Source organism: Festucalex cinctus, chromosome 18, assembly GCF_051991245.1.
Source record: "Festucalex cinctus isolate MCC-2025b chromosome 18, RoL_Fcin_1.0, whole genome shotgun sequence".
Lineage (NCBI taxonomy): Eukaryota > Metazoa > Chordata > Actinopteri > Syngnathiformes > Syngnathidae > Festucalex > Festucalex cinctus.
In genome coordinates this window covers 21858180-21930268 of record NC_135428.1, presented here as the reverse complement: position 1 = coordinate 21930268, position 72089 = coordinate 21858180, and the positions used below count along the sequence as shown (strand labels likewise).

Here is a 72089-nt window from a genome sequence, read left to right as displayed (position 1 = left end):
TTCCATTCAATAATTATATATAAACCGAATCTACCAAATAACAGAATAGACTCCCTACTTTTTGTCCCGTCCCGTTCTTTTATAATTGACAGCAGAAAAATGTAGGTTTGCCAAAATACAGCCATTTCTCCCATGGACTCTGAAACTGTGTTTATTTCCTATAAAATGGGGCTATGATGTCATCTACCGGTGGTTGGGCATCAGTAAAGTTGTTTCCAAGTTTGATATTTACAGTGGAGCATGCTCAGATTCGCCCCCATTTAGCACCGCTCTAAAAAATACAATTGACAAGTATACTTGTCAAAGGCAGTGAATGAGTTTTAATAGGTAATTACTTTGTAATTTTCACAGTTTCTTTGTTTCCTTCATTAGCATTCAGCTATTAGCATTCAGCTTTCAGCATTCCCACGCAATTTTTCCAGAAATTGCTTAGTCTAGTTACAAATGTTAATCGCTAGTCGATCTCGTGACTGGTGGTTGTGTTATTACTTTAGTTAATGCTAAATGCGCCAACAGTTCAACAGTGCTAAGCAAGTCAATGCACATTATCCAACCGTTTTTATTTGTTCCCAGCAGCTATTGGAAACTGACTGTGCTGTTTACCTCCCGCCAGTCCAGCATTGTACCACTGGAAATGTGCTGAAAGAGAATCTCAAATTGCATTGGGTCTGACCGGCAACCACAGCATTAGGCTAGTAGGACTAAATTTCTTAAGATTTCTAGACACAAAAGCAGAGAGTGGTTCTAATTCTGGTATGATGAAAACGCGCCTGTTAGATGTGGATGAGAATGACACAAAACATACGGGACGGGACCTGTTTAAAAGTGAGACAAAACAATGGGGCTGGTGAAATTCGTTGGTACTTGTGACATAAGACTCAAACGTGAAACTCTTAAACCAGGACGTATAGTCAACCAAAAGTTGAGTTTGTTGTTTTAATTTATGCAGGGTACAGTCATGGGCTTTCTGTGTCCACAAACTGTATTTATTCAATACATACTCTAATTGACTCAAAGTACCCTAGTTGTGGGAATGCTAGCATTCCCACATATGTTATTGTGATTTTTATTCTCCACACTTTTTTGCCGCATAACAACTCCCACATAATTATTTCAATTTACATTGTTCAAATTTCAACTAGCTTCAAAAATCCACGCCTCCTGGGGTATATATCGTCTGATTCCACATTACTTACAGTATTTTTGCAATTTAACATTTAATTTCAACTTTTTTTTCCCCATTCATTTTCAATGTGACAGACATTGAACTTTTTCTAAGTATCACTTTCCACGCCCACTTCCATACATATAACTTATCATCATTACCAGGTGTCTGATACTGCTCGGTTGCACAGTTGGTAGAGTGCATTGTCCAGTAACCAGGAGGTTATAATTTCATAATATATCTCTCAATTGACTTCATAAGCATTCCACATACATTCAAATCTTAGCATTCAGCTTTCAGCATTCCCACACAATTTCTCCAGAAATTGCACTCTAGTTTTCATTACTATACATTTGACTGTATATTACGTTTCTGTGTTTTTTTTTGTTTTTTTTTTGTCCTGTTTGATTTTTCCACAAAAACATTTACTTCTCCAAGCTATCCTGCTGTTTACTAGCTAGGCATTCTCTTGTTTACGCCTCTCAAGGTGAAGAAGAGATTTTAATTCAAGTTCCCAATGGTGCACTCACTCTTGGAAGAACTGCATTTGGTCAAGCAGCTTATGTTTTGCCTTATTTAATCATGCCACGCCATATTGAATTTGCAAACAGCGGTCACACTGCATGTGTAAGCGGGCTACAGGGATGGACTGCAGATTACATGATATATTGGTGTTCAGGTATCGCCTCTTCTTTTAAAATTCCTTTAACCTTGACTCCCCTAAACAACAGGGAGAACACATCTGCCATGCTGGTGTCAGACATTAGTACACACTTGCTCAGGCAGCATTGTCACTTTTTATTAACGCTGAGAGCTTTTCTATGGACTCCAGCTGTTGTATAAAGTGCAAAAGCTTTAGTTACATAAATGACCTTGACTTTAAAAGACTGCTTCAGCTCCCCTCACTTATAATTCTTTTGTTTGGTCTCATACATTGTAAATGGATTACTGTTCATGACAATGAAGGTCATTTAGGAACGTTTTTATTTTGAGATAAAAGACTGCATAGGCATGTACGTTCATGTGGAGGTCACATGGAGGGGAGAGAAGGTCACATTCTTAGATCTGTATTCCGTGCCATATGTGCTATTTTTTCATGGTTCATGACATTTACTATTTAGTTACTTTACATTTAAGTGACGATGGAAACAAAACTAGATGAAGAGGCCTCCAGTCAGGGTTGGTGAAGCTTTCTTTTAGCTCTTAGTATTTATGGGGCAGACAGGAAAGGTAAAAATCACTTTAGAATTGTGTCTTGTCTGCCATGGGCTGACATAGTCGAGGATAATCGGGAATCACCCCGAAACTGTAGAGCAGTCTGAGTGAGAAGATGGAGGTCATGCTTTTTGGATGCCACTACCAAAGAGATGACATGTTAACGGATGTGGAAGGTCATTTTCAATGTATATACAAGGGGAGATAATGTAATACAGTAATAATATAAACATCGCACGGTATGAGTGAGGAAATGAGGAGGCAATAGCTTCAGGCGCGAGTATAGACTTTAGAGGACAGCTTTCACTTTAAGGTAATGTTAGTTTAACCGAGTGTTGTCACTGAAGATCTTTTTTTTTTTTTTTCATATCCCATCAGGCGATCTCTTATGGAGGACCAAAACTGCCAAAATTCAAAATAAATAAATGACTGAATAAATAAATAAATAAATACATACATAAATAAATAAATAAATAAATGACTAAAAGTGAAAATAAAAATATAAAAAATCTAATTTGAAAATTATATATAGAAAAATAAATATAAATGGAAATAAATCCGTTTTTAATTTTCACTTTATTTATTTATTTAGTCATTTATTTATCTATTTAGTCGTTTATTTATTTATTTATTTATTTAGTCATTTGTTTATTAGGGCCCGAGCAGCGACCGCTGCGAGGTCCCTATTGTTCCTGAAGGAATTCTTATTAGGGCCCGAGCAGCGACCGCTGCGAGGTCCCTATTGTTCCTGAAGGAATTCTTATTATTCTTCTTCTTTTTAGGGCCCGAGCAGCGACCGCTGCGAGGTCCCTATTGTTCCTGAAGGAATTCTTATTATTAGGGCCCGAGCAGCGACCGCTGCGAGGTCCCTATTGTTTTTGTAAAAATTATTATTATTATTATTATTAGGGCCCGAGCAGCGGCGGCGGCGGTGCCGCTGCGAGGCCCTATTGTTTTTGTAGGAATTCTTCTTCTTCTTATTATTATTATTATTATTCTTATTATTATTATTCTCCGCAAACAATCGCATTTTTGAGACGCTAAACGTGAACGAAAACTCACCAAACTTTACACGCACATCAGGCCTGGCGAAAAATTTTATATTTTAAAGTCGCCATACATGATAACAGAAAAATGGCTCCATAGCGCCACCTACATAGGTTAAACGGATCCCTGTCCCGCTACGATTGTCCTATGGCGACGAAAATTGTGTGGCACCCGTAGCACATCCAGATGAACAAAAACCTCTTTGATGTGTGTACCCTAAAATAGACAGAAAGTGAGGTATGATCATCTGAATGTCCAATTTTGGCCCAGTTTTGCACATTTACAGGGGTCATACTTTTGCCCGCTTCTCCTACACGGTTAACCCGATTGACTTCAAACTTGGGATGGACCATCTCAACACCTGGGACAACATCATTGTAAAAAATCTAAAGTTTTTGATATACTATATGACGGCGGCGACGCATCAAATTTAGAGTTTAAAAATTCTTACTTCACGAAGCATTGCCGGTTGTACGTTTAATCTAGAGCTACGAAAATTTGTACACATATGTAAAAGGCTATGACCTACAAAAAACTCTTTTTGAACCATATGCTAAACCTCACAGGAAGTCCGCCATTTTGATTTATTTTGGAACGTGTTGCCATTTTTTTGGCCATTTCATTGGGGTCTTATTTTAACGAACTCCTCCTACAGTGTTTATCCGATCATCTTCAAACTTGGTGTGATTCATCTTAAGATGTTGAAGATGAAAAGATATTGAAACCTTTGTATTTCGTCGCACGCTGTTGTCATGGCATGCACTGTTTGCAAAGGAAAAAAAATATCCTTAAAGAAGCATTCCCATTTGTACGAAGCAGCGAGAGCTACGAAAATTTGTAGACATATGTAACAGCCCAAGATGTACAAAAAAGTCTCTTGGTGCCCTGTGCTAAACCCAACAGGAAGTCCCCCAGGGGCCGGGCATCACATTTTGAGCTAAAAAACTCCTCTTTAACAAAGCATACCCGGCTGTACGTTTCACCTAGAGTTACCAAAATTTGTAGAGGTATATAACAGCCCTCGAGGTACAAAAAACTCTTTTTGAACCATATGCTAAACCTAACAGGACGTCCGCCATTTTGATTTACTTTGGAATGTGTTGCCATTTTTTGGGCCATTTCGTAGGGGTCTTATTTTAACGAACTCCTCCTACAGAGTTTATCCGATCATCTTCAAACTTGGTGTGACTCATCTTAAGATGTTGAGGATGAAAAGTTATTGAAAGCTCTTTATTTCGTCGCACGCTGTTGTCGTGGCATGCACTTTTTGCAAAGGAAATAAATCCTTCTTAATGAAGCATTCCCAGTTGTACGAAGTAGCTAGAGCTACAAAAATTTGTAGACATATGTAACAGCCCACAATGTACAAAAAAGTCTCTTGGTGCCATGTGCTAAACCCAACAGGAAGTCCCCCAGGGGCCGGGCATCACATTTTGAGCTAGAAAACTCCTCTTTAACGAAGCATTCCCGGTTGTACGTTTCACCTAGCGCGATGATAATTTGCAGGCATACATAAGAGCCTACGATGTACAAAAAAGTCTCTTGGAACCATGTGCTAAACCAAACAGAAGTCCGCCATTTTGATTTACGATGGGATTTGTTGCCATTTTTTGTGGCCTTTTTCAGGGGTCATATTTTAACGAACTCCTCGTACAAAGTTCATCCGACCGTCTTCAAACTTGGTGTCTTTCATCGTAAGATGTTTAAGATGCAAAGTTATCGCAAGTTTTATTTTGTCGCACGCTGCTGCTATAGCGATGCATTGTTTGCCAAGTAAAGTGCTGCTTTGTTTTTTTATCTATACATGTGTGAAAACTCATGAAACTTTGCAAACACATCAGACTTGTCATGAACATGAATTTTTAGAGATTTATTGTGCAATTTGCAATAAATAGCGCCCTCTAGACATTTTTATGAAGTATTTCCGATTGTATGATTCTGCTAGATTTGTGAAAATTAGGACAGACCCCTATCAGCATAATACCTACAAAAAAGTATTATGTAGCCATTTGCCAAACCAAAGAGGAAGTCCGCTATTTTGATTTTATTTTGGGAATTATACATCATTTTTGGCCTCTTTCATTAAACTTTGCACAAACAAGGCATGGAAAAAACTAACATTTTAAATGGTCCTTGTTCCATGTAACAGTACCCCAACGTGCCAGTACCCTGACGTGCAAGTAACCCAACGTTGTGCTCAATAGCGCCCTCTATGCATTTTTATGGAGCATTTCCAATTGTATGATTCAAGCGATACACAACTAAAGATGACTTGACCTAGATTTGTGAAAACTGGGAGGCATACCTATTAGCTTAAGACCTACAAAAAGTATTCTGTAGCCGTATGCTAAACCTAAAAGGAAGTCCGCCATTTTGAATTTATTTTGGGAATTGCACACCATCTTTGGCCTTTTGCACTCACAAAGCTTGTCAAAAACATTTTAGATGGTCCTTGTCCGATTTGACAGTACCCCAACGTGCCAGTACCCCGACGTGCAAGTACCCCAACGTGGCCCAGGTTGCGAGGGCCCTTTATAGCTGCTCGCAGCTCTAGTTCTTCTTCTTCTTCTTTTTCTTTGTTATTATTCTTTTCCGCAAACAACCACATTTTTGAGGCACTAAACATGAACGAAAACTCACCAAACTTTACACGGAGATCGGGCCTGGCGAAAAATTTGATATTTTAAAGTCGCCATACGTGATAACAGAAAAATGGCTCTGTAGCGCCACCTACATAGGTTTAACGGATCCCTGTCCCGCTACGATTGTCCTATGGCTACGAAAATTGTGTGGCACCTGTAGCACATCCAGATGAACAAAAACCTCTTTGATATGTGTACCCTAAAATAGACAGGAAGTGAGGTATGAGTATTTGAATGTCCAATTTTGGCCCATTTTTGCACATTTACAGGGGTCATACTTTTGCCCGCTTCTCCTACACGGTTAACCCGATTGACTTCAAACTTGGGCTGTACCATCTCAAGACCTGGGACAACATCATGGTAAAAAATCTAAAGTTTTTGACATACTATATGACGGTGGCGGGGCATCAAATTTACAGTTTCAAAATTCTTACTTAACAAAGCATTGCCGTGGTACGTTTAATTGAGAGCCACGAAAATTGGTACACATAGGTAACAGACTATGATCTACAAAAAACTCTTTTTGAACCATATGCTAAACCTAACAGGAAGTCCGCCAGAGGCGAGGCATCAAATTTTGTGTTTCAAAATTCTTATTTAATGAAGCATTCCCGGCTGTACATTTCACCTAGAGTTACCAACATTTGAAGACATATGTAACAGCCCTCAAGGTACAAAAAACTCTTTTTGAACCATATGCTAAACCGAACAGGAAGTCCGCCATTTTGATTTACTTTGGAACGTGTTGCCATTTTTTGGGCCATTTCATAGGGGTCTTATTTTAACGAACTCCTCCTACAGAGTTTATCCGATCATCTCCAAACTTGGTGTGATTCATCTTAAAATGTTGAAGATGAAAAGTTATTGAAAGCTTTTTATTTCGTCGCACGCTGTTGCCGTGGCATGCACAGTTTGCAAAGGAAAAAATTCCCTCTTAATGAAGCATTCACAGTTGTACGAAGCAGCGAGAGCTACGAAAATTTGGAGACAAATTTAACAGCCCACAATGTACAAAAAAGTCTCTTGGTGCCATGTGCTAAACCCAACAGGAAGTCCCGTAAGGGCCGGTCATCACATTTTGAGGTAAAAAACTCCTCTTTAACGAAGCATTCCCGGTTGTACGTTTCACCTAGCGCTATGATAATTTAGAGGCATACATAAGAGCCCACGATGTACAAAAAAGTCTCTTGGAACCATGTGCTAAACCAAACAGGAAGTCTGCCATTTTGATTTACGATGGGATTTGTTGCCATTTTTTGTGGCCTTTTTCAGGGGTCATATTTTAACGAACTCCTCGTACAAAGTTCATCCGACCGTCTTCAAACTTGGTGTCTTTCATCGTAAGATGTTTAAGATGCAAAGTTATCGCAAGTTTTATTTTGTCGCACGCTGCTGCTATAGCGATGCATTGTTTGCCAAGTAAAGTGCTGCTTTGTTTTTTTATCTATACATGTGTGAAAACTCATGAAACTTTGCAAACACATCAGACTTGTCATGAACATGAATTTTTAGAGATTTATTGTGCAATTTGCAATAAATAGCGCCCTCTAGACATTTTTATGAAGTATTTCCGATTGTATGATTCTGCTAGATTTGTGAAAATTAGGACAGACCCCTATCAGCATAATACCTACAAAAAAGTATTATGTAGCCATTTGCCAAACCAAAGAGGAAGTCCGCTATTTTGATTTTATTTTGGGAATTATACATCATTTTTGGCCTCTTTCATTAAACTTTGCACAAACAAGGCATGGAAAAAACTAACATTTTAAATGGTCCTTGTTCCATGTAACAGTACCCCAACGTGCCAGTACCCTGACGTGCAAGTAACCCAACGTTGTGCTCAATAGCGCCCTCTATGCATTTTTATGGAGCATTTCCAATTGTATGATTCAAGCGATACACAACTAAAGATGACTTGACCTAGATTTGTGAAAACTGGGAGGCATACCTATTAGCTTAAGACCTACAAAAAGTATTCTGTAGCCGTATGCTAAACCTAAAAGGAAGTCCGCCATTTTGAATTTATTTTGGGAATTGCACACCATCTTTGGCCTTTTGCACTCACAAAGCTTGTCAAAAACATTTTAGATGGTCCTTGTCCGATTTGACAGTACCCCAACGTGCCAGTACCCCGACGTGCAAGTACCCCAACGTGGCCCAGGTTGCGAGGGCCCTTTATAGCTGCTCGCAGCTCTAGTTCTTCTTCTTCTTCTTTTTCTTTGTTATTATTCTTTTCCGCAAACAACCACATTTTTGAGGCACTAAACATGAACGAAAACTCACCAAACTTTACACGGAGATCGGGCCTGGCGAAAAATTTGATATTTTAAAGTCGCCATACGTGATAACAGAAAAATGGCTCTGTAGCGCCACCTACATAGGTTTAACGGATCCCTGTCCCGCTACGATTGTCCTATGGCTACGAAAATTGTGTGGCACCTGTAGCACATCCAGATGAACAAAAACCTCTTTGATATGTGTACCCTAAAATAGACAGGAAGTGAGGTATGAGTATTTGAATGTCCAATTTTGGCCCATTTTTGCACATTTACAGGGGTCATACTTTTGCCCGCTTCTCCTACACGGTTAACCCGATTGACTTCAAACTTGGGCTGTACCATCTCAAGACCTGGGACAACATCATGGTAAAAAATCTAAAGTTTTTGACATACTATATGACGGTGGCGGGGCATCAAATTTACAGTTTCAAAATTCTTACTTAACAAAGCATTGCCGTGGTACGTTTAATTGAGAGCCACGAAAATTGGTACACATAGGTAACAGACTATGATCTACAAAAAACTCTTTTTGAACCATATGCTAAACCTAACAGGAAGTCCGCCAGAGGCGAGGCATCAAATTTTGTGTTTCAAAATTCTTATTTAATGAAGCATTCCCGGCTGTACATTTCACCTAGAGTTACCAACATTTGAAGACATATGTAACAGCCCTCAAGGTACAAAAAACTCTTTTTGAACCATATGCTAAACCGAACAGGAAGTCCGCCATTTTGATTTACTTTGGAACGTGTTGCCATTTTTTGGGCCATTTCATAGGGGTCTTATTTTAACGAACTCCTCCTACAGAGTTTATCCGATCATCTCCAAACTTGGTGTGATTCATCTTAAAATGTTGAAGATGAAAAGTTATTGAAAGCTTTTTATTTCGTCGCACGCTGTTGCCGTGGCATGCACAGTTTGCAAAGGAAAAAATTCCCTCTTAATGAAGCATTCACAGTTGTACGAAGCAGCGAGAGCTACGAAAATTTGGAGACAAATTTAACAGCCCACAATGTACAAAAAAGTCTCTTGGTGCCATGTGCTAAACCCAACAGGAAGTCCCGTAAGGGCCGGTCATCACATTTTGAGGTAAAAAACTCCTCTTTAACGAAGCATTCCCGGTTGTACGTTTCACCTAGCGCTATGATAATTTAGAGGCATACATAAGAGCCCACGATGTACAAAATAGTCTCTTGGAACCATCTTCCAAAACAAACAGGAAGTCCGCCATTTTGATTTACGTTGGGATTTGTAGCCATTTTTTGTGGCCTTTTTTAGGGGTCATATTTTAACGAACTCCTCCTACAAAATTTATCCGACTGTCTTCAAACTTGGTGTGCTTCATCTTAAGATGTTTAAGATACAAAGTTATCGAAAGTTATTTATTTTGTCCCACGCCGTTTCATGGCGATGCATTGTTTGCCAAGTAAAATGCTGCTTTTTTTGGGGGGGGTCTAAACATGTGCAAAAACTCATGAAACTTTACACACACATCAGGCTTGTCATAAGCATGAATATTTTAGAGATTTCTTATTAAATTTGCAATAAATGCTTCAATAGCGCCCTCTAGACATTTTTATGAAGTCTTTCCGATTATATGATTCAGCTAGATGTGTGAATATTGGCAGGCATGCCTAATATATTCAAAAAGTATTCTATATAGCCATGTGCCAATCCATTTTGATTTTATTTTGTTAACTGTGCATCATTTTTGGCCTTTCCATGAAACTTTACAAACACAAAGCATGGCAAAAACGTTTAAAATTTAGATGGTTTCCTATTTGACAGTACCCCAACATGCCAGTACCCCGACGTGCAAATACCCCAACGTGGCCCGGGTTGCGAGGGCCCTTTATAGCTGCTCGCAGCTCTAGTTATTTGTTATTATTCTTTTCCGCAAACAATCAAATTTTTGAGACACTAAACGTGAACGAAAACTCACCAAACTTTACACGCAGATCGGGCCTGGCGAAAAATTTGATATTTTAAAGTCGCCATACATGATAACAGAAAAATGGCTCTGTAGCGCCACCTACATAGCTTAAACGGATCCCTGTCCCGCTACGATTGTCCTACGGCTATGAAAATTGTGTGGCACCTGTAGCATATCCAGATGAACAAAAACCTCTTTGATCTGTGTACCTTAAAATAGACAGGAAGTGAGATATGAGTATTTAAATGTCAAATTTTGGCCAATTTCTGCACATTTACAGGGGTCATACTTTTGCCTGCTTCTCCTACACGGTTAATCCGATTGACTTCAAACTTGGGATGTACCATCTCAAGACCTGGGACAACACCATGGTAAAAAATCTAAAGTTTTTGACATACTATATGACGGTGGCGGGGCATCAAATTTACAGTTTCAAAATTCTTACTTAACGAAGCATTTCCGGTGGTACGTTTAACCTAGAGCTATGAAAATTGGTACACATATGTAACAGACTATGATCTACAAAAAAGCCTGTTGGTGCCATATGCTAAACCTAACAGGAAGTCCGCCAGAGGCGAGGCATCAAATTTTGTGTTTCAAAATTCGAACTTAATGAAGCATTCCCGGCTGTACATTTCACCTAGAATTACCAAAATTTGAAGACATATGTAACAGCCCTCAAGGTACAAAAAACTCTTTTTGAACCATATGCTAAACCGAACAGGAAGTCCGCCATTTTGATTTACTTTGGAACGTGTTGCCATTTTTTGGGCCATTTCATAGGGGTCTTATTTTAACGAACTCCTCCTACAGAGTTTATCCGATCATCTCCAAACTTGGTGTGATTCATCTTAAGATGTTGAAGATGAAAAGTTATTGAAAGCTTTTTATTTCGTCGCACGCTGTTGCCGTGGCATGCACAGTTTGCAAAGGAAAAAATTCCTTCTTAATGAAGCATTCCCAGTTGTACGAAGCAGCTAGAGCTACGAAAATTTGGAGACAAATGTAACAGCCCACGATGTACAAAAAAGTCTCTTGGTGCCATGTGCTAAACCCAACAGGAAGTCCCGTAGGGGCCGGGCATCACATTTTGAGCTAAAAAACTCCTCTTTAACGAAGCATTCCCGGTTGTACGTTTCACCTAGCGCTATGATAATTTGGAGGCATACATAAGAGCCCACGATGTACAAAAAAGTCTCTTAGAACCATATGCTAAACCAAACAGGAAGTCCGGCATTTTGATTTACGCCTTTTTTAGGGGTCACATTTTAACGAACTCCTACGAAATTTATCCGACTGTCTTCCAACTTGGTGTGTTTCATCTTAAGATGTTTAAGATGCAAAGTTATCGAAAGTTTTTTTTTATTTTGTCGCAAGCCGTTGCCATAGCGATGCATTATTTGCCAAGTAAAATGCTGCTTTTTTTTTTTTTTTTTTTTGCTAAACGAGCGAAAACTCATGAAACTTTACACACACATCAGACTTGTCATAAACATGAATATTTTAGAGATTTCTTGTGCAATTTGCAATAAATGGCAATAGCGCCCTATAGACATTTTTAGGAAGCTTTTGGAAATGTATGATTCAGCTAGATTTGTAAAAATTGGGATACCTATCAGCCTAAGACTGACAAAAAAAGTTTCTAAAGCCATATGCTAAACCAAACAGGAAGTCTGCCATTTTGATTTAATTTGCTATTTGTAGCCATTTTTTGGGGCCTTTTATAGGCCTCATATTTTCTACAAAACGTATCAGATTGTCTTCATTCTTTGGCGTGTTTCATCTGAAGATATTTAAGATGAAAAGTTATTGAAATTGTTTGTCACGCCTTTGCTCTAGCGATGCATTGTTTGCAAAGAAAAATGCTTTTTTTTTTTTGAAAGTCTAAACATGAGCGAAAACTCAAAAATTGCACGCAGATCAGACCTCTCAAGAACATGAATATTTTAGAGATTTGTTGTGCAATTTGTAATAAATGGCTCAATAGCGCCCTCTAGACATTTTTTATGAAGTATTTCCGATTATATGATTCAGCTAGATGTGTGAATATTTGGAGGCACACCTATCAGTCTAATACCTACACAAATTATTCTATAGCCATGTGCCAAACCATTTTGATTTTATTTTGTTAATTGTGCATCATTTTTGGCCTTTCCATGAAACTTTGCTAGCACAAAGCATGGCAAAAACATTTACAATTTAGACGGTTTCCTATGAAACAGTACTCCAACATGTCAGTACCCCGACGTGCAAGTACCCCAACGTGGCCCAGGTTGCGAGGGCCCTTTATAGCTGCTCGCAGCTCTAGTTATTCTTCTTCTTTTTATTTGTTATTATTCTTTTCCGCAAACAATCACATTTTTGAGACACTAAACGTGAACGAAAACTCACCAAACTTTACACGCAGATCGGGCCTGGCGAAAAATTTGATATTTTAAAGTCGCCATACATGATAACAGAAAAATGGCTCTGTAGCGCCACCTACATAGCTTAAACGGATCCCTGTCCCGCTACGATTGTCCTACGGCTATGAAAATTGTGTGGCACCTGTAGCATATCCAGATGAACAAAAACCTCTTTGATATGTGTACCCTAAAATAGACAGGAAGTGAGATATGAGTATTTAAATGTCCAATTTTGGGCAATTTTTGCACATTTACAGGGGTCATACTTTTGCCCGCTTCTCCTACACGGTTAACCCGATTGACTTCAAACTTGGGATGTACCATCTCAACACCTGGGACAACACCATGGTAAAAAATCTAAAGTTTTTGACATACTATATGACGGCGGTGGGGCATCAAATTTAGAGTTTCAAAATTCTTACTTAATGAAGCATTCCCGGCTGTACGTTTCACCTAGAGTTACCAAAATTTGAAGACATATGTAACAGGCCTCAAGGTACAAAAAACTCTTTTTGAACCATATGCTAAACCTAACAGGATGTCCGCCATTTTGATTTACTTTGGAACGTGTTGCCATTTTTTTGGCCATTTCATAGGGGTCCTATTTTAACGAACTCCTCCTACAGAGTTTATCCGATCATCTTCAAACTTGGTGTGATTCATCTTAAGATGTTGAAGATGAAAAGTTATTGAAAGCTTTTTATTTCGCCGCACGCTGTTGTCGTGACATGCACTTGCAAGGAAAAAAATTCTTCTTAATGAAGAATTCTCAGTTGTACGAAGCAGCTAGAGCTACGAAAATTTGTAGACATATGTAACAGCCCACGATGTACAAAAAAGTCTCTTGCTGCTTTGTGCTAAACCCAACAGGAAGTCCCGCAGGGGCCGGGCATCACATTTTGAGCTAAAAAACTCAAGCATTCCCGGTTGTACGTTTCACCTAGCGCTATGATAATTTGGAGGCATACATAAGAGCCCACGATGTACAAAAAAGTCTCTTGGAACCATCTGCTAAACCAAACAGGAAGTCCGCCATTTTGATTTACGTCGGCATTTGTAGCCATTTTTTGTGGCCTTTCTTAGGGGTCATATTTTCACGAACTCCTCGTACAAAATTCATCCGACCGTCTTCAAACTTGGTGTGTTTCATCTTAAGATGTTTAAGATGCAAAGTTATCGAAAGTTTTTTATTTTGTCACATGCTGTTGCCATAGCGATGCATTGTTTGCCAAGTAAAGTGCTGCTTATTTTTTTTGGTCTATACATGTGTGAAAACTCATGAAACTTTAGACACACATCAGACTTGTCATGAACATGAATTTTTAGAGATTTCTTGTGCAATTTGCAATAAATCGCGCCCTCTATACATTTTTATGGAGCATTTCCGATTGGATGATTCAAGCGCGAAATAACTAAAGATGACTTGACTTGACCTAGATTTGTGAAAACTCAGAGGCATACCTATTAGTCTAAGACCTACAAAAAGTATTCTGTAGCCGTATGCTAAACCTAAAAGGAAGCCCGCCATTTTGAATTTATTTTGGGAATTGCACACCATATTTTGCGTTTTGATTAAACTTTGCACACACAAGGCTTGTCAAAAACATTTTAGATGGTCCTTGTCCTATTTGACAGTACCCCAACGTGCCAGTACCTCGACGTGCAAGTACCCCAACGTGGCCCGGGTTGCGAGGGCCCTTTATAGCTGCTCGCAGCTCTAGTTTATTTTGAATTTTGGCAGCTTTGGGCCGTACTGTCAAGTCGAAATGTTATTCAAATGAGGGGGCGGTCCTAAGTGTGTCTTGGATTGGACTCCGCCGTTGCAAACTGCCTGTCATTGACCGAGTGAGCAGCTCGGCAAGCAAGAAAGTCTCGCCGGCTTGCAATAGAGAGCTCCAGCAATGGACGACTATCTTGTCCACTGTCTGCTCTCACTTGTCTAGCAACTCAAGTCGCAAATTGAGGTGACAGTGGACACTATCGTCGTCCATTGCTGGAGCGCTCCATTGCAAGTCGGCGAGACTTCCTTGTTCGCCGAGCTGCTCGCTCGGCCAATGACAGGCAGTTTACAACCCAAGACACGCTTAGGACCACCCCCTCATTTGAATAACATTTTGACTTGGCAGTTCGACCAAAAACTAGCTAAATGACTAAATAAATAAATGACTAAATACATAACTAAATAAATAGACAAATAAATGACTAAATAAATAGATAAATAAATGATGAAATAAATAGATAAATGACTAAATAAATAAATGACTGAATAAATAGATAAATGACTAAATAAATAGATAAATAAATATATGACAAAATAAATAGATAAATGATTAAATAAATAAATGACAAAAAGTGAAAATAAAAACGGATTTATTTCCATTTATATTTATTTTTTTTTAGATATTTTTATTTTATATTTTTTATATTCATTTTTATTTTCACTTTTAGTCATTTATTTATTTTGAGTTTTGGCAGTTTTGGTCCTCCATACTCTCTGACTCTCACAACGTTCAAAAACCCAAAGGCCCCTACTTTTGTTAAATTATTTATACATAATGAGCAACACTTAATGCATTAACTAGTTCAGTGTTCCTATGGTCCCCGTACCTTATTGCTTTTAAAGTTTTTTAGGGCAAATCTAGACAAGGTAAACCACATTTGTCAAGATGAGTGTTTCCTTCCCTCTGTTGAAACAAGACAATGAATCGTGGTATTCAAACTACCTTCCATCCAAGTTGAAAATGCGTACAGGTTTGCTGTAGGGATCACCAAATGGTGGTTGCAGGGGCATACTATTAAAATTGTGTGAAGATCACAAGCGGGAAAAGTAGCCCTAATCCTGAGTATCTAAGCAGCATGACAGCAGACATCAGATGGCCCAGTATGACCAGGTTCGCTTTTGTTGTCATCAGATTTAGGTCAACAGCTTAGATGGCCTTTATCAGTAATTGATGCCAGTGGCCCAGTCTTTTCTATAGCGGTGACCTTTGGTAGAGAGTGGGCATGCTGTAGTGACATATATATGAGCGCCCACTAGGGTGAACATTTTTTAGGTAATTTTTATTATTAATTTAATTCGAGCGGAAATATTCAGGACTGAGTCAGGTTGATACGCACTCTATCTAATGCAACCAGCTACGTGGTGAGTGAAATGACAAAATCACATCCCCACAAAATAGCCAATGCGTTGGAATTTACAGTATTCGGAACTGGCTCGTGCACATTAAGTGGGCTCAACCCGGCAGAGGAAAAAAATGACATCGCAGCAGAGCCGCAAGAAGTTTCAACCAACAATAAAGTTGCTAACCTGTGGACAGCCAGCTAGCCATTTATGTTTCTCGTACGTCCTTGTTTTGAAAGTGAGGGATATATATATATATATATATATATATATATATATATATATATATATATATATATATATATATATATATATATATGCGCACACACACAGTACCAGATTTTCTAATGTGTTAGTTACTCAGACTTAATTGCTCCCTGATCAACTTAAATCAACATTCTAATCTCAATTTATTTTCAAGGCGGAATTAAAAGGACAACCTTGTTAACTTTACTGTCATGACAACCTGTGTTTGTGGGGGTGGTTTTCAACCCGATTAAAAGTTCACCTCATCGTTGTTTTTTTGACCCCTTGCTTGCATTCTCTGTTAAGTATTTAGGCTGGCAACTGTATGGGTTGCCATAACCTTTGGTCATGACCAAGGACTGCTGTCCGGTCATGTGACCATGTTAGTCCACTCAGCGAACACCAAAGGTGAAGACAGCTGAAGCGAGGTGGAAACTCTGTATTAATTAACCTTTATGGGTGGTGGCCATGACTGTTGGAGGTGTTGTGTATCCATGGAAACCATGCTGACAAGGTTCAGTGTGGAAGTCGCCACTGACACTGTCATAGTAACTGGCACATCCTCTCTGCCGCTTCTATTAAGTGCTTCAAGTCACTTTTAAAAACACATTTATTTATGCTTACGTTCAACATGAGTTGAGCTGAACACCTGAATTGTATTGTTTTAATTTCTATTTTTCTTGATTGTCTTTTATCTCAGTGCTATTTAAATGTGTAGTTTTAATAATGACCATTGCATTTTACATGCATGCTAGCTGATCTGGATATCTCCTATTTTATTGGGGTTTTTTTTTATGTGTATTTTTTCTTTCCTATTGTTTTTATCATTTTTTTTAAATATGTGAAGCACTTTGGGCCGTGTTACTGTATTTAAATGTGCTATATAAATAAACCTTAACCTTGACATTACACATCCTGTGTCACTGGTTCTGACACTCCTGATCGAACCTTCAATGCGCACTGTAGATAATTCACACACATGCACACACCCCGTCACAGTCATACACACACTTGGTCAGCAAGTAGTCTCACTGTATTTGTTTCTGTGCCCTCAAAATGAACAAGTGTCACATGATGACATCAGTTTGTGTTTCGCTCATGTTTGCTGATATAAACATTTGACAAACAGATAACTTGAAGGTTTCATTGCTGCCCATGCATCATTAATGATAGCAATGTGTCCTTGCCACAACATTCTATTGTGAGAAGTATCAACTACTGTATATGTGCATTTGACCTTATTAGTGTTGTCGAAATACCAACATTCTGACTTACTATACTTGCAATGTACCTTGATGCAGATACGAAAATGATACCACATGTATACGCATACTTTTATTTTTTATTTATTTTTTTAAATCATAAAATGTACATTAGAGCGCCGAACTCACACCCAAGATCTACATTCACTATTTGGGTACTGTTAAAATGGCACTGGCAAATGGTCAATGGCACTTCATTTATATAGCGCTTTTCCACCTTACAAGTAGGGATGTAACGATATCCAAACATCACGATACGAAGGTCACGATACGATAAATATCACGATATTGTGGGGAGGTTGGTGATACAAAACAGTCACAATATTGTTTAAAAAAAAAAAAAAAAAAAAAAAAATCCCATATGTCCTAGCTCCTCACTTTGGCCCAAGCGCAATATTGCATATCAACTGAGTACATTCCTAGTTACTAGTTAGTTACTTAAAAGAACATATACGATAAAAACACATAGTGGGGCCGATTATGGTCAGAATAAAATAAAAATTGAAGTCACTTCAACAGTTCTTCAAACATCAATTTTCTCAGAAACCAGACATCAAATCCAAGATTTAGGCAACACTAAAATATTCAATATCTTTTCCCTTGAATGAATTGTTAGTAGCAGAAATACTTACTTAAAAAACGAACATCCGAAACAGTTTGATACGACTCATTGACAGCTGACATAGGCGCAGCCATCTTGTTCTCTTCAGGGCTATGGGGTCCTCATCTTTTGAGGCGTGGCACGGTCCAACCATTAATTGCGCAACCATACCACATATTTAAGAATAAAATTGACTTTATCAGCTTTATTTTGATACCAAGTTTAGTATACTTTGTGTAAATGTTCCTACCCGAAATTTAACGGTGAAAATGATCCTTTTTTTTTTTTTTTTTCCCCAAAGCTCAAGTTTGGGTTGCATTTTTTGAAATTTTTGAAAAAAAATTATACGTATGCGTGGCTGACAAAGTGGGCTATAGTCTAGAAATAATTTAAGCTTGATTTACATCACGGTATGATACCGCAAGGGAGTTGTCTGAACTGAGTGCACTCATCAGCTGTTTAGATGTGTTTGGCCAGCGGATTTGATGATCAAAACCGATCAATAGTGGTGTCGTTTTTGTACAATGTTTAATTCTCTTTATTTTAGGTGTTAGATTCAGTTCAGCCTTTGTTCTTTCCACAAATACTGTGCACATTTTACTGGCGTGACTAAAAAAAAAAAAAACATATTAAAGTAAACACACTTAGCCTATTTTTGGGTGAGCTGCGCAGAAGTACTGGCACTAAAAATGCATATTATTTTTGACAGTGAGGTCTTCTGTACTTTTCTAGTACCTTGATACCATGCAACCATACTCCTGATACACATTTATGCATATATATGAACACAACACTAGTGGGTGAGTGGGTGGATGGATCCTGTTTTGTGTAGACTGAGGGTTGCGCTGTGTGAGATGCTGCTCTCGTAAATAAGGAGCAAGAGGTGGTGATAATCCACTGATATCACAATCTGCATAAGAAATTATTCACAGCCCTCACAAGGGATTCTATTTTTTTTTTTTCCGAACAAAATCGCTCCAAGGGGTTTATGTCCCAAGACCTGTTTTCAGGGTAGTGGGCTTAAATTTTAAATTTGGATGCAATCAGAGCTAATCTACATTTGTCAGTACATTTGTCATCCATTAGGTGCTGTAACTGGAGTTGGGGGTGGTGGGACAGTTGATCTGAAATGTTGCTAAGTAACGACGGTGCCAGACAAGGTGGTGAAATGATTGTGATATAGTGGTGTGCCAATTCCTGCTTTTAACAGTTTCCTTGTTTTCTTTCTCAATGCCCATAGGTCCCTCATGCGAGATGTGCGAAGATTTGCCACTGACACCCAGAGACATGGAATGTGATAGCATCTTTCCAGCAGTGTTCCTCTGACTCCTCATGTTCAACATGCAAAAGGCAGTATGACAGCCTATGGTGTTTCAAGGCATACAGTATTATCTGGATTACATGTAACCATGGTTGCTGTTTCACCCCTGTGTTGACTGGGTCCACCAGACAGTGGTCACATTTGTTTGTGCTTGGGAAGTGCATGGCACTGTCAACCTGATGATTTAGTTGACATTAGTTTCACTGTAGCGCTGCTGAACCATACAAGGGGATCCTTGTATTGAACATGACTCATGGGGAGGAGCCTGGCCCTGAGACACACAAGGATTCAGCTGTTTTAACTTATCTGGAAGGTTTACTGATGCATCCAGTGGTGGCTGGGGCTGGGGCCACGACAAGCAGGAGGTCTGAGTCTGCCCACAGCAACCAAGATCAGGGAGACAAGGTGAGCGGTCCATTTCAGCTACCAACTCATGGCCCCACAGCTCCAAAGGCTGGAAACAATGGCCCAACAACCATTGGTGCTTCACAGCACTTGAAGAAGGCCCGCCTCTTGCGCTCTGGTGCTTGGAATGATCCAGGAAACCACTGTTTGAGTTCACCACCAGTGGAGCTTAATGGCCAAGCGGAAGGGATGCAAAATGGGTCACAAGAGGATTCTCATGGTGGGGAGAGTACTCTTTTGGCTTCCCTGCTTCAGTCATTCAGCTCACGGCTTCAGAATGTGGCAATGTCTCAGCACTCAAACAAGCCCCCGAGTGAGTGTTCCTCTCCTTCCGCTGTGCCATCTGCAGATAAAGAGCCACTACCCGTGTATGGAACAGCCTCAAACCACTTGAAGGGCTTAATGAGAAAGAGCAAACTTCAAAATCACAGCAACACACCTTACAGTCGTCGAGGACACAATCATGACAGACCACCAGAGTCACCTCGGGCGGCACACAGTGCCACACCCCCTTCTGCAACTACAGCTTCTGAATCAGTATCCTGTACAGACCGTTTAAAGGCTGTTGCCAACATGGTGAAAATACGTTCCAGTCCAGCCCCTTCACCCAAGCCCAGTGTTGCCTGCAGCCAACTAGCCCTACTGTTGTCCAGTGAAGCTCATCTCCAGCAATACTCAAGAGAGCATGCGCTCAAAGCCCAGCTCTCAGGAAGATCTGCCAGTGAAAGACTCGCTGCCATGGCAAACCAGCAACATGGCCTTGACAAAAGGCAGAGTGTGGGCGAAAGTTTGCCAGAGACTACAGAGACACCATGTTCTTTAGCAACCCAAAATGGAATGACACTAACAACAACACTCCCTCGGTTGGCCTTGTCCAGTCCACAGAGCCCCCCTTTGCTGTGCGGGCAGGGCCAAAGCTCCTCACCCACTCCCCCACATCCTCTGAGCCACTTTCATAGCCAAACCTCTCGGGAAAAGCGAGTCTTTGACTCACGACCATCTCGCCCCCCTCAAACATGCAGCAGTTTGCTGTTACTTCTGCTCAACAATCACAACAGCCAGAAGCAGCTGACAAAAAATGGACACCTGGATGATAGCTGTAGTGTTCTACCACAAAGCGGCTCTTCTTCAGTTACATCTGATAGTGAATGTTCCACCCATGAGAAAAGCCTGACCAAGGACAGCAGCGATGCAGAGACTTCCTACTCAAGCTGCTCTCCCATGGATCTCTCTATGAGAAGCTGGGCCAAAAAACAATATACAGGGCCAAAACCTTCCACCCCTTGTTCCTATTCTGCCTCGTGTTCCACTTTCACACAGGTTGTGGCCAATTCTACCACTGCTGTTTCCTCCAACGTGCCAACCTTCTCTTGTAATTCTTCTGCTCCCACCACGAATGCAGTTTTATCACCGCTGCCCACTGTTGTCGCTTCTGCCTCCAATTCTATTTCTTTATATTCCTCTTCATCTGCCTCTACCTCCTCCTTGGACAAACTCACAGAATCTTTATTAACGAAGTGGAAGCCTAAGCCATCAGCACCAAATATGGTGAAGAGCAGAGAGCATAAAATTAACCCAGACCTAAAATCCGAATCTAAGGTAACATTAATGCAGCTTCTGCTTGAGCGCAAAAATAATGATATAGTGAATAAGAACACAGATGAAGATTTGCCACTTGATATAACTATGGCCACCATGTCTAGAAGTCATCTTAACCTTGTGTCCTGGGAGGAGTCGAGGACGAATAGCCCAATAGATAAGCTTGTAGCCCAAGTTAAGCCTACGTGCTCCCTTAGTCGGGACCCAGGCGGTACATTGTCACCACACCCTCCCTCTCCCCAAATCCAGTCAAGCCCATTGGATTTATGCAAGTCGAAAGCCTTCCCTTCTGAGAAGGCTTCAGAGCCCGCCTTCAGTGCCAGTAAATTGTTACAAAATCTGGCTCAATCTGGAATTGCTTCATCCTCCCCACCAATCCCACCTGGCAAAGGAATGAGTCAGGAGCTTGATAACAGCAGGCCTTTATCCCTATTGGAAAGACTCAATGCTCCAATCAACCGGAGTACCACCGCCACCCCGCTCACTGACATAACTGCAGGAAGTGCCACCCCTTTAAATAAGAAAGAAACCTTTCCTCCACCTTCACAGATAGAGAACCTTTTGGAGAGGCGCACAGTGTTGCAGCTTCTTCTAGGGGCAGGCTCAACAACAGCTTCAGTCAGCCACAAAGACACGCCTGAAGGGAGTGGCAGGAGGAGTGCAGAGTTGGAAGGGGGAAGTTATGACAGGAGCCCCGGTGTCTCAAACATCTTTAATAGCGTTGACATGTCTGCGGTTGGTGTAAGAGTCAAAACAGAGGAGGGGGTGAGGCCATCCTCTGCCAAAACTGAGGACGTAATCAGCAGAAAGAGACAGACCAGCTTTGAAAAACCTAGCCCCCTGTCAGATACAGACTTAAAAACAGAACATCGACCTGCTGAGGTTATTGCAAAATATGGTCTACTTAGCAAGTTGCTGAAACATCAGACAGCTACGTACTATACCAGTGCTGCTTCGCAGACTGAGTCACAACCCAGACAGGTAAAAGAGGAAAAGAGAGAGTATCCCAGCCCTAGTCCTAAAAAGAGACGCTTCCATTCTGATCAGACTGACAGTTTGGATAAAACCATGTCTCCAAGAGCATTTCAAAGGGGTGACACAAACATTTTTACCACTTCTGGTGCTCAGGTGGCGCCAGACAAGCAGGAACAACTGAAAGAAGAGGAGTTTCCAACCCGGAGCCCACCAAGAGAAACTTTTACCAGAGAAAGTAGGGGATTCAACGTCCTCAAACAGCTGCTGCTCTCTGACAACTGCGTAAGAGAGTTGTCTCAGCAGCACTGTGGGGCATCCAGCCCTTCTATCCTGCAGGCCAAGAGCAATGCTAACGGCAACATCCTCAGTCAACCTGCCCCGAACCACAGCTTCCTCCACCTGCCCAGCTGGCACCCTCATGGTTCGCTCAACTCAGGGCTTTCGAGTAATGTCAGAAGACTGCCCACTTCTCCTGCAAGTGACAGCCGTATTCGCAGCCCCCGGAATCATCACACGGCGCCATGGAAAGGCGCACACAAAAAAGACCCACCGAATCTTGTCAAACAGGAGCCAGAGAGCACCGTTCAATGGAATAGTCAGGAGAATGACGAGGGCTGTGACTCAAACCCGGAATCTCCTCGGCTGTCACGTTCCAACCCTATCTTGTATTACATGTTGCAGAAGGGCAGTGTTCAGCGAAGAAAGGACATGAAGAATCAGGCGGAAGCGCCTCAGCCAGTTGTGAAAATTAAAGAAGAGCCAATCGGTGACATGCATGCCTATGAACAAAGCTCCATCCCACAATCACCAACCAACCGCAATGACAAGCACAGCCAGGACAAGCAGAGGCTGAGTCAGTCATCTGAATAGAAGTTGTATTGTCAAATATAACATGATTATTATTGATTTTTTTTTTTGTCTATAAATTTTTTTTGAATGCTTGCCAAATTGGTTGACAGAGAGTAAAATGACAGAGAAAAAAAATGGTAGTTCAAATTGCACACTTTTAAGGGTGCACCGATCACAATTTTCCATCCGATCGCTGATTTAAAAAAACAAACAAAAAAACGTCTGACTTGTCGAGACCGAATTTTGTCGGTAACGTTTTTTGGTTTGTTTGTTTTTTCATAACAAGCAGCATCAGTGTAACCTTTCCTAACGACGGCGTATTAGGGCCACATACAAATATATAGATATATTTTTTTAGAGGGCGGGGTCAATATGATGAGAAGAAAAGTGGCAATTTTGCCACTTTTTAATATGACGAGAAAAAAAGTGGCAAATTTGCTACTTTATAAATTTGCCAGTTTATAAAGTGGCAAAATTGCCACTTTATAAACTGGCAAATTTTCCACTTTTTCTCATGATATAAAAAAATGGGGAATTTGCCAGTTTATAAAGTGGCAAATTTGACACTTTTTTTCTCGTCATATTAAAAAGTGGCAAATTTGCCACTTTTTTCTCGTCATATTAAAAAGTGGCAAATTTGCCACTTTGTTCTCATCATATTGCCCCCGCCCCCTAAAAAAAAAAAAATATATATATATATATATATATATATATATATATATATATATATATATATATTTAATATATTTGTACGTGGCCCTAATACAATGTCGTACCTTTCCCGCAAGATGAATTATCGCCAAAAAAAAGAAGCACAGAAGCTGGGGAAAACAAACATGGCAACATTTTCATCCTTGCCATGATTGATCAAAACAAAAGTTTGGTAGACGTATACAATTTACCGCATCGCCGAATTAGTTCAAAAAATTGTACCGAATGCCCCGACTTTTCCCGAGCAGATCACATTGGAGCAGTCCCAGATTTATACTGAACTCATTTGAGTGATTCACATTATCAATGTGGCTCTTTCCAGGTTAGCATCAGTGTTCCAATATTGTTTTATTATAAAACGTTTTGTTTTAACTACACACGAAGTAGATCTCTCAAAAATGAAAAGCCTTTCAGCCATCTCAGCAGATGAGGACAATGGTTGACTTTTTCAGATTTCTGAGGTGGGAAGATGAGATCAGTGGAAAAGAGTGGTTTATTCTTATGGCATCGGGCAAAATTAAAGAAATCCGTGCACCCCAACACACTCTGCTTTCTTTTAGTCGTCCAGTACTTACAAAGAAGAATATTTGGCTAAATGTACTACAGAAACAACCAAAATTCTCAAAATATCTCACCAGTGATGCTCAGGCATTTTTTATATTTTAGTATTGGTGGCTCAAAAAGTGGGTAGCACTCAATGTAGTTGTATTTATTTTCTCCATCCCAGCAGGTTTAGCTCAATAATTATTGACACTGTATCTGACACAAGCCTTGTTGAATGTTAACACAAGGTTCAAAGTGTATTGCAACATGTGTGGGATTTTGCAAAAATTATTTCTTTTTACCTTTTGACAGTGCAAATTCAGGGAAGTGTTTTTGCAGATTGTGTAGTTTTTAGTAAAATGGTAACATGGCAGCAGCACAGTACTACTACACTACTACCCTACTATTATTACGACTACTACTAAAAATCTGATCATCTAAGCTTACCACCCCAGTTAAACACACTGTTTATATTTGTACACAAAGTTTGAATATGAAGCACATTGGCTTTACTCCTAATTTCTTCTCAAGGAGCACCCAGAGTTTGCACTATTGAAGCCAAATCCTCCTCGTCCGTCACAGAATAATTAAATGGCAGGTGATAAAAATGTCAGTATTGTTATCTGGTGAGAATTTGACAGCGAGTGATTTCCTCCTCCATTTCTTAACTGTTGTGGTTTATAGACAGACCTTCCTGTGGCCGTCTCTTGATTTGTAAAAATGTCCAAAAGAATTGCATGATAATGAAGAGAAGACCACAGTTTGTTTTCAAATCATTGACTATGCTGTATTTGTTTCATTTTAATTTCACTTGCCGCTTTCTCCACTTAGTAGTGTGATCTTTTGAAATACATATTCATGTCTCTTCAGTTATTGATACAATTTCACAATGGTTTGATGTATTTGTGTAAATAGTACTTTCAGTATGAAAGATGACTATTTTGTAATGTTTAAGCAAAGATATTACCCTAGTTTTTATTGCGCTGATATGTAAATTTGAATTATATGCGTACAGGTGTATATACAAAGGAAGAGGATGATATGCCCTTTTTTGGGCGGTGGGGGCGGGGTGGGTGTATGGGTTGTTCTTTGCATGTGTCTATGTGGTAAATGATAATCTATTCTGCGCTGTGTTGTGTAATAATGTCTGACTTTCCTCACTGCTGCCTGTTGCATGCAGACGCATGGGAACTACCTGTGTATCCCCATTGGTGATGGGGGGAAAATGTTAAGTCTTAAACATAGTTCTCTCTCTCTCTCTCTCTCTCTCTCTCTCTCTCTCTCTGTCTCTCTCTCTCTCTCTCTCTCTCTCTCTCTCTCTCTCTCTCTCTCTCTCTCGTTTTAATCACGCTGAGTTTGTTTGAGATGATGAGGGGTGTATTTCACAAAGCGGGTTTAGTGAGAAACCTGGGTAAAGAAATCCTGAAAAGGGAGGTAACTGAAACCAGAGGATAAGAGGGAACTCGAGCCTGTTTCATAAAAAGAGGTAATTTAAGCCCTCGGTCAGTTACCGTAGCAACAGGGTCCATCAACCTAACCTGGTCGGTAGCAGGTTTTTCACAATGAACCTCGAGTTTTTCCCTGTACCCGCCTCCTTTCAGCCACACACGACAATTCATTATGTCATTCATTCAGACTTTTGCGGCTATAGCATAAAGTCCACTTTTGTCACGAACATGGCATGTTCTCTTGACAATAACCCTATTGATGAAGGTGCCGCAATATTCTCCCTCGCATGATTGCACCTAAATGAGATGAAATAATGAAATAATTCAACAAGTTTCCCCTCTAACATTGTGATCGCAAAGGACTATACATTTAAATTTACGCGTTGACCCGAGCAGCAAAGGTTTGTGTGTTGTTTTTCTTCAACTTTTTTTTTTTTTTTTTCCTGCCAAGAACGGTAATTCACGTCAACGGAAATCCCAGCGAGTTCTGCCAATAACATTAATTGTCGTCAACTGTCTTTGTGTTGTTCTTTTCCCCAATGGGGCACCGCAATGTCTCGTGCAGCTCTGGTTTCATGAATGAGTTGAAAACTTTTTCTTTTTTTTTCTTCTTTTTTTTAAATCAACCACCATGGCCAGTATATGGCAGCATTGTATCTCTTTTCAATGGGTTCCCGTGAATCAAATTACATGAAAACATGGCGGATCTTAGGAAATACGTTTGTCACATTAACTCTAATTCACAGAGCATCACTAAACCAAAAATATTAGTGTCAGTCACTGTTGTGCAGAAAACAAACGTATCATTTCACAAAAAGCTTTTTTTTTTTGTCTTTTCTTTCCATTATAACTTGCTACCTTTTCAAATGGAGATAACTAAAGAACAGAATAAGGTAGAATCATACTTTTTTTTATATATATATATATATATATATATATATTAAGAGAATAGAATCCAATCCTTTATATGGAATCAACCATGTTTACGTAGTCATAGCACACAACATTCTGTTTGCCTTGAAAAATGAGTGCAAATGCTTGAAATCGTCTGGCACTCTTGGTGGTTGTCTTTCTGGATAACGTTTGGCAGTAAAAGAGTGAATGAAGACATGTTCAAATTCGACGTGATCGCATTAAGATTTTCAGTTGAAAGGGGAAAAAAAAATACAAAAGCAATGCGGAAGCAAAGGGCGCGCCGTGCTTGGCTTCCCCGTTGCCATGGTGACTTGATGAATTGGGGCTCCATTGAGGCTGTCTATTAACTCTTTGACTGCCCAACGTTATCCAAAAAACAACCCCAACGGTACCAGGCGATTTAGAGAATTTTCACTCATCTTTCAAAGCAAACAGAATATTGTGCAGTATGACTTCATAAACATGGTGGATACCATTATGAAAGATTGGATTCTATTCTTTCATGAGAAAAAAAAAGTATGTTTCTACCTTATTCCGTTCTTTCACCATTTGAAATTAGGTCATTTGAGTGACATAAGCGAAAATACAAAAATATCAAGAGAAAACAAGCTTTTTGTGAAAAGGTGATTTTGTTTTGCACAACAGTGACTTTGACACTGTTTTTTTGTTTAGTGACAAGGCAGCGCTGCACAAGACGTTGCGCTGCCCATCGAGAGAACAACCCCCCCCCCCCCCCCCCCCCCCTAAACGTAAATTAACGTTTATGGCGGCATTCATTACAATTTTAGAATACGCCATTAAACGTTTTTGGCGGTCAAAGAGTTAAAGTCCAGGAGAGACTACTCAGCGTTGATATAACTCACTGAAATCAGCTGGACTGGAACCCAAAACGCAGAGTTTCCTATCAGAGGGTATGTCAAATCGTTGTTCAGGGTTAATCTCACAGTTTGTTGAACCTCCTTTGTGAAATACACCTGAGGTCTTTAAATAACCACAGACTGTTGAACAATTTGACTAAAAATATGTGAAGAATATAAATGTGCATTGAATATTTTTGTGATTATTTTTTTTCTGTTACTGGTTAAAGGTCCGCGGAAGGGCTTTAGTTGGAGAATTGACGTACAATCATAGATTTGCATTGTGCATCTAAGAATTTGTAGCTGCAAATACAAAAAAAAAAAAAAAAAAAAAAAGGTGGTTCAGTTTTTTTTTCTTCTCCATGTTAAAACCTGAACATCTATATATATATATATATATATATTTTTTCTTTTTTTTTATGCTTTTTTCGTGTACACTTGCACTGATATCTCTGAAATAAAGTTCTAAAATGCATGACCTAGTTGAATGTCTTCCACTTTTTCGACATTGCCCTTCAGAAGCTGATTTGTCACACATTCAAGGGTGTCTTGTTTAGAGAGAGGCATTATTGTAGGGCATGCACTTTTTGAGGCCGATGCCGATACCGATTTTTGGCAGGAAAAAAATACTGATTACAGATTAATCTGCCAATTATCAACCAATTTACCAACTAGAAATGCACGACGCGCCCCTCGCTGTTCAACATTCAACAAGGAAACGGTGAGTCATTCTGCGAGAACAGAATTAATTGTAATGTCCGTTCGTCCATGTTAGGTTTGTTTGTTAACTCCGGCGTCGGCGCTGGCTTCCTGGTTTCGTCACAGTTGCATGTCCCGCCCCCCAAACGCAATGTCGCTTTGTGATTGGTCCGAACCACCAGTGGTTCAGGAACGGCAGTTATCTGCGAGAGCGGTACAAGATGGTATTCTCCGGAGTTTGTGAACTCACAAATACCGTGAGAATTCTAGTGATGTGTCGGTCGCGAACGAGCCGGTACGAAGCCTATGTCACTGTCACTTTTTCACGTGTCTGAAGCGAGGTTTGGCAGTGTCTCAGCTGCCGTGCTCAGAGAGGGAGACAGGAAGAGAAAGGGGAGGGGCATGGTACTGCACGTGGAGCACATGCTCCGCCTCGTCTGGCAGCCGCAGACAGACAGAGACAGGAGGAGAAAACAGGAGAGGAAAGGACGACACACAAACACGGTTTGTACAAGATGAGCCGAAAACGCTGTAACGTTTGTAGACATTTTAATTGGTTCAAGTCAGATGAGAGACGGAGCCGGATCAGCTCGTCCAAGTTGATATATATATATATATATATATATATATATTTTTTTTTATGCAAATTTAAAATAAAGCAAGGTCTTTTATCCTGGACCGGGTGAGTAGCTAATGTTTGTTTTGTTCGCTGCTGCTGTTGCAGTTAAATTACTACTCACTATTTTGCTATTTTGAGTGTTGTTGGTTGAAGTTTTAAGTTTGTTTCTTTATTCTATGGAGCCTATTAATTTGTTCAATAACATGAGAAAAAAAAAATTTTTTTCTTTGCTTGATAATTGTTGCTATTTGCAGTCAGTAGAGTGCAATATTTAGTTCACGATGTCATTTATCAAAATGTATGGTAAATTGTCATAAATAAAAATAAATAAATGAAAAAAAAAGAAGCTGAAGTTAAAAGAGCCGCTCTTTTCACTGAGCCGATCCAAATGAACCGGCTCACCAAAAAGAGCCGAAAATCCCATCACTAGAGAATTCATCTTGCGAGAGCAAGGTTACCTCATTGCGTTAAATTTGAAAATGTGTTTGAAATGAAAGGTCTGACCTCTTGTCGCATTCAGCCTTTTCTCATTTAGTCTTAAATACCTCAAATGTTCAAATAATTGCACTTTTTTTTTTTTTTTTTTTTTTTTTTTTTTTTACATAACCTTCTGCCGTTAACTCATTATTAGAATTCACGGTGGGCCACAAATGGTCCCTGGCCTGGACTTTGGGTATCCTGCTCCTTGCATGCCAATGAGCCTCAGGTGTCCACAGTAAAGATTGTTATCTCAAAGTCAAAGGACATCCGAGTCAAGCAGCAAGTGTCTCACCAAAAAGCTGTGTCTTCATTGAAGTTAAGTGAGAGGATGTCCTGTATTCGCTCCCAAAACGACGACTCCTGATTTGGCTGCTACCCACTAATGCTGAATGTTAACAAAGGCAGGAAAGACAGTGGAGGCAGGGACGACATATGGAGGTCACCACATGTACAATGAAAGCCCAAGGGTTTGCCAAACAAAACTACTCATACTTTATAGCCCAAAACAAACATAACTGTGAAGTAAATACATTTTTAATTGTTTTGGGTAGTGGGGCCTGTACTGGGTACTTTACAAAGCAGTCTTTCACATGAGACCTTTTTACAGAGGAGACAAGCTCAAGCTACTTGGTTTGAATGTAAAATCCAGTGAGCAAACAAACGACTTTTTGTCTGCATTGCACTTCTGGAAAAGCAGCACAGTTCCCTTCAGCCCTGACTTCCTTTTTTTTTTCTTTTTTTTTTAAATTTAATTTTAATTTAATTTAATCCTCCCCATGACTGACTGCACTCTTTAAACTCCCAGTCACCCTTCTCCTCTGTGAACTTCTCCATTTCAAGATTCTTATCAAGCCTGAACCATCAGTAACCTCTTGATTTCCTCTAATTGCTGAAGCGGCGGTAAACATAAAAGAGAGAGTCTCAAGTTTAACCTGAGGTCAATGTGTAAAACTTGACAATTGGCTGTTTGTCTGCGTGCACTCTCACCTCGATTCCCTAACCTCAACTTGTGGCCAAAAGACCAGGGGCCACATTTATAAAACAGTGCGTGAAAACCTGCGCAGAAAAGTACGTACGAACGAAACTTAAAACTCACGCACGCAGAAAAAAAATTGAGATTTATAAAACCGTGCGTAACCACACATACGCATATCTGCACGCAAGTTCCCTTTATAAATGCCACACGATCCCAGCCGGTGTGCGCAGCAGATTCCACGCTGTTCCCCGCCCCAAGTCCGCCTATTTCATCCCATATTTGGCAATGGAAAGCAACTCATCTGCGTATTAATAAGCAGCACGTGTTGGCAAACACCAAATCAAAACAATTTGGACGGTCAATGAAAGGCAAGAAAGAAGGCTAAATTCACCGTGATATACATAGAATTTTTGTGTGAACAGTACGTCCTATTAACCCCCTCCAAAAAAGATTAAAACAAACAAAAAGAAAGATGTGCATTGATATGGAGAGAAATTTGTGTCTTTATTTTCAATCAAACAAAAAAGGAATTTGCAATCAAAAAAAATTTTCAATCAAACAAAAAGGGGATTTGCAATCAAAAAAAAAATTCAATCAAACAAAAAGGGGATTTGCAACCTCAAATAAATTTTAATCAAACAAAAAAGGGTTTTCATATAAAATAAAAATTTGCAAACAAAAAAAAACATTTCAAACATGGATTTGTATTTTAATAAAATCTTTTGCAAACATTTTTTTCATTTTGTTTGCGAATCTGTTTTTTGGTTGCGAATCTGTTTTTTGATTGAAACCTGTTTTTTGGTTGCGAATCTTTTTCTGTGTTGTGTGGGCGGGGTCCTCCGTTCAACCGATGATAGAAGCCTTGTCATTGGTCAGCTTGGAAGCCGCTGCGACAACTTTTATTATAGGAATGGGGGTGTTACAATGTTCGTCTGACTATTTCCTGGTTCATTTTGTCCAGTCGCCGCCAGCATCGAGGTAAATATAACCCCCCCCCCCCCCCCCCCCCCCTCACTTCTAGTTTTCCGTTTTGTTTATCTGACATTTATCTAAAAGCAACCCTTGATCTATCGTTTATCCGGTGATTTGTTCTAATCATTACAATTAACGTAATCACTCACTCAGCATTGCTTAGCCATGTTAGCTAGCTAGGTAACTGATGGTCCGATACATGAGTCAGTCATGAACAGGGCCGGCCCAGGCTACAGGCGAGCTAGGCGGTCGCCTAGGGCGCCATCTTGTGGAGGGGGCGCCAAATTGCAGAAAGGAAAAAAAAGAAAATTAAAAAATTAAAAAAACAAACACAAAAAGAAGCTGTGGTAAACAATCCTTCAGTGTCATCTTCACCAGAGGCTACTGAATGTAAGTGCATGGATGGTGCATTTAATACAAACAGCCATAATTTCTGACATTGTATTCTATCATAATGAAAAAAAGGATTTGTTTTCCCTGCTTTAACACCAAAATAATTTGAAGTGATGTATTTTGTTTCATGTACAGCTGAAGCAACAGCCAGTCAAGCACCAATCAGCAGTACTTTGAGTGACACAAAGCTCGATCTTCTAGATCCAGGTGACTATTTCAGTTATATCAGCTATTGCTGCATCATGTACAGTGCTCAGCATATATGAGTATACCACCTTTGAAAAATGTAAAGATTTTGTTCAATATCTCCCCGCGACCCTTGTGAGGAATAAGCGGTCAAGAAAATGGATGGATGGATGTTCAATATCTCAATAAACAGAAGAACAATTTCCAAAATATTGACAAAATGTTTTCTGTAGAATACGCACTTGACTCACAACATGAAAGTAAGGTTGTAATAGGATGCATAGATTACAAAATCTTCAATTTAATCAAATTAACTAATGCAAAAAAAAAAAAAAAAAAGCAACCCACAACAAAAACGACTACATCTAGTATTTTCTATGAGCTCCATGACTGTTATGGGTAGCAACATGTCTGCTAGGCCTGGAATTAACAAGCCTTTTTCTCGGGGTCTACTTATTTGTGCAATATGTACTCTCATAAATTAAAAAAACAAAAACAAAAAACTCTTAGCAGAGATGCAGTCATTTCTTACCTGGCCAAAATCCAATATGTCAAGCATGGAACTTTTAGTTTTTCTAGAGGAGAAAAAACTTCGAGAAATCTATCCCAACATGTGGGTAGCACTCAGAGTGGCCGCTACCATACCAGTGACTGTAGCATCAGCTGAGAGATGCTTTTCCAAGCTTAAACTAATAAAAAAACTATTTAAGGTCTACCATGTCACAAGAACGGCTAACTAGAGTGGCACTTATCAGCATCAATCAAGAAGTATCCAGGCAGCTATCCTTTGACGCACCAATTGATGCCTTTGCTGCAAGGAGGTCCCGGCGTGCACTATTTTAAGTATTTGCCGTTATGTTCCTAAGTTATTTAGTGAAGTTTTTTTGCACACTATTCACATTATCTGTGAATCACCTTATTGCCAAAGTTTTACGATATATCAAAGTTTGTATATTGATACATTTACTATTTTTTGTATCTTACACAATTATTAATGTACATAGTGAAAACATTTTGAGGTTTTAAATACTGTCATTTTGCAAAAATTGCAATAAAAAGTTGCATTGCATTGTACTTCTGTTATTTTTCTTATTTTTATTTGTTTGTGGAATTTGGTATTTATTGTGTGGTGTGCTATTAAATATAATATATCTATAATTTTTTTTTGTGTGTTTTTTTTTTATGGGATTGGGGGGGGGGCTACCATGTACATTTTCGCCTAGGGTACCAAATCATGTAGGGCCGGCCCTGGTCATGAAGCTATGTTGTTGGCAGTCAAAACACAAATATACGACTCATTGGGATAGCGGTTAGTATGAAGGTTTTTTTTTTGTTTGTTTGTTTTGGGGGTTTTTTAACTCCTAAAGAAACCTTTGCATTCGCTTTACATACAAGCAGGACTGGGAATCGAATTTATTTACACTAGCTGCTTCCCCTTAATTTTGGATGTTTGAAGTAGAGATTAAATTCGTGATAATTCTGTGATTATTATTTATTGGTCCTGGTTGTTTACTGTATGAGTCAGATTGAAACAGAAGGGGAATCTGAGTTGTAGGTGTACTTTTGCAATTACACTGACTAGATTTTTTATTTTAGAGTGCGAGCAGACCAAGGGGTAGAAAATGTAGACATAGCGAGATGCATGTTTACTGTAAGAGGAGCAGGCCAAGGCAGTTTTATTGCTGGTAAAAGCGTACATAACCAGAGGAAAAAACTTTATATGAGTAAAAGTTCTTGGAGTTACTGTAGCTTTCATAAATGTATTTGATATTACAGATCCAGCAAGCTGAAGAGACACTACCCTTGGACCATCACGGTGAACACGGGATCGTTATACCTGACATCCACTGTCGTTTACCTGAGGAAAGACTTGTTGCTTTACGGCAAATCAATCCAAACAAGGAGTCCTTGAGTTTTGGTCGCGTCATTTATTTGCAGACTCTCAATGTTGCTTCTAGTGCTAGTGTCTCGCGGCCCAAAGGGTCATTTAAATTTATGTAAAAAATGAAAATAAATTCCTGTGTAAAACAGTTTGACTTTTATTTCATAAAAAAAGCATGCATATGAACTAACAACCAGTCAATTATTCAGCATTTTATAGATTTTATACAGACATTTTTCTCAAGAAATGATTGGCCTGCCAACAAGAAATCAAGAAAGCTCAGAAAATGAACTGTTAAACTTAAAACAAACATTTTGGTAGGAACAGCCTGTAATTACTCAAAAAAATGAAATGGATGTGATTTTTTTTTTTTTGCCCTTTCAATTACACTGTGTCAAATCTGGCATCAAAGGTGATAGCAGTCAGTAGATGTGATTTAAAGGAATGGTAATCACTCATATGAGCAGTTGGAAATGTAATGGTGTTTGTGCAGGGGGTAACATAATGTGTGACCTGGCATTTGTACCTCACAATTGTGGTAAAAGTTTATTGATATTTTAAATTGCTCTCTGTCTGACATAAGCAGGTGCTTGTGGCCCTGCTCAGTTATCCACAGCATCACCTCATGAAGAGAGGTGACCAACGACCAACTTCATCTTCTGCATCTAAAAAGTAAAGAAAAGTGTGCTTGAATTAAGTACCAAACATGTAAAAAATAAATTCTGACAAAGTTATGTTTGACACATGTTTTGAACATTATTGAAACAGGAAAACTACAATGAAACAATCACAGGAACTAAATGTATTTATATTAAGTAATCTCAGTCACTTCCTCTGTATTTCAAACACCCAAGACATAATAAATGTAGCAGAGGCTACTTATTTCAATGACCAGAACTTCTCATAAGTGATTAATAATTAGCATTTTATTAATGTAATGATGTAATGTAATAAAATAATCATGAATAAGCATAATAACAGCTATCTCAGCAGGCCGTTTATTTGGGCCGTTTCTCGTACCAACAAAACATCACGATTCATGACTAGACTAACCAAAATCAAACGTTTACGTGGCCTGGATCCTAGTAGTAGCAATGTCACCGCTTTGACGGTGCATGAGTTCCCCCTCTTTTTCAACCTGACTCGTACAGTAAACAACCAGGACCAATAAATAATAATCACAGAATTATCACGAATTGAATCTCTACTTCAAACATCCAAGATTTAGGGGAAGCAGCTAGTGTAAATAAATTCGATTCCCAGCCCTGCCTGTATGTGAAACAAATGTATGTATGTATGTATCATGTATCGGACCATCAGTTAGTGATGTGCTTCTCGGGTCGAATCCCTGAAGCGTGTGGCGAGTAATGCAGATGAGTGGTTCATGAACGGCGTGTCAATGCGTGTGTTGATGACGTACGTGGTGACGTTTGAAGCCCCACGAAGTAGGTGTACCACGTGACTTATTCAGGAAATGATTCGCTCGGTTTGAGTGTAGTTCGAAATAAAAGCGGCAAAGAAACGCTATGGATTCCCCTTCACTTTTTGTGTTTTCGGGTCCCTTATTGCGCTACTTTTTTTGCTTTTGGCATTCGATTTGACGAGCTTCTTTTTGCGATGGAACCAGCAAGAAAGAGATTTTCCCTTGTTTAGGAGCACTTTGAGCAGATCTCACCTCAGAAGGTAATGCACTGCAATTACGGTAATATTTGAACAGATTCCAATAATAAAATAAAATAAAATGTGACAACACATAAAATTCAAATTTTTCTGTTCACAGTTGAAAGTCCCCTTCAGTACTGGGAATCACAGAAATATACGCGTCCAATTCTATACAAACTTGCTATCTCATATCGATGCACCCCTGCTTCATCAGTACCATGTGAAAGAGTTTTTTTCCAAAGCAGGTGAAATTCTCGGCAAAAAAAAGAAACCGCCTGAGTCCAAAAACTTCGGAAAAAATAGTTTTTAAATAAAAATGAATAAGCACTTTATTTTATGTCCTTATTTCACATTTTCACTTGTTGCATAAGCACAAACATAGACAAAGTAACACAGAACAATTCATGTTAAAACACTCTTCAAATATATATTCTTTTGTATTTAGAGCATGATTTACACCCCACCATTTTATTGCATGCACCAAGCATGTTATACATTTTTCTGTCCACATGATGGCGTAGTCGAGGAAATGAATCATCTTGAAGCCCCTACGTGTGTGTGAAGCATTTCACTGCAGGGCTTCACTGCTTCACGGGGCTTCATTTTGCCATCACTACCATCAGTTACCGAGCTAGCTAACATGGCTAAGCAATGCTGAGTGAGTGATTACGTTAATTGTAATGATTAGAACAAATCACCGGATAAACGATAGATCAAGGGTTGCTTTTAGATAAATGTCAGATAAACAAAACGGAAAACTAGAAGTGAGGGGGGGGTTTATATTTACCTCGATGCTGGCGGCGACTGGACAAAATGAACCAGGAAATAGAAGAACATTGTCACACCCCCATTCCTATCTGACCAATGAAAGTTGTCGCAGCGGCTTCCAAGCTGACCAATGACAAGGCTTCTATCATCGGTTGAACGGAGGACCCCGCCCACACAACACAGAAAAAGATTCGCAACCAAAAAACAGGTTTCAATCAAAAAACAGATTCGCAACCAAAAAACAGATTTGCAACCAAAAAACAGATTCGCAAACAAAACGAAAAAAATGTTTGCAAAAGATTTTATTAAAATACAAATCCATGTTTGAAATGTTTTTTTTTGTTTGCAAATTTTTATTTTATATGAAAACCCTTTTTTGTTTGATTAAAATTTATTTGAGGTTGCAAATCCCCTTTTTGTTTGATTGAAATTTTTTTTTGATTGCAAATCCCCTTTTTGTTTGATTGAAATTTTTTTTTTGATTGCAAATTCCTTTTTTGTTTGATTGAAAATAAAGACACAAATTTCTCTCCATACATTGAAACCCTCATTGAAGGGGTCGAGTCACGGAAGGCCAATAAAAGTAAGCTTGACGAGCTGCGGGCACACAGTAGCAGACTTTCATTTTTTTAAGAAGGAAAAAGAATAAATAATAATATTAATAATAATAATAATAATAGTAATTAAAAAAAATAATCCATCCATCCATTTTCTTAACCGCTTACACTTTTGTCTTTACTCGACCTACTAAATTGTCTCAAAATTAGGCGATCAATAGGCCACCCTGTTGTTAATAATCCCAATGTTTTGCTTATGGATCTTCATCTAGAATCACGGCTGCGTGGATCGCATTGTGAACGATATGACTGACACGCGCATTTCTTTCTTGTACTTGCATGACAAAACCCTAGCTATGCAGCAAAGATGCACCAAGACTGTATTTTTCTAGTTATTATTTTTTTATTTGTATCCTTCCATCCATTTGTGTCAATATACTATATTTATTTAGCCTTAATGGCAATTGCGCGGCGGACGGGTGAAGTTACGATAGACGCATATTGTTGCGCGGCGCGATGATGTAATGCGTGTAGTATGTGTCCACATTATAGTTGTCACTAATGTGATTTGTTGCATGAGGCTTTTTCAAGATAGGTGATTATTGGGAGAAGACGGCCGTTTAAGATGTTTATTTGCGTGCAACTTTCCGCCCCGCTGCGTGCTTGTGACGTCGGAGCAAGTCTGCAAATTATTATAATGTGACCCAACATCCAGCGTACATGGCGCTTGAGGAAATAGAAATGCACCACAAAGTCGATTGTGTCGCTGTTTTCCCGTGTCTCCAGAATGTGCGGATTGCGTACGGTAGGTCCAGACTTGACGTGGCGGTGCGTAAAGTTTCACGTTTAGTTTGTTTTTTATAAATACCACCTTTGGCGCAGAAATGTTCGTACGTAGAGTTTTGGCCTCATTTTGATCGTACGCAAGCTTTATAAATGAGGCCCCAGCACACTGCATATGTATGTTGATTCCCCCCTTTCCCAAAGGAAAGTGTCCCAAAACAACAGAAAACTTTTTTTTTTTTTTTCCAGATTGTATAAATAAAAAATATACAAAAAACAAACAAACAAACATACAACAGTGCCTTTCTTTGTTCAGTCATATAAGAAGACATTTAGCTAACACATTCAAAGTTGCTACAGTGTACTAGCTAGCTCACAGGTGTCCTCATCTCACTCGCTGTGTCAATATGAACTTTGGACCTCATGTGTTATATAAACTGTTTTTAAGGTTTGTTTACTTCATCTTATATACAATACAGGTCTCGACAAGGTTTGCATGCACACACACTGCACATAGTTGCATTTTATAGGTTGCCTGATCATATTCTGTAAATGAAAACACTATGTACACACAATCAGGTACACTTGCATATCTACACGACTAAGAAAAACAAAATCGCAAAAATAATATACAGTATTATAGTAGGAAATGCACAAACCTAAATTAATTATGCTTCAGTTCATGGTTTGTTTTGTATCATGTTGGAAAATTGGCAAAATGGTGATGTTTTCCAAAGTGAAAGCAAAAATATCATCTGCTTTCATGTAATGGAGGATGGCAGAAATGTGAGAATATTTACTGTTAAAGAAGCTGAAGTTCTGAGGATTTGGATAATTTTAAATGAAGGTAGCCTATATGAACAATTAACCGACAGTCAAAAATAATTAGCAATTAATTTGATAACTGATTGGTTGTTAATTATTGCACCTCTAATATATTACAGTATAGCTGTGTTGTGACCAATTCAATACCCTGAGAAAGAAATTACTTGGATGAATGACAATATCCACATCATATAATATAGCACAGGGCTCTACACTAACTTTTCCACTGGTGCGACCAACTATTTCAGTTGGTCGCACCACACGGATTTTGGTCGCACCCTTTTTGGTGGGAGATACAGCATGACCGTATTTGCTGATGTCCGTCTGATGTCTCAATTTGCATAGCATAAGTTCAGATGCCGTAAAGTAATTAGATTTGAAACAGTAATTAGATGTGGAAACATAAAATATAGTTTGTTGTAGTTTTTTTTTATTTTGTTAATGAAAATGTTTTTTGAATTTCTGTTTTAGTTATTTTGTTAGTTTTTCCATTCTCATAATTTTATATTTCCACTACAGAGAACGCTTGAGCACTGGGTGCTGCTGCTGTTATTTATTACAGTATATATCTTTTTTTTTTTTTTTACGAGATAATGTGTAGAATTCAGTGCCATCTAGTGGCAAACTAATATAATGCAACAACCTAAAGATTGTGACAACCTATGTAATATAACTAGCGATTATGTTTAAAAAAAAAAAAAAAGCTTGTTGATGCACTAGAACAATGAATGAACTTTGGAAAATCAAAACATACTATCTCAATTTCTGAAAAGCTGATCACGTGCTGTAATATTACTGGCATCGTGCCAAAACCTCAAAGTAAATGGTTGGCAAAATGGTATTGGGGGCGGGGCGCCTTTCATGTGTCTGCATGTAGTTGCGCCCCTGCATGGCGCTAACCGGTAAAAATGGAGCGCCTAATTCACTAAACACGCGCAGATGGGGAAATCCGTCACTAAGGGGTCTATTCACTAAAGGTTTGCGTCGCCTTTGCACCGCGCTAACCGGGAAAAATGGAGTGATTAGGGAGCGCCTAATTCACTAAACACGCAGATGGGGAAATCCGTCATTAAGTGCTCTGCTGAACAGATTGCATCACGGTGCAGCAGTCTTATTTGCGCGAATGTAAATGAGGTAACTTGCATACATTTGACGCAAAATCTGCCCACCCCAACGCAAATGAGACTCATTGATATGTAGCGTCTAATTCACTAACGCAAGCGCAAATACCCACACCAAGTTTGCGTGACGCAAATAACGTTTTTGGAAAGCATGTATTAACCTGACGCACCTCGATCTCCGGCAGTGCATGCCATTTGCCGCACAACATGCACGGCTGATCACGCAAAGAGGAGAGAAAGAGAGAGAGAGGGGGTGATTTTTCCGTGTTAGTTTAGAACACATAACATAACCCAGGCTGATCGGCAATGGCAGGGAGGCTTATTACGATCATTCTTACATGCCAGATGCATACTGTACGCCCACGCCAACCTCTGAAAATATATTTTTTTAAAACGATCGCACCAATAATTTGTACTTTATGAATGAATGACCTCGTTGTCTTCCTCTCTGATCTGTACAGCTTAATGGCGCTATAAACGCTTACTCTCGGTCCAACCTCGCTTTCTGGTAATGTCATCTTTCTCACAACTGTTACTATAACAACCATGTTGTTGGCGCAAATCCAATGCCATGTGTGGTAAATCAGGTGCAAATTTGCTCCAAGCTGTCATTTTTGTGGGCGTGTTTGCGCCGGTATATGATTAGAGCAATATCCTTAGTGAATAGGTGGGTAACTGGGCGCAGACTGCGGGTGCAGTTGAGGTGCAATATTTCGCACTATTACCGGACGCAGCGCATTCTTAGTGAATATGCCCCCAAGTGCACTGCCAACCAGACTGCGCCCCGGTGCGGCAGCGGTATTTGCGTGTATGTATATTAGGTAATTAGCCTATATTTGGCGCACATTATGCCCACCCCAATGACCTCCGATCATTTTTACGTGCCAGATGCATACTGTACGCCCACGCCAACCTCTGAAAATATATATATTTTTTAAAACGATCGCACTAGTAAGTTGTACTTTATGAATGAATTCTGTCATTGTCGTCATCTCTGCTCTGTACAGCTCAATATCCTTAGTGAATAATTGGGTAACTGGGCGCAGACTGCGGGTGCAGTTGTGGTGCAATATTTCACGCTATTAGCGGATGCAGCGCATTCTTATTGAATCTACCCCTCAGTGTTTTCAACCCCACCCTACATCCACCGTTTTATTGAAAGCAAAATTTCCTGAACTTTTTGTGAGCAGCTGTACACTAATGACAGAAAGTTAGGGATATTTGGCTTCATACAGTCATCTTGCTGTTTAATGTGACGTCATGAGAAAAGGCTTCAAACAGGATGTTCTCAGGGGGAAGCGGCTACTAATCCTGGGTTCACACCAAAAGCGGGGGGAGGCGGTTCGGCGGCGCGTTTGCATTGTAGTCAATGGAGTTCGCGCGCACCAGAACGAAAGTGCGTGGGGCGGTGCGGAGGACGCGTTTGGCAGGCTGGGACGTGGTGCGCAGCAGCGAAAATCCGCACGTTTGTGACAAAAATCTGCACATTCGCCAAAGTTTAAAAAATTGAACTTTTTTCGTATTTCGCCTCACGGTAGCCAATCAGCTTCGAGTACGGGCTACGTCACATAGCGTCCTCTCTATTGTCACCCCGAGCGCAACAACACGCCAGCCGGGACAGAATGGTGAGCAAAGAAGTAGCATTCAAGTGCTGGTAAGTTTGTTTACTTGCTAATGAACTGTACCGAGATAGCAGCAGTGTTTATCATCCATGCCAAAGCTATTTTTAGCGCAACTGCCGGCCACCAGATTGCCACGAAAAAAAGCAAAAGTGCTCTCACGTACCTCAAAAAAGGAGAAAATAGTGCCACGGCTGTTTAGTCCCAGGAAAGAAGTGGCAGGAGTTGGCGGTGCTCACTTTTTGTTGACTCGCTAACGTGCTCCACGATCGTTGTTCACCAAGGGACACGCCTCCTCCGTCCCGGGGCGCACGAAAGCGCGAATGAGCGGCAATCGTTCCAAAAAAACTCTAGCTGTGAAACGCTCGCGAAGGAACGGTTTTGGTGAGAACGCATTAGGTGTCATCAGCAGATTGAAACAGGAAGACTGGAAGAGTCACAGAAAGCGTAGAAGTGGATGTCTGTTTGGAAACATGATGAAGTGCATTAACTTTAAAAAAAAATCACAATGCAGACTTCTCAGCTCAGTCTTGTGAAATGTAAACAGATTTGATGGATCTTAAAGGACATTTTTGGGTTTATATCGAGCTCCAAAAAACTTGGAAAAACTGAAATATACTTGAGCTACAGTACAGATATACCAGTACCATGTGTAAAGGGTACTGTTTTTCAGATTTTTTCCAGCAGATGGCATCATCTTCCTTTCAAGTGCTACCTTGGCATACACACACAAGCAGCTAAAGAGATTAATGATTCATGAAAATGATGTCACTGGGTAAATGAAGTTGCATTATAATTCACAAGGTATGTTTTTAGTGCTGCTGCTTAACCAATATTTTTTGTGTATGTTTTATGCCAAACTATTAACTGGGCATATATATTACTTAAATAAGCGATCAGTGCACTTTATTTTTAATCCCTTGAAACACTCGTCTTGCCTGATCAGATACATCCAAATTTGACCACGAGGCAGAGGGGTGAGCGATCAGTCACGAAAATCTGGAACGCTGTCAGCAAGCCAATCAAAAATTAAACGGATGAATCAATTGACAAAGTCAAGACAGTTGTTTCTATAATCTGACTAGATCCTTGGGTGACAAAATGACACAAAGAGTACAATCAAAATACAAATTTAATGAAATGCACATAATAAATTTACATGTAAAGTACATAATCATAGGTATAATGTGGTAGCACAGTGGAAAGTGGGTGCTATGCCTGCCTTTCAGTCAGAAGGCCCAAGTTGAATATCGGAATATCTCTGTGTGGAGTTTGCATGTTTTCCCTATGCTTCCATGGGTGGTTCTCTTCATATCTCAGCTTACTTCTACATCGCAAATCATGTTTAACTGAAGTCATAATTACAGTAAATATTACTTGTAAACCCATCCATCCATCCATCCATTTTCTTGACCGCTTATTCCTCACAAGGGTCGCGGGGGCTGCTGGCACCTATCTCAGCTGGCTCTGGGCAGTAGGCGGGGGACACCCTGGACTGGTTGCCAACCAATCACAGGGCACACAGACGAACAACCATCCACACTCACACGCACACCTAGGGACAATTCAGAGCGCCCAATTAACCTGCCATGCATGTCTTTGGAATGTGGGAGGAGACCGGAGTACCCGGAGAAGACCCACGCGGGCACGGGGAGAACATGCAAACTCCACCCAGGAAGGTCCGAGCCAGGACTCGAACCGGAGACCTCAGAACTGGGAAGCGGACGTGCTAACCACTCGACTACCGTGCCGCCCTACTTGTAAACCATATTTGGAAAACGGTAAAATAAAAACTGTTAAATATGGCAGTAACCGGGCTGCTGTTGTTCTGCTGGGTGATGTAGGATTTTCTCAGGCCACTGCACAAACTAAAATTCATTACATGCCCTTCGTAACCTCAAAACAACGAGGCTGTCGTAAACCGACCTGTGTAAAGTACTCCACTATTACCTGGACTGGCACCAAAAATCTGCATTTGCTATTCTTGTTCATTTTAACAAGTGTGTCCCGAATCGATTCAAATCGGTTATTTACTGTTCTTTACCCCAAAACCCTTCTTAGTCCAACAAATGGAAAAATCCAATCTGAATCAAAATATAAAATGGCAAATGGAGTGCACTTATGCGCTTCATATGCATTATGCATTTGCTTATGTCATTCAAACGTGTTGCAGCTAACACTGACCCATTGACACGGCGTATCAACTAGGGACATAATAACAATGGCAATTCCAATATTGCAATATTAAAATTGCCACAATATCATCATCATTATGTTGTTAAAAAGGCAGGTTGTTTTCTATTTGTGAAGTTCCAGCGCCCTCTGGTGATTAGTTTATATGTGCATTTTTATTTTAATTAGGTATGTTTTGGCTAATGTGGCAGTTATCACTCCCATAAATCAGTCATACCAGCAAATATTTTCAACATCTCCACAAAAAAAAAAAAAAACTTTTCGCCCGCTTCAGCTGAACAGAGCATTATGAACTACATAGACCAGGGGTGGCGAGATCCGGTCCTTGAGGGCCGCAGTCCTACAGGTTTTGGATATTTCCCTTCTTCAACACAGCTGATTCCTGATCAGCTCATCAGCAAGCTCTGCAGAAGCCTGATAACGAGCCTGTTAATTGGAATCAGCTGCACTACGAGTAGGGAAATCTATAAAACCTGCAGTGCTCCAGCCCTCTCGGACCGCAGTTTGCCACCCCTGACATAGACCATGATTCTTTGTACTGCTGAGCCAATAGGAGCACATGACAATAAAGACAGGCCAAGCCTATTTCGTTGTCACGAGTGATGGAGAAACCGAAGCTTTTTGAAGCAGTAAATAAGTATGAAGCAACGTGTCTAATTGGTTCAGTCATCAAGCATTTGCTACGAATCAGTGTGGTGAGTCACGACACTGCCACCCAACCTGTCACCCAACCTGAAGGTTGTGGGTTCGTTCCGCAAGCTTTCAGTAGTTTCTTCATATTATAAAAAACAACAACAACAACAAAAACCTGCTCAGTACTTCTTGTAAAAATCAACTTAATTTTGGAGTGACAACACTTTCTTAGTTCCCCCCCCCCCCCCCCCCCAAGTAAATATTACTCTCTCTTTTTTTTTTTGTACACTTCCTCATTCCCAATCACATAATTTACGCAAAACCTCTCCTCCCTTCAACCCACAATTCTTCCCCAAGAAGCATTGTATTTGACTCAATCAAACTGACTGACTCGACCCCTCCCTACCTGGAGTGACACATCGACATTCATAGCCGATGCGTGTGAAGTAACAACGCGTCACCTTCGCGGTCACGTGATTTTCCACGAATGATGCATGGCATCGGAACAACATATCGAGACTTATTGCCACGAGCGCAATATTGTTTTTCCCATTATGAGCTTTTTTTTTTATTTATTTATTTATTTTTTATTTTTTTATAAACAATATTGCATACAGTACTTGTTTTTTTTGCCTCCTATGAGCCTAGTTTCAGGCAAGTTAGCATCTGCTGATTCAGCCACCATGTACAAAATGCCCGATTAAGTCTTTTGCATTAATTTAATAACTGTACAATCGAGCTACATCGACATGTCTAACTGATTCAGTAATTGTCTCACCTGATATGAAGTGTTTGCTATACGAGCAATGAGGAGGATCCCAAATCCTCTGTCTTGTTGTTCACCCTTTTTATGGCTTCTGTGATCCATTGCCTACACATTGGTTCCTCTTTATAAGGCATTTAAATAAACTTGACTGGAGTTTCCCAGCAAAGGGCAGTCAGTAATGGCACACTATGAATGTTTAAAATAGATTAAATAAAAAACATCAACTTTCCAACGGTTGAAATGGTCCAAATCAGAGCTCTCTACATTGGGTATGCACACTGAGTTGCCACCCGTCCCGTTTTTTCCAAGAATTGTTCTCTTTTTAAAACAGCTGTCCTGGGAAAATAAAAATCTCTCCTGGGACACAATTTGTCCCAGAAAAATGCCAAAATCTAATTTGAATCGTTCTTTTGTAGTCTAAAAATGCCCCCTGTACTAATTAGGGATGTCACGATAAGGGCAACATTGTGATATTGTGATATTAAAACTGCCACAATATTGTCGTCGTCATGTTCACAATATTTAAAAGGAACACATATGTTAAAAAAATTCAGGTTGATTTCCATTTGTGCAGTTCTAGCACCCTCTAGTGGCTAGTTTATTAGTGCAATTTAGTTTTCATTCGGATGTTTTGACCTTCTATGTTTAAAAACTATGCTAATTGTTGATGAAGGGGAATCTAATTTGCTTGTGAAGCGATCAATGTGTGCTTGCATTAGCAAGTAAGTGCCTCAGTATTGTTATTAGAGATTGTAGGTGGTTTATATGCATTGTTATTATGTACAAAAGCACAATATTGTGCTTTTTTTTTAGTATGAGCTCTCTTTTTTAAAATATTGTGATCTTTTTTAAATATCGCCAACGCCCCCACAATATCGCGATAATTAGCGTATTGTGACCTTCATATCATGCTAATATCGTATCGTGATGTTTGGATATCGTTACATCCCTAGTACTAATGTGAAATACTTTTTCAGTGAGCATGTAGGTTCACTTTGGATTACCGTAACTCTGACACCGTTTGTGCCATCTGAAAATTCCAACGGTGTCTGAAAGCCAAGACTTTGCTTTAACTTTCTTTATAGAAAATGTACCGTCTTTACCGTAATTTCAGTCCTTCCCCTCATGGAAGCAGAAATTTTTTTATCCCCCCTTGGTGGTCAATTAGAACAAAAAATTGTAGCAATTATTGCCCCGTCACCCTCAAAGTTTTTTTTGCTTGTGAAACGTTTCCCTCCTGGAAATGTGTTCACTCAACTGGATCAACTGTGTGGTGTCTCAACATACCAGCTGACGGGTCAAGAATACAAAACTCTTTGAACTCCTTTCCAACATGGGACTAAATTCCACTTTTATAAGCAAAGGAAACATAATTAGAAGCCTGTGGAGATCTGAAAGCCTTTATTATGTCAGACCAGCATTTACGATTGGTTATAAAGTGCCAGAATGACAGTTATGAATGTAAACTACGTTTCTGAGTCCCGAACAACCTCCAGGAGGTGGTGCTTCACAGCACGGAAATCCCCCCACGCGCATGCGTCACTTATGTTTGTTTTATGTTGTGTTTCTGTAAAGTGCTTTGTGACAGCTAAGGCTGTTTGAAAGCGCTATATAAATAAAGATGACTTGACTTGACTCGAGTAATAATACAAAAAAGGACATGTAGTCCATAGTTCCGGTTGACATCATCCCCATGTATAAGATGGGAAGGAAACCGGAACACAGTCTCTCAGAACATTCTTGCGCAAAACACACGAGGGCTCTCAGTGACAAGCAATGCTGGACTGATAATAATAATAATAATAATAATAATTTGACTCATAAAACTGTAGTTACCGTTCTTCTATTTGGTCCCTCTCGACTGCTTAACAGCACGGAACGCCAAATACCAGCCCTGGAAAATGAACCTCTCAGAGGGGCCTCCGAAGGACCGAGAACCACATCCAGTGGATGAGGAGAGGTGACGTTCAAGGTGTAGAATATGGAGAACGCGCAAGGCGACGACCAGGAAGTGTGCACAGTCAACTGGCTGCTATCTTCGTGCGAGAGAGGAGGCGGCAACCAGCCTCGTCACCAACGGAACAAAACGAAGCTCCGCCCAATGAGGGGAGCAGACTTCGTGTGGGAGAGTAGGCTGCGCCTCGCCTCTTCATCAGCGGAACAAAACAAAGCTCCACGCATGGGGCACGACAGAAGTTACGTGGAGAGTGGCAGACTTCGTGTGGCTAAAAATGACTGCACCTAGCCTCTTCATCAAAGGAACAAAACAAAACAAACCAATGCCCCTTTCCTTCACTAGCAAGTTCTCTTCAACACAGTAAAAGGCAACAACGGTAGCGAAAGCATCGGTTACGATACCGCAAGCCAGAAGAGGGTCGAGACATAACACCCCCTCATCCATGAGGCGCCGAAATTCTGATGAAAAGAGAAGGAAGCTCCCGCGTCCATCAAAAATGAAATTACACATCGCCGTCACAGCCAAGAGGGGCGAACACCCACATCCCCGATCGACAAGGTCACAGGCCACCAGCGACGGCCAAGAACAACGGTGAGTGAACCGCGCGAGAAGATCCAAGAGACTGTGTTCCGGTTCCCTTCCCATCTTGTACATGGGGATGATGTCAAGCGGAACTACGGACTACGTTCGGGTCTGCACAGCCCTACCGACCACCATTGGCGTACCCCACAGAATCCTTTGTATTTATTTATTTTTTCTAACAAGAGCTTTTGACTTGAAACTTGAGACATAGTCTCATTGTATTCTTCAATCAAAGATAACAGGAGACAACAAGTCTCCTGAAGCAACATTTCATTATTCTTAAAAAGCAACTGATGTATTTTCCCCCCTAAACCAGAATAGTTATTTAACTATTTTGCATTTACTTGCATTGTCCTTTTATCTCCAAAGTACAAAGTTCAGTGCCCTGCGATTGGTTGGCAACCAGTCCAGGGTGTCCCCCGCCTACTGCCCAGAGCCAGCTGAGATAGGCGCCAGCAGCCCCCGCGACCCTTGTGAGGAATAAGCGGTCAAGAAAATGGATGGATGGGTACAAAGTTCACAGGGCAAGTTGGACTGAACTTTCTAATTCTACTTTCAAGAAATGTTTATTTGGAGAGTTCATGATCCTGTAGATTATGTACCTAGTCATCATTTACCGCTTTAAATTAGTGACACGCTCTGAAGATGATACGGTGCGCAGGAGAAATATTTCCTTCACATTTCTGGTGAAGTTTCTTCTCTGTCAGACTAAACTATGAATAAGGTGACGCTTCAATTAACCACAGATTCGATATCTCCTGTGAGCCTCTCAAATGTAAACACACAAATGAATGCCTGTAAAAGGACTTCACAGGAGTTTTACAGCAGGATTGGACATGATATGGTTGGAATACTGACAGTTCTCTTGCTCTCCCAAGCCACTTTGTAAAACACGCTTCTCTGACATGGCAAATATCATCCATGTTCTTTCAGTCTGCCAACAGCTGTCAAACAGCAAACCTCAGGGACTCTCTCATAAATATTGCATCGGCTCAGTTTACATGATTGGATGCGGCCATCATGTATGCACAGCCAAGCCATTAGTGAATTTAGCTGAAAAATAACTGTAACTGCCTTACTCAGTTTAAAGTAGTCCCTTGAGATATGAGTGACCAGATTTAAGATTTTTTTTTAAAATTGGGCTGTCATTCATATAGAGTTATCAGTCACCTCCAAATGGCAAGGTCAATTATTGTGTCTTTGTTGTATACTGAAGACATTTGAGTTTCAGATCAAAAGATGAATATGAGACAAAAGTTCATGGTATTTAATTACATCTAGGTGTGTTAAAAAAAAAAAATCAGGATGGAGCATTCTATGTTTGCAATAACTGCATCAACCTTGCGACCCACTGACTTCACCAGACTATTGCATTCTTTATTTGAATTTTGAAATGCTTTTACAGGCCTTCACTACAGCCTCTTTCAGTTCTTGTTTGTTTCTGGGGGTTTCTCCCTTCAGTCTCCCGTTGAGGAGGTAAAATATGCTCTATTTATTGGGTTTTATTCGCCCGGTGATTGCCAAACCTCCATTTTTCCCCCCCTCTGATTTCTTGTGTTTGCTGTGTGTTTTGGGTCATGATATTGTTGTGGGAATGTTGAAAGGGTTCGAACCCAGCTTGGACAACTCATTACTTTTGATGTCATTTGTCATTATTAAAGATGCACGATGCAAGATTAGACTCAAATTTGAGTGTTAAAATCACCATAATTTTCACCCGCACGTTTTAAGAATTAAGCAGATAAATATAGGAGCAGCGTTCGTCAGGTGGAGAGAGCTAAGAGCTATCCTGGGGATGAAATGGGACCCACAGCTTGCTGACTTTTTGCTAAAAAGGTAAGACTTTGTAACGTAAATACTGTAACAAATTAAGTGGTTGTGTGTTCTGGGGTTGCCATTTAGGTTAAGCACTAGGATGTCTAACTGTTCGTGAACACAACACGTCTCGCAGCATGGAGGGGGGAGACGTTCAGTTTGTTTTGTGTGGCTGTTCTTTCTGTTGTTTTCGGACTGCTAGCCTAGAGAGTTTGTGCTCTGTTATCTGGCGGTTCTTTCACAAAAAGAATAAACGGGTGACATCCCAACCTACATTGCTGGTGGCGTTATTGTGAAACGTTACACTGGTGTCAGAAGAAAACTAGTGGAAGACGGGGGGAGCAGGTGTTCGCTGGGTGACGCGACGGAGGAGTTATGCAGCCAACCGTCCGCACGAAGATTAAGTTGGAGGGTGAGGAGGGCCACGGTCATGCCGCCGCAGCGGGGTGAGTTTTGCGGCCCACCGGCCGCCCAATGATCAAGTTGGAGAGGGAGGAGGACTTCAGCCATGTCGCCGCAGCGGCTGCTGGAGCGGCCTGGGGCTCGCTGTTGCAAAGGGAGCGGGTGACAGAGATGGCTTCTAATATGGCTACAGAGGCAGGCTTCGGCCAGGCTCGCCAACTCGAGGAGGGGTACGGCTCAAGTACTGTGGCAGCCGGGACAGTTAACGGGGGACCACACGGTGGATTGGGGGTTCCCCCGATGAAGACCCCGAGGTATGATGGGAGGCTTTTCATGCCCAGTTTGAACTTCTTGCTCGGGCTGGCGGGTGGTCTACCGAAGTGAAAGCCCTCCAACTGGCGATGTGCCTGTCGGGGGATGCTCTATCAAGTCTGCTACTTCTGTGCCCTGAGGATAGGAGCGACTATGATGCTTTGGTGGGGGCCCTGAAAAGGCGTTTCGAACTTTGCTCCACAGCCGGTCTACTCCGGTCGGAACTGTGCAGCCGACAAAGGCGTCCTGGGGAGTCAAAAAGAGACCTTGCCAATGACATTGAAGGGCTGGTTCACCGCGCCTATGGTCATATGCCTCCTGCCATGCAAGGTGAACTGGCTCGGGACCATTTCCTCCAAGCACTGAAACCAGGCGATCTGCGGGTCCAGACAATGCTGGCTCAACCCAGGTCCCTTATGGAGGCCGTGGAACTTGCTTCAGAGAGGGAGTTGCTGCGTGTTAAACCCCCGGGGCAGTTTTTGGATGATTCACCGAGGGTGAGGGCTGCAAGCGGAGCTCCATTGGACACGGCTACACCTGCCTGGGCGGAAGAGCTGACTCAGCTGGTTCGGGCAGCTTCACTGCGAGAAGGACAGTCCAGGCCACGTCTAAGGACCTGCTGGGGCTGCGGCCAGCCAGGGCATCTGCTCCGTGAGTGCCCCCAGTCACCATCAAACCAGGGAAAAGACCCGGGGACCGCATAGTCGGGGCGATGCGGATCCCTGGGATGGTGCCCCTATCTAGTGCAAGTGCTACTCTACGATAGGGGGCCATCATGGCCGGCTAGTGGTGACAGCGGCCGGGTGGAGTAGCTGGTGGTGCTGGGTCGGACTTGGGTGGAGGACTGCTGGTACACCATGATGAATGTGGGAGGGGTATGCTGTTCTGCACTAGTGGACACAGGTTCGTCTGCGACTCTTGTGAGACCTGATGTTGTGGAGCAGGGAACAGTTATTTTACCCACTACTGTGAAATTGCAGACTGTCACTGGTGAGCGGGCACCTATGGTGGGAGAAGCAGTGTGGGTTGCAGATCTGGGGGACTGTATACTGGGACTCAATATCCTCAAGACACTGGGCTGCATATTTGACACAAAAAAAGGAACACTTACTTTTCCCGATGGGTACACTGTTCAGATGTCTAAGCGACCGTCAGCGCAAAATTGTCCATCATCAGCCCATTCCGTTACAATACTGCCAGCTGTGTCAGCTGCCTGCACCGTCGCTGGTTCCGTTCCGCCCGACAGTTCATGTGCATCTGATTCTACTACTGAAATTTTGGATTTTCCCCTTAGTCCTGCATCCCCGACCACGACGCCCTCCTCAGCCACCACGAGAGCTAAGTGTGGAGAGCGGATCGCGGCAGTGAAGGAGGTTTGGGGAAGGAACCGAGATGGACTGACTCATGATGAACAGGGTCTTTTGTAGCGCCTCCTACTGGAGTTTAAAGACTGTTTTTCGCTGTTGGAAGAGGATGTGGGCCGTACAGCTCTCATAGAACACCACATCGAAACAGGAGAGGCGCCGCCCATTAGAATGAGACCTTGGCGTCTTCCTTTGGCCAAGCAGGCAGCGGCGGACAAGGCCTTATTGGCGATGCAGAGGGCGGGACTCATTGAGCCTTCCAGCAGTTCTTGGGCTTCTCCGGTCGTCATGGTTCCCAAAAAGTCACAAGCTGATCCCCGGTTTTGCGTGGATTTCAGACCCCTCAACAAGGTCACCAAAAAGAATGCCTATCCCCTTCCGTGTATTGACGAGACCCTAGACACAGTGGCGGGGTCGTCATGGTTCTCGTCTCTGGACCTCCGCAGTGCGTACTGGCAGGTCCCGCTTGCCTCAGATTGTCGGCTCTCGGGTCAGGCCTGGAGCCGGAAGGCTGGCCGCAGCGTCACCTGTTTCAGCACCTGCTGGCAGGCTGGTGCCCCAGGTCCCCTTTTGCGTTGTGTGTTGGAAATCAGATGCGAGTCAGGAGAAAAAGAATAGGCGGGAATCCAAAGTCAAGCTGAACAAAAAGCGGCTTTATTGGCAAAAGCACAATGAGACCATTCAATTTGCGCAAATGGAAAAAATCTGATCTTCTCATGAAATGCAACAGTTTATAAAGCTTCGCCCATGGTGCAACCTCCTTTCCCGATTGGCTATCAAACTTGTCTGCCCACTTCACGCTTAGATCTTATTGGCACGGGAAAGCCTCGGCCAAACCCACTTATTATGAGATGCAAATTATTGAATGCTAATGGTATCTGCTTTTGACCACTAGGGGGTAGTGCGAGCTTAGTTTTGTGACTTCTACTGGTATCCAATTGTTATAAAGTGGCCCGCAGATCATACGTCTCCCCCCCCATTCTTGAGACCAGAAGTAGTAACAAGTTTTACTGGTATCAAAAGAACTTATTCGTTCATAAAAATAAGGTGACCTATCATTTACATTGAAAAGAACTTATTCGTTCATAAAATTAAGGTGATCTATCATTTACATTGTATAATCTAATAATTTTGCTAAACTAACCTTTTGCAGACACCCAAAAATAGTGAGAGCCTTGTCCTAAGCATCGTCCCTCAGCTAACAATAACGGGACCCTTGTCCTGAGTCACTTGACTGCCATTTGACAATTTGTAAAATAATGAGATCCTTGTTCTGAGCTTCTCCTATGATTGTCCACTAGAAGTCATAAAGTAATTAAGATTCTCGCTCTGACCTTTTTCCCCGTCATGCTTGTAAGCTTTTCAGGATATCCCTTGTTCGTTAGCCCTTAAGCGTGAAGGAGCAGTTTTCAACCTTGACCCTAGTGGACATGTGATTTCGAAGGAGCAGTTTTTTCAACAGTTTAACCATAGTGAACATGTGATTTCTGGTATTTTCAGCTGGCACCTTAAAGTTACAAAATTAAGTAAAATGATTAATTGGTAACAAATACATGATTCCCTTTGTGACAAGTCAGGATACATACTGGCATTCAATTCCCTTAGGCTATTTAAACACAAGTAGCAATCATAAAGTTGTTTAGCATGAAAAGGATTTCACTTGAACATTTGGCCTAGAATAGGTCAATAGTTCAAGAGACAGCACCAAAAATCAGATCCCACAAGATGCTAAACCAAAGACTGCATTGATAACGAATGGGGGCTTGTGGCAGTTTCGGCCTTTGTAATACCCCGGCCACGTTTGAGAGGCTAATGGACAAGGTGCTTGCTGGTATTCCGCGTCAAGAGTGTGTTGTATATTTGGACAACATCCTTGTGCACGACGCTTCATTTGAGTCAGCCTTCAGTTCCCTCGGGAAGGTGTTGGAGAGGGTGGCACCAGCAGGCTTGAAATTACACCCTCAGAAGTGTCACTTCATGAGACGAGAGGTCTCATTCCTGGGCCATAGAGTTGGGTTTGGTGGGGTCAGCACATTGAACGAAAAAGTCGAGGCTGTCAAAAACTGGCCAACCCCCAGTACTGAGCTGAAGAGTTTCCTTGGACCTTCCTCATATTACCGATGATTTGTGAAAGGGTTCTCATGCATTGCTGCACCCTTGTTCTGACTGCTGCAGAAAGGGGAAGCCTTTGTGTGGACAGGGGAGTGCCATGCGGCCTTTACCGCACTGAAGAGAGCCCTCACTGAAGCCCCGGTTTTGGCCCCACCTGACCTCGGCCTGCTCTTTATGCTCGACACAGACGCCAGCAGCATTGGCTCGGGGGCGGTGCTGTCACAGATGACACCAGAGGGAGTGAGAGTGGTGGCATACCACAGTAAGGTTTTCAGTGCTGCTGAACGTCGCTACTGTGTTACCAGGTGGAGCTGCTCGCGGTGATCAGTGCCATCCGTCACTTCAAATACAAGCAGGCAAGCAGGAGGAGGACGGCGACATCAGCCCTGTGCGGGTTTGGGTGGAAAGAAAGTGCAGACCCTCATGGCAGGAGGTCGGTATGTGTTCTCGTGCCACAAAGGGACTTTGGTCGATGTTTGACACCCTGCGGCTGCAAGATGGGGTCTTGCACAGAGGATGGAAGGAATCAGCTACTGGAGAAACTCGGTGGCAGTTGGTGGTGCCGAAATTTCTACGTGCTTCGGGCAGTGCATGGCGGCCTAGGATCAGGGCATTTCGGGGTTGGCAAGACCCTCCGCCGACTCCGTCAAGGATTCTACTGGGGCCAACATAGGCGGGATGTGGAGGATCACTGCCGCCGGTGTGACAGCTGTACCGCTAAGAAGGGTCCTACTAACAGATCTATTGCACAACTCCAGCAATGTCCAGTAGGGGCCCCCATGGAGAGGGTGGGGATTGATGTACTTGGCCCATTTCCCCGCTCGGAGAGTGGGAACCGCTCCATCCTTACTGCCATGGACTAATTTACTAAGTGGCCTGAGGCATACTGCTTACCTGACCAAGAAGCGGAAACCATAGCAGACACATTGGTGTGTGTGTGTGTGTGTGGGGGGGGGGGTGTTCAGTAGGTGTGGGACAGCTGAAGTGATCCACACAGACCAGGGCAGGAACTTGACGCGCTTGTTTGCAGCTATGTGTGAAAAATTAGGCTCCCACAAGACCCGCACCACCCCACTTCATCCTCAGAGTGATAGGCTAGTCGAGAGTTTTAATCGCACACTGTCTCAACAGTTGGCAATTGTGACAGCGAGGCATCAAAAACACTGGGATAGCCATGTTCCGCTCGTGTTAATGGCTTGCCGTTCCGCGGTACAAGACTCCACATCCTGCTCGCCAGCCCTTCTCATGCTTGGCAGAGAGATCCGAACGCCTGCTGAAATGATGGTGGGCCGGCCACCTGACGCTGCTGAGGACCCTCCGGGACCAGAGTATGTCAGGAAACTTCAAGATCGTCTTGAGTCTGCTCATGAGTTCGCCAGGGCCAGGCTAATGGGGGCAGGCGCAAAACAGAATAGGTGCTATGATGTACAGTCCAAGGGACGCCACTTCAGTGCGGGGGAGTTGGTCTGGGTGGACAGCCCTCAAAGGAAGAAGGGCAGGTGCCCGAAGCTGGACAGCGACTGGGTGGGTCCCTGCAAGGTCCTGGAGAGAGTGGGGGGAAGTCGTGTATCGGGTTCAACTGCCACCGAGAGGAAGGAAAGTGGTACTGCATCGAGATCGACTGGGATCCTACTATGGGTCTGCTACTCCCTTGGAGCCGGGCTCACAGACGGATGGAGGATCAAGTGGTCAGACCATTTTGTTCCAAGATGGACTGTCTGGCCTTGACACTGTGCCTGACACAGGGCCAGTCATTACAGGTCAAGGACGGCCCCGCAGAAACCGTGGACCCCCTAAACATTTGAGGGACTTTGTTTGCTTCCTCGGGGACGGGGAACTTTGAAAGGGGCTGGGTAGTGTAACGAACTAAGTGGTTGTGTGTTCTGGGGTTGCCATTTAGGTTAAGCACTAGGATGTCTGACTGTTCGTGAACACAACACATGTTTCGCAGCAGGGAGGGGGGAGACGTTCAGTTTGTATTGTGTGGCTGTTCTTTCTGTTGTTTTCGGACTGCTAGCCTCGAGAGTTTGTGCTCTGTTATTTGGCGTCGGCCATTGCCAAAAGTGGCGGTTCTTTCACGAAAAGAATAAACGGGTGACATCCCAACCTACATTGCTGGTGGCGTTATTGTGAAACGTTACAATACAATAGGGTCTATTTATGATTAGCAGTGCAGAATAAAACTACCACACGGTCGCTTACTAATGTCTCCGCACTTGGGCATATTAGCAAGTTAGCAACGCACTGCTATCCTCAATGTCATCGGATTCACGGGATGCACTATTTACGTTTGGAAGGTTGTAATTACGTAAGCTTTTGTCACTCAAAATGACTTTCACATACAAACTAACTTGAAGATTAATAAGTTTCTTACCTCTGTAGACATTATTAAGCCTATGAAAAAGGCGTTGTGCTCTGTGTTTACGTTTGTTCGATTAACTTGGAGGTTTGCTCCTGCCCGAAAAGTCGCGCACGCTCCCGGCCGTGTGCACGTCGCTGGGGTCCATTCCACGTTTCGCCAGAGGGGTCGCTAATGTGCAAAAACTCTGAATCTCGCAGAGACAAGTGCTTTGTCCAGTAACCAGGAGGTCGCCTGGAGGCTGAGGGTTGACGGGAAGCCGAGGAGTGAAGACATCTCGGTGAGTAGGAAACTCACACACTCATGACGAATGAGTGAAATGTGCGTCTAAGGTGACTGTGGCAGAAGAAAACCTTGAGAATACTAGTCCCTGTCACAGAGTACTCCATAAAACTGAGAAAGGGCGACGGTGTCCTGTGTATGCTTAAACTCCGTGAAACATGTGCATGTGTAAAAGTGTGAGTGGAGGTTCACTACTTCGTTTGAACAGGAAATTAAATTGACAACTGTCAGAGGAAGCAGAGGCAAGAATTCTCCGCCACTTGTGGTAGAAGCTTTGAGAATGACCTCAGACAGAAAGTAATTGTCACCCTGTTCAGGGAAAAGTCAGTACAGTTAACCACTGACTCCAACATCGGAAAGACAAACAGCAAAAATTGAAACAAAGGATCCAAAACAAAAATTAACGTTGTAAGGATTGGAAGGATATAGAAAAAATAGATCCATCTAAAACACAGCATTTAATATATGATATAATATATATAATATAATATATAATAACAGTAACAACCAGACTTTAAGTGCAATTTCTGGAAAAAAATGCGTGGGAATGCTGAAAGCTGAATACCGTAAGTAATGTGGAATCATACGACGTATATCCCAGGAGGGGTTAATTTTTTAAGCTAGTTGAAATTTCAACAGTATAAATAAAGTATTATATGGGAGTTAAGCGGCAAAAAAGTGTTGAGAATAAAATTCACAATAACATGTAGGAATGCTTCAGCATTCCCACAATAATAATAATTCACTTAAGGTGGCACGGTGGTTGACTGGTTAGCACGTCCGCCTCGCAGTACTGAGGACGCAAGATCGAGTCCGAGCTCCAGCCTGCCTCGGTGGAGTTTACATGTTCTCCCCGTGCCTGCGTGGGTCTTCTCCGGGTACTCCGGTCTCCTCCCACATTCCAAAGACACGCATGGCAGGTTATTTGGGCGCTCTAAATTGTCCCTAGGTGTGTGTGTGTGTGAGTGGTTGTTCGTCTCTGTGTGCCCTGTAATTGGCTATAGCAACCAGTTCAGGGTGTACCCCGCCTACTGCCCAAAGCTGGCTGGAATAGGCTCCAGCACCTCCGCGACCCTTGTGAGGAATAAGCGGTTAAGAAAATGGATGGATGGATAATTCACTTAGAATATGAAATAAAGAATAAAATTGTCATGTTTCGGTTTTGTTTGGGTTGGGTTTTTTTTATTTTGGTGAGTGTTGGTTGTCTGGTGTTCCTGTCTTTTTTCCCCAGTCTCGTTATGGTTAACCTTGTCCACCTGTTTGTGTCTTCCCTTCCTGGTGTGTGTCGCTGATTGGTTCCCCCTCCCTGCTGTGTCTCCCAGGTGTGTCCTGTTAGTGTCTCATTAGTGTTGGTATAAGGGAGTGGTGTTTGTTTCACGCGGGTGTGGGAGCATTGAATGTTTGCATGTTGCATGTTGCATGTTGCATGTTGTCTCACAGTGTTGTCTTTTTGCCAAGTCTGCCAAGTACTCCACGCCACGTCTTCCAAGTCTTCCACGCCACGTCTTCCAAGTCTTCCACGCCACGCCACGCCAAGTCTGCCACGCCAAGTCTCTGCATCACGCCACGCCAAGTCTCTGCATCACGCCACGCCAAGTCTCTGCCTCACGCCACGCCAAGTCTCTGCATCACGCCACGGCAAGTCTTCCAAGTCATCCACGTCAAGCCAAGTCTTCCAAGTCATCCACGTCACGCCAAGTCTTCCAAGTCATCCACGTCACGCCAAGTCTTCCAAGTCATCCACGTCACGCCAAGTTTTCCAAGTCAGCCACGCCAAGTCTTCCAAGTCATCCACGTCACGCCAAGTCTTCCAAGTTATCCACGTCACGCCAAGTCTTCCAAGTCAGCCACGCCAAGTCTTCCAAGTCATCCACGTCACGCCAAGTCTTCCAAGTCATCCACGTCACGCCAAGTCTTCCAAGTCATCCACGTCACGCCAAGTCTTCCAAGTCATCCACGTCACGCCAAGTCTTCCAAGTCATCCACGTCACGCCAAGTCTTCCAAGTCAGCCACGTCACGCCAAGTCTTCCAAGTCAGCCACGCCAAGTCTTCCAAGTCATCCACGCCACGCCAAGTCTTCCAAGTCATCCACGCCAAGTCTCAGCTTCAGTCCACGCCAGGTTCATCATGCCTTATCTGCCCCCGTTCGTCATACCAGTTCGTCATGCCAAGTCTATCCACGTATCACACAGTCAATAAAGTCATTCTAGTTGCTGTCATTCCACTTCTCCCTGCCTGTTTATTCCGCCTCTAGGTCCATCCATTACACCCCCATCGTAACAAAAATGTAAGGAAGTTGTAAAAAAACAAAAAAAACAAAACAAAAACAAACAAACAAAAACAAAACAAGAAAAGTGATATTTGCGCTGGCACCAAAAGACAAGAAAAAGTTTGAGCCTTAAGAGCCTAGTGATATCAAGGCATAACTGTATTATGTGTAAAAGTGAAGTTTAACTATCAACAACACCACAAGTAGTGGTGTTGTTGATAGACAGATAAGAAGTGTATATTAGCAGCAGCTGAAAAATGCATTGTTGGATGGAATGAAACCTTAAAGGGATCCTTCACTTATTTAGCCCATTATAGCAATAAAAAGTTAATATTTTGTCTATAATTAATTTGATACTTTCATTATTTTTCACGTTCTTTGCACAACACACAAAACACACTTTGCAACTTGCTGTTGACTGAAAATGGCATCACAATGGTTCAGGTAACCAATGACAGCGCACCTGTTTTCTAGGTTTGGTCATGTGACATTCACAAGCTGATCTGTGATTGGTTATCTGAGCCCTTGTGATGTCATTTTCAGTTGACAGCAAGTTGCAAAATGTGTTTTTAAAGGTACTAATTGTACATAAAAAAAATAATGAAAATATCAAATTTATTATCGGCAAAATATTCATGTTTGACTGCCAAAAATGGTTAAATAAGTAAAGTATCCCTTTAAGAGGACACTGGGCTAGAAATTGCCCTCAAAAGTACAAATAGTTCAACATGATTAGAGGAGTCGTAGAAACACAGACAAACGGGAAAGGATGTCTGTGTTTGTGATGTATAGGTCTTAATATGATTTCCATGGAAAATTGACAATTCAAAGAACGAATGACTTGATTAAGAAATTGGGTTTAAAAAAAAAAAAAGTTATAAGGTTCAGCGGGGTTAGACAATTGGGGCGAGCACTTGATGCCTCTGCTTCCTCTTTTTCAATTTGACCCTGAGGAGGGTGTAAACAGCTGATAGGCGCACCTTCTGCCGTAATTATAACTTCGAAAAGACAAACAACTTGTAGATTAGTGCGCGTCTATCAGTTGTATGCAGCGCGCCGCGCAGTGATACAAACAGAAAAATAGTGTTAAAATAATGGAGTCTGACTTTTTTCTAGTGCAAGGTTTTGTGACACAAATATATCACTCTTTTGAACACAAATTGTTTTTAGAAGAAAAATGCTTTATTTGCGTGATCCCAGCCAACTTGCCGGACTACTTTCTTCTCGACCAAAACCGGACCAGAACTCGTGTCACGGAACTCTGTCAGGGCTAAGTCAGTGCTGATCGCACACCACTGGAGGTGCGGATGCAATACAGATTCGTGTCCAAAAATCCAAACTGACCCTTTAAGTTTAAATAAGCAGGTATGCAAGTTGTAACTTTGTTAGTTCTGCTTTGCTTTGAAGGTTTGACCATAGTGTGGTAATTTTATGTTTAGTATGCCCCCCATTGGCCAGGTATGGCTACTGCATTTAGTTGTGTGTACTTCCTGCTGGGTAAAGGCTTAACAGCAAGATGGCATGCCTCTCAGCTTGATAAGGTTTTTCAAGCATTATTGGCATTATTAGCATTATCAGTAGTATTATTTGACCATTATTTGGTCCTGGTTAATTAATTAATTGGTTCCTGACATCATCGCCTGACCAAACAATTGGTGAGTCAATGCATTGAAGCCCTGCTGGGACCTGCATTTTTCTTTAAATTAAGAACATTTGAAATCTGAGAAAAATGGCACAAACAACATTGTTTTCCTGTTTTATCTATATGTGGCTGGATGGATGTTTTGAGTAAAGAATGTGGTGATGGAACAAATAAAACTCACATCTATAGGCTCGATGTACATCACTGCACTGTACATTCACTGGGCCTTTGCAGTACTAAATTCTGCACATTAACTTTAACTACAAAGAAGCAGCAAGCGAAACTGACTACTTAACTAAAAAATTCATCTGTGCTGCTCCTGCTCCTTTACATCTTTTTCTGTGTGCGTGCGTGTGCGTGTGTGTATTAAACTGGGTCACAAGTGAGGGCGGGGAGGTCGCACAGCTGCAAGCCAACAGTTGATCCTGTCCCCGGAAACAGGATCGCCCTGGTCAGGTCAAGGAATTGTGGCACAAAAAAAAAAAAACGGTTCTGACCCCTGGGGAGAAGAAACACACTTCACAAAGAGGTTCATCTTCAAAAGCTAAGCCCCCATTAGGTGAACCGGCAAAAAAAGAAAAATAAACCCGTTTGACCTTTTTCTCAGAGTCAGAGTTTCCCCAGGTGTGAGGTTTAACCTATTTCACTGTTGTCTGACCGTTAGGTGCACCACACTTCAGATAAAGATCACCAGATAAAGAAGCTGGAAAGAAAAAAAAAATTTGAGGATCAAAACTTTATATACTTTGTAGCCACGCCTCTGTCACAATTTAATAGAATTAAAAACACACCGGCGGCACGGTAGTCGAGTGGTTAGCACGTCCGCTTCCCAGTTCTGAGGTCTCCGGTTCGAGTCCAGGCTCGGACCTTCCTGGGTGGAGTTTGCATGTTCTCCCCGTGCCCGCGTGGGTCTTCTCCGGGTACTCCGGTCTCCTCCCACATTCCAAAGACATGCATGGCAGGTTAATTGGGCGCTCCGAATTGTCCCTAGGTGTGCGTGTGAGTGTGGATGGTTGTTCGTCTCTGTGTGCCCTGCGATTGGTTGGCAACCAGTCCAGGGTGTCCCCCGCCTACTGCCCAGAGCCAGCTGAGATAGGCGCCAGCAGCCCCCGTGACCCTTGTGAGGAATAAGTGGTCAAGAAAGTGGATGGATGGATGGATAAAAACACACCAGTGAAGGAGCGGAAACATGTTGTGATGAATAGAACAGCATGAGCTTAAAGGTACACTCAGTATTATACAGTGGCATCTAGTGGTGAAATAATAAATCATTCGGAAAAAAAAAACAATTGTTTGTGTTAGTAGTATGTAAAAAGATATGTTGTATCGCATAAACGTACTTTTTTAAAATATAACGGTTAGTCTAGAAATCGCAAATTATCTTACATGTCCGCGCCTCGCCTGCTAGTGTCTGCCATGTTTCGCCGCCATCTTTCTGCTACGGGTGCCGTCAAAGACAAATTTCAGCGCTCCATTTCTTAACGCGTTTTTGGAACGCACTTCCGGTTTGTATGGCGACCGCATGTCCACGAAGAAGAAGAGTTTCCGGTCCCCGAAGAGAGCATTATCAAGCATCACACTTACTTTGGGAATTTATTTTATTTCAGCGCGACAAAACAAGAGTTTATATTGTAGCCGCATTTGCCAGATGGAGAGAAATGAGGAACAGACTAGGTTTGGGACGTGCCGGTGCCTTCGACTGCTTTCTACTTGACCGGTAAGTAAGAGTACATTTGTGTTTACGTTTTGAGAGCGAGAGAAAAAGTATACTCCGTACTAATTAATACGATGTTCGTACCTTTGTTTTACGATCACTGTATCTGTTGATTAGCAACTCCGCACCACTCGAACGATTTCGTTATGTAGCTACTTGCTTTGAAAAAAAAAAAAGATTCCCGCTGGCACGTTATATTTAGAGTAAATGCGCAAGTTATTGTGTAATGTAATGTAACTGTGATTTCGGAGGTATATTTGCCCATAACTTCAATAGAGAATCTAAAGCATACTGTATTAGTGGAGGAGTTGAAAATTATTTTCGTTGTGGTTGGTGAAAATAGGGTTCTCGAAATTAATTTTCGGCAGGGAATAACTTTCTGGACTTAAATGCTGGCTGTACCGTAAGCACTGCTAGAGTCTGAACTCTCTCACTCAAGTGTGTACTGGTCCATTGTGTAATTGGGTGCACAAGAATTTACAGGCTGCCACGTTTTCCACGGAAATTCGACAAGCAAGCAGCCTTTGCATATTCTATGCAGTATGCAGTCAAGTTACTTTTATCTAGCTAATACAATGTTTTGGGCCCAAAAACTAAAGATCTTACCTCTATTTTGGGGGCTTTGTTGGAAAGTTGGTGACATATAGTAGTATCATCAATTATTCTATTTTATTTTATAATTGTGTTTTTGTTTGTGTCACACTAGATCAACAGCCAAACTTGAGGGGTTCCAGAACCATATTCTGATGTATACAAGCATTCATGCACCGTTTAAATACATCACCGACCTGCAAGAAAAAAAAATATCAAGGGGAGAGTCAGCAGCCATATTGGAATGCCCCGAATGAGGACACTTGAATGGAGGACCCCAGAAGGCTTCGGTGTTGTACCACCAGTATCTCCACCTACCATATCTGAGCTGCAACAAACTGAAGTCAGCCGACGTCTTGGTATGTCATTTACATATGGACGGCATTGCACACTACATGAACTTTTTGTGTGAAGCAATACGGAATGGTCACATGTACAAGCACCACTTGTTTTACACAGGACCTGCTGACCAGGTGTCTGAAGCCATGGAGTGACTCCTCCCTCACTTTCCTCAGCAAGCCTTTGAAGAATATGATATCATCGTTGGTGGGAACATGCCCTCACTCCATAACATGTACTTGTGCAGTCAAGGAGCATGTCAAACTTAATAAAACCAGCAAACATTGAAGTGACTTCATTTTTACTGCAGTCTGTTCACACAATCAATGGACAAGCCTTCCTTAATTTTGCCCCAATAACATCATAGAGTAGGCGAAAAGTAGTGTTACAGATCATACTGTGTTCGGGAGAGTTTGAGGAATGTTGCAATGTTAATGGGGGGCAATGTCAGCACACACACACACACACACACACACACAAAAAACCATCATGGTATTGAGTTAATCAGATATTTTAGCTGTGTACAACACATACCTGCTCTGTAACACTACTTTTGGCCCAAACCTGTATGTCTATTTTCCATATTTTGAAATGCACAGCGTATTGGTAAAATTCTGGAACAACTGCAATTCATGTAGCTCATTATATTCTAACAGCATTTTTTTTTTTTTTTAGTTAATATGTTCATTTCATGTAGACTTTTATTTTACTTTATTTTATTCATTCATTTTCATGTACTGTACCTTACATTCATTGGCCAATGAAGAATTCCTTGTCATTGCAAGCATTTATAATAATTCTCCAGGCTTTTGATGTTTTACATTTCTGGTCATGTAAAATAGTGTTAGGTTAGGTGTCGAATGAACACTGCATGTTGACGCCAAAGGAAATAGTATTTTTTTAGTTATTCAAAATGTACAAATTAACACACAACAACAATATACAAGTTATACAAACTACAACAACAAGTGTCAGACATGGACTAATTATATGCCAGGTAAAAAACCTTTGTATTGTCCTCAAGGATCTGGGAAAGTGTCACTTATTTGCTACAAGTCCACCAAGGTGCTGCAGTCTGGGATCCAGGTACAGGAAATCATGGTGGTGCTGATGTGGGATCCAGGTACAGGAAATCATGGTGGTGCTGATGTGGGATCCAGGTACAGGAAATCATGGTGGTGCTGATGTGTCAAAAAGTATTTCTTGGTGTCAGTCTATCAGCTGGACTTGGATATCTTCATGTTCCTCCATGGTCATTTCCTGTACGAGTCTCTGCAAGAAGGTAACAATTGTATGTCAGATGAGGTACCAAACAATGAACTGAAAGTCACTGAGCCAATGAAGTACATTATTACATGAGCAAGACTATTTGTGAAAGCCATGTAAATTCCTGCACATCGAAGTACAAGGAAGCTGTTGTATCTTCAATCAAAACTAATTAAGTTGCTTAGTGATATTTATTAGGTAAAATTGTTCAACATGGTGACAAATCGATATCTGAGTAAAGGGTTTCAAATGTTTTTGTAAGCAGCACTTTTCTGAGTGGTTAGTAGCAACAAGACACGGGGGGGTTACGAGTCTGAGTTGCAGATGTGTCGTTCAGTTAACACCATTATTTTTGCACGATATACTAAACATATCAGCAAACTATGTAATCTAAATACCACATATTCCAAGCAAAGGTATGTTTTGAGCCATTCACATGCATGCTCGAATGGAATTATTTTTCCATGGTGACATAATTGTACGTTACGAGGCACCGCGTTCTCTTCCTCGTCGTCTCTCTCGCCCCCTTTGAGATGGTCCACATGTCTATAAAACGTATAACATAACTGTGTGTTCTCTGTTGCATGGTTTAGTTACACTAACAAATATGAACATAGATAGCCATTATCATTAGCTGACGTACAGTATTTCCAAACAATGCCGACAAAAATATTAATTCTGAAATTAAATGACTAAATCACAATTATTAGGGATCTGTACAGTATGTCTAACAAATGCAATTCACTTACGTCATCACTCGAGGGAATACCAGAAGTTGTTTGCGTTCTGTTCCGGTGAAATTGGTGGTAGGCTGTTGAAGTAGGGTCTCTCTGGGACGCCGTAGTTCGTGTGCTTAAAATCATTGCATTATCTTGTTTGACCGATAGATGGCGGTCGTGAGCTACACACTGGGGCTTTAACTTGCCAGTTAGCAAAGACATGTCAATTTGAGATGAAAGATGTACAATACAAAAACATAAATGTATTATTTTATTGAAATGCTGTAATAGAAAACAAAATCTGTAGATTTGCACTAGTTAAATTGTGAAGCACTTGGTTCCACGATATACCTGAAAGTTGCTACAAGGCTCGACACTGCGGCCAATTCACCCGCAAATGCGGGCAGCTGTACGGCCTGTGCTGGTAAAATAAATAAATAAATAAATTCATCCAGTCGCACGGCGCGAGTGCATGTTTTAATGAGCGGTGCAACAGCTCTTTTTTTTTTTTAGCCGTGATCCGTATGCAATGCTGCATTCGAGGATGGTCGGAAGTAGAAATGTCACAATCAGGACAATATCGTGACATCGTGATGTTAAAACTGCCACAATATCGTCGTCGTCATGTTCACAATATTTAAAAGGAACACTTCTGTTTAAAGTCAGTTTGATTTCCATTTGTGCAGTTCTAGCACCCTCTAGTGGCTAGTTTTTTTTTAAGTGCAATTTAATTTTCATTAGGGATGTTTATATTAAAATCTATACTAATTGTCAGATAAAGGGGAACCTAATTTGCTTGTGAAGTGATCAATGTGTGCTTGCATTAGCAAGTAAGCGCCTCAATATTGTTATTAGAGATTGTAGGTGGTTTATATGCATTGCTGTTATGTACAAAAGCACAATATTGTGCTTGTTTTAGTATGAGCTCTTTTTTGTTTTTTTTGACTACAATATTGTGATCTTTTTTAAATATCACCAATGCCCCCACAATATCGTTATAATTATCGTATAGTGACCTTCATATCTTAATATCTATGGCAATCTAATGGCAAGTGTGTGCTGACTCCTATTTTGACATGATTTTGAATGTGACTGGTTAATATATCATATCTTAATATAACCTTAATATTGTATCGTGATGTTTGGATATCGTTACATCCCTGGTCGGAAGTTGGATATATCAGAGTTGTTTTTTCTAGTTCCAACCAGAAAGCGTTCGAGGCAGCATCCATCCATCCATCCATCCATCCATCCATCCATTTTCTTGACCGCTTATTCCTCACAAGGGTCGCGGAGGGTGCTGGCGCCTATCTCAGCTGGCTCTGGGCAGTAGGCGGGGGACACCCTGGACTGGTTGCCAGCCAATCGCAGGGCACACAGAGACGAACAACCATTCACACTCACAAGCACACCTAGGGACAATTCGGAGCACCCAATTAACCTGCCATGCATGTCTTTGGAATGTGGGAGGAAACCAGAGTACCCGGAAAAGACCCACGCAGGCACGGAGAGAACATGCAAACTCCACCCAGGAAGGCCGGAGCCTGGACTCGAACCGGAGTCCTCAGAACTGGGAGGTGGACGTGCTCCCACTCGACCACCCGTTCGAGGCAAAAGTAAGCAACCAAAATGGTGGATAGTGGTGAATTTTTTTTTTTTTTGCTGTGTTCATGTGGTATCGTAATTATGGTAAATAGCACATGTCGAGTAGAAAATTGCACGTGAACGCCCCCTCATGTCGTATTTTCTACTGGAGAAATGGGAATTTATTTTGATACCCGAGTTTCCGAGTTGAGTGAACTTTTCAAGTTTCAACATGGCGAAGAGCGCACAAGGATTTGTGAATGGCAAGAAATATTAACACTTATGAGGGCGTTAACGTCCGGTAGCACATCAGGCTGTTTCAGAATCATACACAATTTTGCTATAACAACAAAATGACATGAACAGAACTCGGTCGTAATTAGGAGTTTCCGAGTGGTAACGTCCTTCTTTCCCATAGCACGTGAAGGCAGAAAAAACTCATTTTTGACCTCCAGCAATCTTAACTTCTCGTAATTTTGCTTCATTGATTGTTTTTATCTTAAATCTTAAAGCCGCAGTGTGTAGCTCACGACCGCCATCTATCGGTCAAACAAGATAATGCAATGATTTTAAGCACACGAACTACGGCGTCCCAGAGAGACCCTACTTCAACAGCCTACCACCAATTTCACCGGAACAGAACGCAAACAACTTCTGGTATTCCCTCGAGTGATGATGTAAGTGAATTGCATTTGTTAAGACATACTGTACAGATCCCTAATATTTGTGATTTAGTAATTTAATTTCAGAATTAATATTTTTGTCGCCATTGTTAGGAAATACTGTACGTCAGCTAATGATAATGGCTATCTATGTTCATATTTGTTAGTGCAACTAAACCATGCAACAGAGAACACACAGTTATGTTATATGTTTTATAGACATGTGGACCATCTCAAAGAGGACGAGGAGGGGGCGAGGGAGACGACGAGGAAGAGAACGCGGTGTCTCGTAACGTACAATTATGTCATCATGGAAAAATAATTCCATTCGAGCATGCATGTGAATGGCTCAAAACATACCTTTGCTTGGAATATGTGGTATTTAGATTACATCGTTTGCTGATATGTTTAGTATATCGTACAAAAATAATGGTGTTAACTGAACTACACCTTTGCAACTCAGACTCGTAATTCCCCCCCGTGTCTTGTTGCTACTAACCACTCAGAAAAGTGCTGCTTACAAAAACATTTGAAACCCTTTACTCAGATATCGATTTGTCACCATGTTGAACAATTTTACCTAATACATATCACAAAGCAACTTAATTAGTTTTGATTGAAGATACAACAGCTTCCTTGTACTTCGATGTGCAGGAATTTACATGGCTTTCACAAATAGTCTTGCTCATGTAATGTGTATTTCGTTGGCTCAGTGACTTTCAGTTCATTGTTTGGTACCTCATCTGACATACAATTGTTACCTTCTTGCAGAGACTCGTACAGGAAATGACCATGGAGGAACATGAAGATATCCAAGTCCAGCTGATAGACTGACACCAAGAAATACTTTTTGACACATTGCTGACACATCAGCACCACCATGATTTCCTGTACCTGGATCCCAGACTGCAGCACCTTGGTGGACTTGTGGCAAATAAGTGACACATTCCCAGATCCTCGAGGACAATACAAAGCTTTTTTACCTGGCATATAATTACTCCATGTCTGACACTGGTTGTTGTAGTTTGTATAACTTGTATATTGTTGTTGTGTGTTAATTTGTACATTTTGAATAACTAAAAAATACTATTTCCTTTGGCGTCAACATGCAGTGTTCATTCGACACCTAAACTAACACTATTTTACATGACCAGAAATGTAAAACATCAAAAGCCTGGAGAATTATTATAAATGCTTGCAATGACAAGGAATTCTTCATTTGCCAATGAATGTAAGGTACAGTACATGAAAATGAATAAATAAAATAAAGTAAAATAAAAGTCTACATGAAATGAACATATTAACTAAAAAAAAAAAAAAAATGCTGTTAGAATATAACGAGCTACATGAATTGCAGTTGTTCCAGAAATTTACCAATACGCTGTGCATTTCAAAATATGGAAAATAGACATACAGGTTTGGGCCAAAAGTAGTGTTACAGAGCAGGTATGTGTTGTACACAGCTAAAATATCTGATTAACTCAATACCATGATGTTTTGTGTGTGTGTGTGTGTGTGTGTGTGTGTGTGTGTGTGTGTGTGTGTGTGTGTGTGTGTGTGTGTGTGCTGACATTGTCCCCCATTAACATTGCAACATTCCTCAAACTCTCCCGAACACATAGTATGATCTGTAACACTACTTTTCGCCTACTCTATGATGTTATTGGGGCAAAATTAAGGGAGGTTTGTCCATTGATTGTGTGAACAGACTGCAGTAAAAATGAAGTCACTTCAATGTTTGCTGGTTTTATTAAGTTTTACATGCTCCTTGACTGTACAAGTACATGTTATGGAGTGAGGGCATGTTCCCACCAACGATGATATCATATTCTTCAAAGGCTTGCTGAGGAAAGTGAGGGAGGAGTCACTCCATGGCTTCAGACACCTGGTCAGCAGGTCCTGTGTAAAACAAGTGGTGCTTGTACATGTGACCATTCCGTATTGCTTCACACAAAAAGTTAATGTAGTGTGCAATGCCGTCCATATGTAAATGACATACCAAGACGTCGGCTGACTTCAGTTTGTTGCAGCTCAGATATGGTAGGTGGAGATACTGGTGGTACAACACCGAAGCCTTCTGGGGTCCTCCATTCAAGTGTCCTCATTCGGGGCATTCCAATTTGGCTGCTGACTCTCCCCTTGATATTTTTTTTTCTTGCAGGTCGGTGATGTATTTAAACGGTGCATGAATGCTTGTATACATCAGAATATGGTTCTGGAACCCCTCAAGTTTGGCTGTTGATCTAGTGTGACACAAACAAAAACAAAATTATAAAATAAAATAAAATAATTGATGATACTACTATATGTCACCAACTTTCCAACAAAGCCCCCAAAATAGGGGTAAGATCTTTAGTTTTGGGGCCCAAAACATTGTATTAGCTAGATAAAAGTAACTTGACTGCATAGAATATGCAAAGGCTGCTTGCTTGTCGAGTTTCCGTGGAAAACGTAGCAGCCTGTAAATTCTTGTGCACCCAATTACACAATGGACCAGTACACACTTGAGTGAGAGAGTTCAGACTCTAGCAGTGCTTACGGTACAGCCAGCATTTAAGTCCAGAAAGTTATTCCCTGTCGAAAATTAATTTCGAGAACACTATTTTCACCAACCACAACGAAAATAATTTTCAACTCCTCCACTAATACAGTATGCTTTCGATTCTCCATTGAAGTTATGGGCAAATATACCTCCGAAATCACAGTTACATTACATTACACAATAACTTGCGCATTTACTCTAAATATAACGTGCCAGCGGGAATCTTTTTTTTTTTTTTTTCAAAGAAAGTAGCTACATAACGAAATCGTTCGAGTGGTGCGGAATTGCTAATCAACAGCTACAGTGATCGTAAAACAAAGGTACGTATTAATTAGTACGGTGTATACTTTTTCTCTCGCACTCAAAACGTAAACACAAATGTAATCTTACTTACCGGTCAAGTAGAAAGCAGTCGAAGGCACCGGCACGTCCCAAACCTAGTCTGTTCCTCATTTCTCTCCATCTGGCAAATGCGGCTACAATATAAACTCTTGTTTTGTCGCGCTGAAATAAAATAAATTCCCAAAGCAATTGTGATGCTTGATAATGCTCTCTTCGGGGACCGGAAACTCTTCTTCTTCGTGTACATGCGGTCGCCATACAAACCGGAAGTGTGTCTGCAAAGGCGTTCCAAAAACGCTTTAAGAAATGGAGCGCTGAAATTTGTCTGTGACGGCACCCGTAGCAGAAAGATGGCGGCGAAACATGGCGGACACTAGCAGGCGAGGCGCGGTCATGTAAAATAATTAGTGATTTATATACTTACCGTTATATTTAAAAAAAGTATGTTTATGCGATACAACATATCTTTTTACTTACTACTAACACAAACATTTGTGTTTTTTTAATGAATGACTTTTTATTTCACCACTAGATGCCACTGTATAATACTGAGTGTACCTTTTTAAGCATATTTTACAGTTTAGTAGTTAATGGTCCAATAGCATGTTTGGTTGGTAATTTTTCTAATTTAACGTTGTGGTATTTGTATTTGTTGGGAACAGTAGGTTTTACATTAAAACTCTTTCACTCCCAGCCATTTTCACAGAAGCAATCCCGTTCGCTCCCGGCTGTTTTACTGGATTTTGTCTGATTTTGCAAGGCCCACAGAATATTGTGTTCTATTGCTATAAAATCATGGAACCTATCAAAAGAAAGATTAAAGTCTCTTCTTTCATCAGGAAAAAAAAGTATATTTCTATCTGTTTCCATTTTGCAGCAATTAGCATTAGAAGAGAGCTAGGTTTCATCAGTTTTCACAAATCTATTTAAAATTGTAAGTAATTTAGCTTTTTTTTTTCTACATGGCTCTGGTTGATCTCCTTTGCTCTGCTCCCACCTGCTGGCCGTTTGTGTAATAACTACCATTTCTGCAACCGTTCTTTGCAGTTGAGAGGCTGTATCAAAGCCTTCTGTATGCTCTAGCATAAAAACATCCATCCATCCATTTTCTTGACCGCTTATTCCTCACAAGGGTCGCGGGGGGTGCTGGCGCCTATCTCAGCTGGCTCTGGGCAGTAGGCGGGGGACACCCTGGACTGGTTGCCAACCAATCGCAGGGCACACAGAGACGAACAACCATCCACACTCACACGCACACCCTAGGGACAATTCGGAGCGCCCAATTAACCTGCCATGCATGTCTTTGGAATGTGGGAGGAGACCGGAGTACCCGGAGAAGACCCACGCGGACACGGGGAGAACATGCAAACTCCACCCAGGAAGATCCGAGCCTGGACTCGAACCGGAGACCTCAGAACTGGGAAGCGGACGTGCTAACCACTCGACTACCGTGCCGCCAGCATAAAAACAAAAACAGAAAAAACGTATAAATACTAGTGTTGTTCCGATACCGATACTGGTATCGGCAGAGGTGCCGATGCTGCATTAAAACAGTGGTATCGGTACCGGTGACTACTCACAAGTATCATGCCGATACCATTAATTCCAACGCTAATATAGGATTTTGGATGCAGCATCTTGTGTCTTGCTCGTGCACAACATTCACTCATATATGACATGTTCACTGCATGCCGATCTAAGATATCCTATTGGCCCTTGAATGCTCTGAACCAATGGCAGGACAGCTTTTTCATGTTGAGGAAAAAAAACCTTAAGTATCGGTATGGTATCGGTGTTGGACGATACTGCAAAGCTGGGTATCGGTATCGGGAGCCAAAAAACGGTATCGGAACAACACTAATAAATACGTCCTTGGAACACTTAAAACATTAAAAAAATAATAATAATAAAGATAAAAAAAATAAAAAAACGTATTTACATGTTATTGGGAGCAAATGAGTTAAGGGGGGAAAAAAACCATGCTGCTCCACTAGCAGGACTTGATCAGATTTTTGGAAAACAAACAAACAAACAGACAAACATATAGTAATTACATTGAAAACAAATATAGAAATGACTAGTTTCTAAATGTGACTGAAACTAACGTCTGCATTTTGGATCCAATTTTGTCAACCCTACCCCTGCCCTTGCTAACAGTAATTCAAGCACATTCTAGCACAAGGAAGTTAAAGTGTGATTGCAGTTCATTATTTAAGCTCTTAAAAAATAGAATGTTTGTCTTGTAGTACCTTGCCTTATCTCCTTATTTAGGCTTTATGTTTAGAGAATATGACAAGTGGTGAAATAAATTGCCTATTTAGTTGAATGTTTAATCTATTTTAGATTGATACATTAACATTAATATATATGAAATTTACATCTTAACTTACACTAAACTTAAGTGGGCTGGTCTGAGCCATGAAACTCCAGGGCTGAAAATGAGTCCCAGTCGAGTCTTGCACTGACCTCAGCCCTCAGCTCAAGAGGTGCAGCTCTGTTCGCAAGTTTCACAATGAAATCTCTCCTTGCATGCCTGCATGTGTAATTTGGCTGTAGA

General features: G+C 41.2%; 2 protein-coding genes and 2 long non-coding RNA genes across 6 annotated transcripts in view; 3 read left to right on the top strand and 1 right to left on the bottom strand.

Moving 5' to 3' along the window:
- The window catches only part of nrip1b (nuclear receptor interacting protein 1b), a 169342-nt gene extending 145871 nt beyond the window's left edge, over positions 1-23471 (top strand). For all 3 annotated transcript variants that reach the window (XM_077504211.1, XM_077504213.1, XM_077504212.1), the window contains one exon: positions 19160-23471. In XM_077504211.1, coding sequence (XP_077360337.1) covers positions 19487-23089 — 3603 coding nt within the window. In that variant the 5' untranslated portion in view covers positions 19160-19486 and the 3' untranslated portion in view covers positions 23090-23471. The remainder of the gene's footprint in view (positions 1-19159) is intronic.
- A 23186-nt stretch (positions 23472-46657) lies between these two features.
- On the top strand, positions 46658-58081 carry LOC144006813 (uncharacterized). The gene is made up of 5 exons (XM_077505853.1): positions 46658-46897; positions 46976-47050; positions 47155-47224; positions 55780-55859; positions 57320-58081. The coding sequence occupies exons 1-5, from the start codon at positions 46658-46660 to the stop codon at positions 58070-58072; spliced, it is 1218 nt and encodes a 405-aa protein (XP_077361979.1). The 3' UTR covers positions 58073-58081.
- Positions 58082-61002: 2921 nt separating this feature from the next.
- LOC144006797 (uncharacterized) lies at positions 61003-62706 on the top strand. The gene is made up of 3 exons (XR_013279946.1): positions 61003-61490; positions 62194-62437; positions 62538-62706. It is a non-coding gene; the product is annotated as an uncharacterized LOC144006797 (long non-coding RNA).
- A 5455-nt stretch (positions 62707-68161) lies between these two features.
- LOC144006441 (uncharacterized) lies at positions 68162-70806 on the bottom strand. The gene is made up of 3 exons (XR_013279827.1): positions 69585-70806; positions 68648-68891; positions 68162-68547 (listed from the first exon to the last, which is right to left on the bottom strand). It is a non-coding gene; the product is annotated as an uncharacterized LOC144006441 (long non-coding RNA).
- Positions 70807-72089: the final 1283 nt, after the last annotated feature.

Excerpts from the sequence above, each read along its gene's own strand:
- LOC144006813 (XM_077505853.1), top strand. The coding sequence starts at position 46,658 with ATGGAGAACGCGCAAGGCGACGACCAGGAAGTGTGCACAGTCAACTGG. Across the intron at positions 47,051-47,154 it reads ATACCGCAAGCCAGAAGAGG|CCAAGAGGGGCGAACACCCA; the intron begins GTCGAGACATAA and ends TCGCCGTCACAG. Across the intron at positions 55,860-57,319 it reads CGAGGAGTGAAGACATCTCG|TCTGCCAAGTACTCCACGCC; the intron begins GTGAGTAGGAAA and ends CTTTTTGCCAAG.